The sequence below is a fragment of the Hesperophylax consimilis genome, chromosome 23 (assembly GCF_061612785.1).
Source record: "Hesperophylax consimilis isolate HC1 chromosome 23, BYU_Hcon_1.0, whole genome shotgun sequence".
Lineage (NCBI taxonomy): Eukaryota > Metazoa > Arthropoda > Insecta > Trichoptera > Limnephilidae > Hesperophylax > Hesperophylax consimilis.
The window spans coordinates 22,041,835-22,104,671 of NC_142858.1; the positions used below are offsets into that span (position 1 = coordinate 22,041,835).

At 35.8% G+C, this 62,837-nt stretch overlaps 1 protein-coding gene across 4 annotated transcripts; it reads right to left on the bottom strand.

The window, feature by feature from the left end:
- Window positions 1-5,880: 5,880 nt before the first annotated feature.
- LOC149412458 (uncharacterized) lies at window positions 5,881-60,559 on the bottom strand. 4 transcript variants are annotated; one of them, XM_089646073.1, is made up of 26 exons: window positions 60,368-60,559; window positions 59,462-59,598; window positions 55,346-55,425; window positions 54,322-54,486; window positions 52,706-52,781; window positions 51,666-51,787; window positions 51,064-51,255; window positions 50,580-50,676; window positions 50,370-50,468; window positions 50,164-50,259; window positions 49,862-50,074; window positions 49,198-49,312; window positions 47,425-47,644; window positions 38,126-38,313; window positions 24,296-24,365; window positions 23,556-23,672; window positions 20,036-20,172; window positions 17,806-17,921; window positions 17,506-17,613; window positions 17,331-17,370; window positions 14,601-14,757; window positions 11,581-11,839; window positions 9,797-9,928; window positions 6,742-6,799; window positions 6,133-6,187; window positions 5,881-6,018 (listed from the first exon to the last, which is right to left on the bottom strand). In XM_089646073.1, the coding sequence occupies exons 2-26, from the start codon at window positions 59,568-59,570 to the stop codon at window positions 5,983-5,985; spliced, it is 3,057 nt and encodes a 1,018-aa protein (XP_089502199.1). In that variant the 5' UTR covers window positions 59,571-59,598; window positions 60,368-60,559; the 3' UTR covers window positions 5,881-5,982. The 4 variants fall into 4 exon arrangements, with proteins under 4 accessions (XP_089502199.1, XP_089502200.1, XP_089502201.1 ...); XM_089646074.1 differs by having other exon boundaries at window positions 60,273-60,559; XM_089646075.1 differs by lacking the exon at window positions 17,506-17,613.
- Between the last annotated feature and the right edge of the window lie 2,278 nt (window positions 60,560-62,837).

The window sequence follows — 62,837 nt, forward strand, 5'->3', positions numbered from 1 at the left end:
GCAACATAAAAAGAATTTTTGGAAACTAAGGTTACCCAGTCTATTAAAAAAAAAACATTTTACATGATGTGTTTCTTTTAGTGTCAACTATACTCCTGATGTTACTCATGTTGACCAACTTTCATTAATTATCAGTTTTGTCGAAGAAAACGGACAACCTGTTGAACCAATCGGAAGACATGTTGAAAGCAGTCCTCGAAATCTTTGCGAATCTTAATACCAGCATTAATAATTGCAGTCAGTCTTACAATAATGCCAGCAATGTGTCTGGATGCTACAACGGTTTACAAATAAAAAATAACTAAATATGCTAATGTATTACGTATGTAACATGGTCAGCACATTCTTTAAATTTAATCGGGTCATCAGTCGCTGAATGTTCTGAATAGGCTACTCAGTTTTTCGAGTTGTTGCAAACCTTACATGTTTTTTCCACAATATCAACTTAACGTTCAAAACCGTTGAAACAAGAATTCCAGTCTGAACCTAAGAATGTTTCTCTAAAGTCTATTGAATACTCGATGGTCAAATAGAGATGATGCCTGCATAGTCTGAACAAGGACTGGAATTAAATTACAGCAGCTCTTGAAAAGATTTAAAACAAAATTTGCTACAAAAACCTGGCCCGCAGAGAGACAACAGGTCTGCTATTGCAAACATGTACTTTAGAGACTGCCATAATGTCTGAATTGTCGGGCTCCGTTTTGAAGCAATTTAATTTAGTCTCAAAAACCCCGCAAGGCGTGGGTATTGATCTTGAAGTCGTTACAGGTCTAAACGAATCATTAATTTTATGAATTGAAAATAAAAGCTCCCAAAAATGCTCCATCAAAAGAAAACTTTCTCAACGGAAATCTCGCAATGGAGGAGTATTATTTTTTTTTCACGCAATTCTTCAAATTTGCAATCAGCTTTTAAGAGAGCTAAAAAGGCGAAGATGGCTTATGACAAGTTTTTATCCACTTAAGGCTTATGGAAGAAAGTGAAGAAGAGATAAGGGATGGCGGCAAATAGTTACAAAGACTACTTACTACCTGGAAGACTTTGCAAACAGTCTGCAAGATGAATGTGTGCTTTTCAAATATTATATAAAATCCCAAAAAAAGCAAGAAACCAAAGAGCTTGAGAGAGTTGGGAGATTTTGATCAGAGAAAACAAACCAGAAGAGATGTTCCCATACATTGACACATATGTTCACCTGCACAGCAGTGACAAACTGCAACTTCCCTGTGGAAGAATGTCCACAAATTCCCATTACCAAAAGTCATCCAGAGGCTGGTTATAGACATGCAGTAATTAATTAATTGAAGTGAGACATTTAAATTCCTGTGATTATATCCATACATATTATTGATAGTGGGGGTTAATATTAACACATAACATTTAATTGAAAACGGATTACATGTAATGTTTACACTCTTATGGTTTCATTCACCTAAGTTCGATATAAATGTATTTCTTCAAATAGATTGTTAAGTTAGAAATATAAAGTCTCTTACTTCAAATAGATAGATTGTAAATAGATCTGTTTTATTAATTTGAAACCAGCAAAAAGGTGGGCCTTTAGGTGACGCCAGTCACAGACGAGAAGTATAACCTCATTAAATAAGTGGTCGTCTATAACTAGCTTTAGCCTACAAACTATAATAATTGAAGGGCACAGCCAAAAGAACATTACATTTTTTTCATTATTTTGATTTGAATGCCAATTTGCCAAACAGAAAGTGTTGAAGAATGGTATCATTGAAACTAGCAAAATCAATTTATTAAATGAAGGGAGAAGGAAGTGTAGTCAAAGAAAAAATCAGCTCATTGAGTATAAAACTGTACAAAAATGAGCCCTTTCAGTCATAAACTAAAGAAAATGAGCTAATTACAAATTCATCTCTATTTTGTTCATACATTTTCTATGTCCATTAACAATACGACATTCAAACTATAAGTTATACATTTTCTTTGTGCTTTTACATTGCGTGTTTTGCTTTCTCAGAACCCCAGCGGTTCTCCACCTTGAAGTAAGAACAAAAAAGGCCGACAAAGTTTTTTTGATAATGTACAAAACAACTTGACATGCTACATTCTGCAAATTTAAGCTTTCCTTCAAGACCCTTAAAGGTACTAAAAGTGACCAAAATAATAATTTTATCATTCTTTTCCTGGAGAATGTATGTTTCTCTTTACCCGAGATGTCACCTCCCGTATCTAAAGAAAAGTATAAATTTTGTAGACCCCAAGCGGCACACTATTTGAGAAGCATTCTACATCTCTAGATTATAGTGTGGGGCAGAAATAATGGCCCGGTTTTGAGGAGGTATAAAAAAAACTAATAAACTTAGAGACTTCTTTTATTATGATCTGTATATAACCCCATTTTTTCATTAAGTTTTGAATACCACTCCAGCAAGATGGCGGCCCTCGGAAGCAATACACTGATGTAGTCTATTTATGAAGTTTTGTAAAACCATGTAAAAATAAGACAAAAATGAGATGATCACAGCTATCAGCTCGTTTTCTAATGTTCAAGAAAAGAGTTAGGCTTGATTTTTTTTTTTATAAATAGTGGGATATGTTTTGGTTATTTTTTTCCACTTTTATTATATTAAAAATAAATGAGTAATCAATATATAATTATTTTATTAATATTAAACCCATTTTCCAATCAATAATGATTTCATTCTTCTTTTTGCCTTCCTGCAAAATTATCAAATTGTCAATGAGCTTGTTTTTGCCATGTACCCTACAATTGTGTGTTATTTTATATTTACAAAGTCATTTTCTTAAGTGCACTGTTTGAAATGACATACATTGAACGAATGGTGAAATGCAATATATATCTTTTTTAAATCATCATTGATAAAGACGACTTAAATGTGTATTATGTATGTATTTACAATATAATATTGATAAGTTCACCGTTTGAAAAATGATGATGCATTAAACATTAATTCATCATAACATTTATTAATCATTGGCAATTAATATAAATGTTTATTTACACAATCACATTGGAAATAACATGAACACTATTTGTGAAAAGAAATATGTGTACATACCCAAGCATTTAAAAAAAAAAACATAATTGATTTTGATAATAAAAAGTTAATTTATATTTACAGAATCATACTTTTAAGTTCACCATTAGAAATAGAAGTAAAATAAATCTCTACAAATTCATCAATGATTGTTATAATTAGAAATATTTAGTGTTAAATTCATTGTTTGAAAATATTATTGATTATAAATTTGTTTATTTACAAAAAAATGTTAACATCAAACAATGATGTTTTACAGAAACAACATTATGAACATGAGAACATGTAAAATAGATAATAGGGAATTCCAGCAATTTTTTTAATGAACCTTTTAGATACCAGTATTTTTGTAGTAATAATGTCAATTTTGTAGTTAAAATAAGCCTGCCAAAACCATTGATATAATGCAGGGTTATACGTGTTATCATACCTCGATTTTTTCGGGTAACAATAAGGCCATTCCCACATGGGTCGGTATGGAACCAACAAAATCCAAAATAAATAATTTGCAAGAATTAAAAAAAAATAATATTAACAACTCTGAAACGAAAAGTGTGAAATAGAAAAAGATTTGGTCGTTTCTAGGAACTGAACACAGGACTTCAGCCTTGCCAGGTGTTTGTCAATAAGTTATTCTACTGTTAAAAGAAAATTCATCAAAACAGTCGTCCAATCACAGGACGTTTAAGTCTCTTATGGTTGTGATAGTTTTTAAATGACGATTTATTGAGTTTAAGTAAAATTATTTTGTTGATTTATAAGAATATTTTTTAAAGTCATAATATTTTTCACTGGAGTTCCTTATTATTTGATATTTATGATTTAAAAATATTTTATGGGATCATTCAATATTGTTATGTAAATTAGTTAAAATAGTAAGTCATTGTAATACATATTGAATAATGCAGTAAGTAAACATTATATTTGAAGAATCTTGCCACATTTAGTTTTTACCAAGATAGTCCACTATTTAAAATATATTTATCCAATTAAAGCACAGTGTAAATAAATTATGAAATCGATTTAGGGTTTATGTTTGAAAATATATATGGTGGAGCCTCTCATAATGAGATTAATTCGTTCCAGAACCTTACTTGTTATGTGAAACACTCATTAAGTGAAACAATTTTTCCCATATAAATTAATGTAAAATACTATAATGCGTTCCATGCCAAAAAATATACTGAATTTTTTTTTTTTTCGGCAAAAACAAATGTCTCAATTTTGAGACATTTTTTTTTTTGCCGACGCTTCAAAATTTTGTGAAAATGTGACACAGCATTATCATTGAATAAATTTCTAGAATGCATAGCCACCTCCTTATTAGGGTTATGCTTCTCAATTTACGATGCAACAGTTTCCCATGTTTTCAGCATTTCTCTTATTGCGCCAGAAGATTGTTGCTCTGCTACTTCCTCCTCATCCACTAAGAAACTCTCCTTCATAACTTCTTGCTGTGAAACATAATGCAACTCCATAAGCAAAGAAAGTCTGGATCAAGAAAAACTATAAGATTAATAGCCAACGGAAAGTTGGAATCCGATAGTATATCCGTAAACCACTACACATATGCTGATAATCTACCACTTATCATCTCATAAACATTTACGCAGTCTGTTTTAAAATACTGAATTATCAGTACTCATTGTACGGAAAAAAAGTGCTATTTTTTTCGTTAAATTTACAAAAGTGTCTATTTAGGGTAATTGCCTTGTAGAAGGTAATATCCCATCAAGATAAATGTATCCTAATCCTATGTCTAGATACTAACAAATATATTTTTATGCACATAACACTGGCCCCTAATACTAAACTCTGCATGCCGGCGCTAGGTGATTTGATCTAAGGTTTAAGTGTCTTCGATAGTCGTGACGTTACCACAGCACCTCAACTTCCCTGTTGCAGTCCCGCTCTACTGCTTCTCCTGCTATCCAATGTCGTTATAAACTAACATAATGATATATATGAAATAATGCTACTTCCGTTGTAATTGAGGATTTTGGCTTCTACAAAATGTAGCACATCAATGGAACTCACAGATACGTACATCCAAGTATATTTACATATTTTATATAGATGGAAGTCCTTCGCCTTAGACATTACGTATATGCTTGTATCGACAAAAGTTTTGAGGCATCCCTACTGTATCAGACCCACACATTGTAAATTTATGTTGAGATCCTAGGCACACAATAAAGAAACTAAATTCATTTGAATGTGTCCTTAAATTGAATCACTTTGTATTCAGTTATTATTAGCTAACAATATCAACTAATTATATTGATTAATAAAGGCGAAAAAGCTCATGGTGAGAATTAGATTACGTTTTAAATCAATGTCTTTCAGAAATCAAACTAAATCATTATATTTAGCCAAGAAGAAAGTCAATGGAGAAGTCGTGGAACCTTCCTGGTGCAGGAGTGTTGCCAGTGGCGGAGGTGGTAGCGGTGGAAGCTGATGGTGCCGGGGGGGCGCTGCTGGGCCCCGCGCGACTGTCACTTCTGCCAGCTGCGTACGTTCCGTTGGTGCTCAGGTTCAGCACCTCATGCACCTGTGTGGGGGTGCTGGTGACGGTGCTGCTGTTCACCCAGGCTTGGCTGCGCTGAGGGTGCGGGCTGCGTGGGGGGCACGTAATGGTCTCTGGCGCGCGGTTGCGGTTGTGTCTGTGGGTGTACGTGCTAGTGGCGGTGATGGTGGTCATGGGGGCCATACTGCTTCGGTTCTCCAGCTGGTAGATGATGTTTTCAGCGGCTATCTGTGCGTCCGATGTCTCCAGCGCCGAGTGTCCGTAGGGCTGATAGGGCTCCATGTGCGGAGGATATACCGGTACGTGGGCATCGAGGAAGGTAGGGTATGCTGTGGAGTGGTGCGGGGTGGTTCTATTGTCACTAGAGTTGAAGGTGACGGGAGAAGCTTGTGTTCTCTTCCCGCCACCATCTTTACTTTGTTTTCAGCTGGACTTTGGTTGTAAATCACGATTCACCATCTAGAAAAAAATAATTCTTTAATGACTTTAACACTATTTTAAAATGTCAATTTTATGTCATAAAAGTTGATACCATTGTGTTATAATAAAAACAGTGAACAGTGACACACTTACATGTTGGTGCTCCACAGGGCCAGCCCTGTTTGGATCTCCGCGAATGGGATTTGGCCTATAAATAGAGAAAAATGTTATACATACTTATTTAATACAAGAAGTTCTAATGATTAAATTTACATATTAAAGAAATTCAAGATGATTCTAATATGAATTATTAAAATTTACACCGGAATTTTTATAAATTTCATGTATCATTACCTTATTGACTATGAATCTGTTTTCGTAATTCACAGAACATCTACATACCAAATATGGCAATTTAAAATTATTTGGAGCCATAAAATGTTTCTTTCAAGCTTGGCTTGGCCACTGGCTAGGTATCGGTAACGAAACGACAAAAACCGGAGACTCTGTGCAGAACAATCCCTCAATGGCTGTGCTGCAAACCATAGTGTACTTTACTTTTCTGCCCCACAAACGCGGGTTTTCGTAAATTTGGTACCAATACCGAACCAGTGGGACGACGGGCTTAGCCTCTGTAGAAGGAAAAATAGCAACTGCTCTGAAAACCATAGATCTAGCTCCCGGTGTGCACATGATCCCAAGGGAAGATAAGATTAAGAAAGCTCTTAGTTAGAGGTTAAATAAGCTTTGGTTGAAACTTGCCTCATTGGGTTGCCATTGTTGTCCCGCTGTCCCCTGGGCATGTCCATGGGGATTGCAACTGTAAAAATATTGATATTCAAAGTTAATATAGTAAACAGTGTGTATATTACAGAAATTTCTACCGTAAATCAGTCTACAAACCCTCCACATTCGCTGGGGTAACGCTCCGGCTACTGCTTGCGAATGTGGAATTCGCAGGTGTTTCCACTAGAAGAATGGGAAAAATCGGATAAGTTCGCGGTGAGACTTTACATAATATATTAAATATAAGGAAATGTTAGTATTAAACTAACATAAATTGTGTACTTAGAATATGTGTAATATGTAGTAGGAATAATGTGAAATGAAGGGACTGTAAAGGTAAGATAAAGACATACTACTTATGTGTATAATACCAGTGTTACCAATAAACACATAGTCAGTGGAGAAGCGGTGTAGCTCACAAAAAGATTGAAATGTTTTGGTTAGCGTATTATTGTAAGACGTTTAAAATTATTATGGTTCATCAAACAGATATTTAACTGAGAATTCCAGTTTAATATCTGTCCAGAGTCTAACTAATATAGAACTTGAGCAAAGAAAGCTTCAAATTCCAAATAATAAATGTTTTCTTCAGTATACAGTAGAACCCCGTTAATTCGAAAAAACGCGTAATTCGAAATTTTCGCCAAAAAAATTTCCGCAGAAAAATTTTTTCATACAAAAATTTTTTTAATTCGAAATTCGTTAATTCGTAATTCGAAATTTATTTTTGTCCGCGCACGAAATATTGCTCGTGTAATTCGAAAAAAATTGATTTTTGCGAAAATAAATCATAATATTTCGTAAATCTGAATCTAAAAGTCAGCCGTGGCGATAAAACGCCGAAAAATGTATTTTTACGTGGTTATACATCGTCCTAATTAGTATTATTATTTTGTAAATCTGAATCCATTTATACTGGAATGTCGTACTTTTTCAAATTAATATCGAATATCCGAGTTTGAAGGGCGGAGAAAATACGTTTTACGCGTTTATTGTCGTAGTTTTAAGAGTTTACACCAAATATCTGAATTTAAAGGGTCGGCCGCGACGAAACTCGGCCGCGAAATTTCGATTTACGCGTAAATGTATCGTATATTATGAATTTATTTCGAATATTTGAATTTAAATGGCCCACTGCGACGGAAATCGGCCGCGAAATCTCGATTTACCCGTAAATATATCGTATTTTTACGAATTTATTTCGAATATCTGAATTTTTAAGGGCACGCTGTGACAGAAATCGGATGCGAAATTTCAATTTACGCGGAAATATATCGTATTTTTACTAACTTTACTTCGAATATCCGAGTAAATAAATACGGAGCGACGGAAATCGGCCGAAAAATTTCGATCACGCCGAAATATGACATATTTTTACGAATTTACTTCAAATATCTGAACTTAAAAGGCCGGCCGCGACGAAAAACTGCCGATAAAATTCGATTTACACGGAAATATATCATATTCTTACGAATTTACATCCAATATCTGAAAGGGTCGGCCGCGACGGAAATCGGCCGCGCATTCTCGATTAACACGTAAATACATCGTATTTTTGCGAATTTATTTCGAATATCTGAATTTAAAGAGCCAGCGGCGACGGAATACGGCCGTGAATTCTCGTTTTACGCGGAAATATATCGTATTTTTGCGAATTTATTTCGAATATCTGTTTTTAAAGAGCCAGCGGCGACGGAATACGGCAGCGAATTCTCGTTTTACGCGAAAATGTATCGTATTTTTACGAATTTAAATTCAGATATTTGAGATAAAGGGCCGGCCGCGACGGAAAATTTCCGCGAATTTTCGATTTACGCGGAAATATATCGTATTTTTACGAATATCTCAATTTAAAGGGAAGGCTGCGACCGAAATCGGCAGCGAAATCTCGATTTACGCGTAAATATATAGCATTTTAACGAATTTAATGCGAATATCTGAATTTAAAGGGCCCGCCGCTACGGTAATCGGCCGCGAAAATAAAGAAATAATTGGTATTAATACGAATTTACAGCTAAAATACCACCCGGATTTGAAGAGGCGGCCGAGAAAATCGATTTTCGGCGTATTTTTTTTTTTTTTTTTCATAAAATTTCGAATTACGTGGGAATTTGTTAATTCGAAATTTGATGTCCCGTGGATTTCGAATTAACGAGGTTCTACTGTAGTATTAAAATTCAGTGGTTAGGATGCATGTCTATAAAATTACAATTATGTCCAGAAGAATTAGGGAGGAACATTTATTGGTAACTGGAGGCCTAACAGGACTTCCAAACAAGTTTCTCTTTCAGAGCTTCCAAATAATTTGTCAAAGGTTTATTTTAAAATGCTTTTATTTCATGACTATTTTCTTACTTAAAGGTCCGCAGTTACTACACGCAGCGAACTGCATGTGAAATCAGTTTGTGCAAATTTTAGCACAAAAAATATGTAGTTACACTGTGCTGTACCCATGAATTTTGCACTGATACGCCTAAAACCAATCATTTTATCTGTGAATTGTGCACACAAGCCTATGTCATTTTTGTCCATATTTCGGGTATGTCATTTTATACATAACACTGCCAGTAACAAGTTGTTTGACGATTTAAAAAAATAGCAAGAACAAAACTTATTTCTCAAAAATCTGTATTGAGTACCGAATTATACATTAAAACATTTCACCTACATTCTGTAGTTTTAAAATAAAGTGAGTTCTCATAAGAGATAAAGGAGTATTATTAGATTTACAATTAACAAATATGTGGATATATCAAAATAAAGCAAAGCGTTATTATAAAAGTATGTTACATTGATTAATGATGATTATATACAATATTTAACAATAGAAGTTATGATATCGTCGAACCATTTTTATTCAAAAATATCGTAGTACGAAAATATGTGATGAGTGGCTTCCTGTACAAGTGGCAAATTATTGTCAAGGATTTCTAAAAAGTACCGTTCAGTACAATGCCCAAGTAGAACTAGTTAATTGGTACTAAATGGCATACATATACAAAGAAACCAAGTAGTCACTAAGCTGACCTACCGTTAAGTGGTATGGCGAGGCGCGCGTTGACAGCGAGCAAATGATCTCTGCGCTGTGACAAGTTGCCAATATAGTCCTGGAGGCGAACATTTTCCGTTCGCAGTTGATGCAGGCACGATAGTAGAGAAGCAACTAAAATAAAAATATAAAAAAGAGTTAGATCGTAGAATTGGTACAAACGAAATGTGAAAAAAAAACTCAGGATGTACGAGGGATGATTGATAAGTGCCCCCGAAAGGACGGTGCGGTTGTTGGTGCAATTGGAGAGAAATGAGTTCTTACTCTTCAAAACATATATGAAATGTAATATTGTATCGTCACCGGTCAGGCAAAACTCATTAATCCCAAAATACAATTTTAAAATACCGCAATTTAAAAGTTTGGATATGAAGGTAAAGCTTTTAGGTACATTTTAAAGATTTATTTATGTTCCTGCATTAATCAAATATAAAAAAAAAACATTAAAATAAGAGATTATAACATCGTTAACATTTAAATTTCAATATCAGACCGCCTTCTGTGTAGGCCACATTTTCACAAATTATTTATCGCTTGTTAAGGGTAATAAGTTGGGGTTGGTGGGCTTTTGCCTGAACGGTGACAATTTCATCTTCAACTATTACTTCCTTTAATACTGGAGAGAAAAGATAAATAACTGGTGATTCAAATTATTCATAATTTTATAGCACATCTTAGCAACACAGAAAAACATTTTGATATCAATTAAAGCTAAAAATAAGAATAGTTGCATGGAATTGATGCCTGTTATACCGCGTTCTGTTATTTCAGTTTTAGATGATCTGACGTTTATAGAATGACAAAATTTTTTAGAAAAACTTGATCAACTTTGCTGAAAGCGGGTTCACCTGAACTTGGGTCTCTGAACCCTCTCTGAATAACTTTGGCCAATCAACTGTAGGTACTTGTCAGACTAAGTGCTCCCCCAACCACTCTATGGTCAGAATCTAACCTTCATGCATAGATCTTATTGGGACTGACATATTAAGCTATAAGTTAAAAGTGTTTTACACTTCATATTGCTCGCCATGCAATCCCATACAGACCTGTCACACCTAAAAAGATAATGTGTTATCAGTGTTGGCTTTGTGACGATATGCGTAGTGATCTGCAAGCCGGGCGATATTTGAAAATTATGCGACCCCCTCTCAGGAGAAGGGGGTCAGAACAATTTACTGAGCGCCATAATACGCGGCTGTCACCTGTTAAAGTGACAGATCCCATACAAAGAAATGATAATCCGTGGCAGTTCCCCAATTGATCTAACACCCTCTCCTGAGGAAGATTATTGTGAAATGTGTCACCCCAACATATAATACATATATGCCACGCCCAAATTCTGCTTTCATAATATAGTGTAATGTGTCTGAGGCTTAAAGTTCAGAATTCAAAAATAAAAACTTTATAGTCTGCTAAGATAAGAAATACTACATAATGATTTATCTGCAAATTCTATGAAAAAAAATCTTAGACTTAGCTGTTAAGTTCTATATGAAATGCTTACTGGAATTTTAGGTAAAATGTTCGAAAATTACTTCAATGGTTTTTGGACATTTTGGTAGTTTAAGGATTTTTACTATTGAAAACCTTAAACATTTTCGTAAGTACCCCACATAGAATTTACAGATAAATCATTTATAGTATGGTTTGAGTTAGCAGACTACGAAGTGAGGTTTGGGGCCATTTTTAAGTGCTAAAGAGCGTTAGACTCAAATGAATTAAATGTAAAAATTCATAAATAGGTTTGGGATTTGTTCTAATCTTACTGTCGAAGTGCTGTGCTTGCTCCATGAGGAACTGGGAGCCCTGTTCCCATTGGCGCTCCAGCAACTGGTCCAGGCTCTGCGGGTTGCCCCCCAAGCCGAGAGGCGCAGCGCCCACAGCCTCCACAGGGGCCACAGCGCAGTGTGCCGCCATGGAGCTGCTAGACGGGCCCCCGAGGGCCCCCAGAGCACCCAGGGCCCCCAAGCCCGACAAACCAGAGGAACCTGGACCGCCCTGAGATGCCGCAAGGTTCCGGGAAGACTGCAAACAGAAAGGAAACTTTAATATGTAAATTCAAACTTAATCATTTCTTCTATAAAAAGTATACAATAAACAATAGTGCACTAGGTTCAATATATTGTTTGAACATATTTAGACATATCAGACTAAGTCCGTCTTCTCTTTGGGATGAAAAGGGTAAGGAATCGACATAAACCGAAGAACCTGTGCTGAAAATAAAGTTCGCTACCATTTTGGGTCTTTTCTGTGCAGGGTCTTCGTTCCACGTCGATTATAATAATAATAACATGGCATTTATATAGCGCAGTTTAGTGTCATTTCACTTCAAGTGCGCTTCCTTACCGTTTCCTTACCCTTACCGACCCAATGGGACACCGGGCTTAGTTTAAATAATGATAGTAAAAAGAAATAAAAAAATTTAACGTACAAAATGGACTATATCTTACTTTTTTGTGAAATTCATAAAATTTTTTCAAAAATGGAAATTGTTTCATGAACAGATAAACAATATCACCATCTTGTCAAGGGACTAGGAATTGAAAGGTCTTATGTCAATTAGCGATATCGGTAATCTTTCAAATTGGCATTATCATACATAACATAATTAAATATCCCTGTCGAAGACTTAAAATACAATTTCTTATAAAATACTCTAAAAATACATACATTAGAAGATAGACGTAAAATAAACGATTTAACGTTCTTATTCAAAATACTTAACTCTAAATTCGACTGTTGTGAACTCCTGCAACTTATAAACATACATACACCCACAGTAACAACACGACAAAATACAATATTCTACAGCAGCACACATAAGCGTAACTACATTGCCCACTCTCCGATACAACGACTTCACACCATGGGAAATCATTACTTGGGTGATGTTGACATATTCAATACCAACTTGGCAAGTTTTGTGGATCATTTAAAACATTTATTTCAACAATACTCCTAAACACATCATGTAAACCTACAAATAGCTGTAATCTTCTGTTTTTGTTTCTTGTGTTTGTATGACATGTTGCATAGCTTTTATCAAATGTAATTTATTTCTTATTTTTTATGTTTCAAAGTATCTGTTAAATTAAAATTTTACTACAGTAGAACCTCGTTAATTCGAAATCCACGGGACATCAAAAATCAAAAATCAAATTTCAAATAACGAATTCCCATGTAATTCGAAATTTTATGAAAAAAAAAAAAAAAAATACGGCGAAAATCGATTTTCTCGGCCGCCTCTTCAAATCCGGGTGGAATTTTAGTTGTAAATTCGTATTAATACCAATTATTTCTTTATTTTCGCGGCCGATTACCGTAGCGGCGGGCCCTTTAAATTCATATATTCGCAATAAATTCGTAAAAATGCTATATATTTACGCGTAAATCGAGATTTCGCTGCCGATTTCGGTCGCGGCCTACCCTTTAAATTGAGATATTCGTAAAAATACGATATATTTCTGCGTTAATCGAGATTTCGCGGTAATTTTCCGTCGCGGCCGGCCCTCTATTTCAAATATCCGAATTTAAATTCGTAAAAATACGATATATTTCCGTGTAAATCGAGAATGCGCGGCCGATTTCCGTCGCGGCCGACCCTTTAAATTCAGATATTTGATATAAATTCGTAAAAATATGATATATTTCCGCGTAAATCGAATTTTATCGGCAGTTTTTCGTCGCGGCCGGCTTTTTATGTTCAGATATTTGAAGTAAATTCGTAAAAATATGTCATATTTCGGCGTGAATCGAAATTTTTCGGCCGATTTCTGTCGCGCAGTATTTTTTTACTCGGATATTCGAAGTAAAGTTAGTAAAAATACAATATATTTCCGCGTAAATTGAAATTTCGCGTCCGATTTCCGTCGCAGCGGGCCCTTTAAAATTCAGATATTCGAAATAAATTCGTAAAAATACGATATATTTACGCGTAAATCGAGATTTCGCGGCCGATTTCCGTCGCAGCGGGCCATTTAAATTCATATATTCGAAATAAATTCGTAAATATACGATACATTTACGCGTAAATCGAAATTTCGTGGCCGAGTTTCGTCGCGGCCGACCCTTTAAATTCTATATACGACATATATCCGCGTAAAACGTATTTTCTCGGCCTTTCAAACTCGGATATTCGAAATAAATTTGAAAAAGTACAATATTCCAAAATAATAATACTAATTAGGACGATGTATAACCACGTAAAAATACATTTTTCGGCGTTTTACCGCCACGGCTGTCTTTTAGATTCAGATTTACGTAATATTATGATTTATTTTCGCAAAAATCAAATTTTTTCGAATTACACGAACAAATTTTCGTGCGCGGACAAAAATAAATTTCGAATTACGAATTAACGAATTTCGAATTAAAAAAATTTTTGTATGAAAAAATTTTTCTGCGGAAATTTTTTTGGCGAAAATTTCGAATTACGCGTTTTTTCGAATTAACGGGGTTCTACTGTATACTGAAGAAAACATTTATTATTTGGAATTTGAAGCTTTCTTTGCTCAAGTTCTATATTAGTTAGACTCTGGACAGATATTAAACTGGAATTCTCAGTTAAATATCTGTTTGATGAACCGCAGAAAAATTTTTGTATGAAAAAATTTTTCTGCGGAAATTTTTTTGTCGAAAATTTCGAATTACGCGTTTTTTCGAATTATCGGGGTTCGAATTAACGGGGTTCTACTGTACCAACCATGTAAAAGCCCTATGGGCGTTAAATAAATAAATAACACTTATTTTCAGTGATGAATGTCTTGCGAAGATAGTTGCGACTTACCGTGGCCCTGTTGATGAGGGGCGGGGGCACAAGAGGTGAGGGGGCGCGGAACACGGAGTGCGCCACCAGCTCTGCATTGAGGTGCTCCGACAGGCGTGCCGCAGCCGCACTCTCAGGGTTCAGCTCGTTGCCCAGCATGTGGGGGGCTCGGGCCATCCTGCATCACAATACACACCATTGAAAAATAATGCTCATTTTATAAATATGTACTAAAGTAGATACATATAATAATGTCAAATATGAATATGCATGGTGTCCAGAAACTCGTACTACAAGCGGGAAACTGGTGAATCTACCTATACTATAATAATAATAAGTGTTTTACTATCTCAATTTTTTAGAAACAAATAGATATATTCTCACTGGGATCTCCCATGCTGAGATTTTCATTTATAGATGATACAAATTTAGTAGTATGGATAATGTAATTATAAATATATTGAATGATGTTTTTTTCTGAAATAATTATAAATATATTACATGGTGTTTTTTTGAGTGGTTTCAGTTTCTGTATAATGTTTTATTTTTTTCATAAAACATAAACATTTGTGGATGACAAATAACCTGACAATATTTGAATTCCTTCCCAATTCCATCATTATAATATTTATTTATTTGTTAAGACATACACAGTACAATAAGATACAGTTGGATATTTTTAGTTATTGCATAATTGTAGCACCTATTAGGTATGTCCATAAAATATCATTACGTAATTTCGCCTGAGATTGTTATAAAAGGAAGGAAGTGTGTGGATAGATAATAATAAATGAATTGAAAACAAGAATTATAATAAGCTCACGAATTGTAATTGACAGTCCTGTAAGTGTTGTTTATAAGAAAGAAGGAGAATTTACAACGTTATCAGCAGTATCCCTACACCCCTATTTGCCTGAGATTCAAAGTCCTTGTTTGAAATGAACCAAAAATATGGCATCTTGCCCTGTTTTGACGGTTAAATGCACAATTCAAAGCTCCATAGCTCATTAGGGAAATGATGTTTCAAGATGAAAGTAGTTGCATCACCGAAAACGCTGTGCTAATTTCGTGATGCTAGCCCACCGATCACGGGTCAAGATATCGCTCAAACAGATATGCTTCTTTATTATTAAATATTACAAGTATCGGTGACGTCATATCATTATAGGCACATAAATATATTCAATTCAATTACTATGATAGGTGAGAGAAAAACTGCCGACCGTTTGCATAAATATAACATGAATCTAAGATCACCTCAAGTAACGACACTTATTTAATGATAATATTATCTGGTCCCCTCCAGACTCAAGTGTTCCAAAGTGCAGTCAATTGAGGTCATCCAGATAAACCCCCCCAACTTGATGACAGCTGAAACGGTATATCCGCTGGATGGGATCAACCACAAGCTCAAGTGCACTGGGAAGGTTACGACCGTAAAGATTAGTAAATAATGCTTTGTTGCAAGAAAAATACACAAAAAACAAAATTACTTAAATTTTATATTTATGATAATATATAAAAAAAAGTTACATTGTTTTTAACGTACTATTCCCAATGATTTTTTAAAAAACTCATTCCGAGAAGGACAACATTATAAACTAAGGAGAAAACATATTGTTTCAGAAAGGTGAAACAGAAGATACAAAAACAGCATGAAGAAGTGTACATACATAGATACATTTAACCCCCCAGACTAATTTGTTCGCTTTTGGGAATAGCTCATATAGGTGTCATAGAAATTGATGTCTCCAGTACTGTCATGATTGTAAACGTAAACGTGTAAACGGTGTTAGAAAAACGCGCTTTATATTCAAATCTAGAAGTTAACTCTATGACACTAAAGTTTCCGACCGTACTTTGAGAAAAAATTATGAAACTTTGTGAATTTTTTATTAATTACTTTTGTATGAAATGTCAAAGTGAGGTGGAAACATAGATCTACAATTATACGTACTAATATCTCATCGAAACTTGTTCCACTATTATAAAGCGATAAGCGATGCATGCAGACCGGATTCGGTAGTTTTAGTTAGAGCATTGGGAGAGTTGGAGGTAAAAAAGCAGAACCTATTAAAACTAATAAACAACCAATTACTTTAATGGTTGTTTTTCAATTGTGGAAAAATTAAAACGCATTTATTAATAAGAGCAACAGAATAAAAATATGTATAAAACCTATTTTAAACCATAGTGACAGGGGGACGTGATTAGCTTGGGCATTTATTGGATGACTACAAGCACAAACCAGCGTGTAACCACGTAGTGTAGCACTTAGTGTATATGTATCCACAATCTTAAATAAATGGGCAGAAAGATGTTTAGTGACCTTAGACGAAGAAAGACAATAGCCAATTAAGTTTAATTAACAATAATGCCAATATTAATGTCAAATTTATTGCTATGTTTCAAGAATGTTTATTTTTCAGAGAACAAAGTATATAGCGGAGGAACTGAACTAATCATTAATAAATAATCAATTAACCGATAGTTTTGACCAGTTGGTAGCTCAGTGGTACAAGGCATTGGGTTCGCATCCCGGTGTTGCGGATTCAAACCACTTTGAGCCAAGTCCTTTATTATTGCACAAGCAATAACCACAGTTTTAAATTATAGAAGAGAGATCATTCGTAACCGAGGTATGTAATGTTTGTCGACAAAAAAAATATTTTCGTAGTCAGTGACTGTTACAGCCTCCTGTAATGGTGTGTAAGAAAATAAGCTAAATAATAAAGATAGTTTCATATTTACTTCTCAATTGCAGACTTAATGTTCCTCGCAGTTCGTGCATCTGTAACAAAGATAGACGTAAGAAATTTGCAAATTATTTACATGCGTAAAATACCAAAAAAGTAATAGATTGTTCATGCTAACACCTAAATCCTACACTAACTACAGAAAACAATCTGTCAAAGTCATTATAAACCTGGAGAACCGGGTGGAGAATAATATGGTTCCTGAGATTCGGGTCGCGTATCGGACCGCGGCGGCGGGTCTTTCTTCTTTTTATGTGGGACCATAGTGTTTATGGATCCTGAAAATAATTGAAGCTATTGAATCATTGATGCATCAAACAGTGAGAAAAAACAGATTAATCACACAACATCCTGTGGACAAGTAATAATAATAGTTTGTAACCAGCCATGCAATAACTAACTTGACTGTATACTAGCAACTGGCTAGTGAGTGTGATACGTATATATAGCACTACTGGGTAATGACTCACCTCCGCCGCCGACCGGGGGGCCGCGCTTCCTGTTGCGCGGCTCGTCAGGCGACATGTTGGGTCGCTCCATACTCATGCCGGGTTGGTGGGCGCGCATGCTGTCCGGAGTCTCCATCCTATGGGTAATATAATTTATTTAACCCTTGGTTAACAAAGACACAAACAACTAAAACCAAATTAAGTTTGAAGGTAATAAGGACAAGCGGAAAATGAGTCTGAAAAATGATAAAATTCCGGCAGATTACACTTCAGGAAACTGTCGATTGGATATTATTAGAGTAAAGATAAATATTATTACTCAACAATCCATCAGATTTTTCAATTAACCTAATTGCCATTCCGAATGAGTTCTCAAAGTGGAGAAAAAATGCCAATTAAAGGGAAACGAAGTTTAAGGTCCAGTTGTTTAATTGATTTTTTTTTTACATTAACCCCACAGGAGGCCCAGAGGAAAATAATTACCCTCAGGTCCTATGTCAGCTTTGGGTATGCTATGAGGAGGGTCTTTTTAAGAAAAGGAAGGAGAGTAAGTTCTGGGAAGGAAAAAGGCACGAGGGGTGGGTAGGAATCTAGGAATCAGTGTGTTCAGAAGTGATGGACATATGAATCTATTCCTCCCTCTGCGGCACAAGGACATGGGTCCAGAGACTAGTTGGATAGGTCAAAGCAACTCCCCTAACCAGTCTCTCCCGATCTGCAAGCGACGCATCCTGAACACACCTCACCCGATGAACCCGGGCACCCTGCTAATTCACCAAATGTAGCAAACTACTTAAGTTGACCTATGGCAGAGGTGTTGGTTATTCAATAAATGGTTCTCGGGGCGGCGGTACCCGGTTCCTGATGGTTTTTGTATCGTAACCACTATTACGAGGCGTATCCAGAAAGTAAGTGTACTGAGGCTCTCACGATCGAATGAATTTTATTTTCAACATGTTCCCTCCGCAACGAGACGTTGAAGGTCAGTACGTTGAGAAGTGTCGATGCGACAACACGTTTCGTGAAAAATGTCAATCCAATCTCCCGCCAAGTACGAAATACGCGGCATCATCCGTTATCTCGTTTGGAAGGGAAAATCTCCGTTTGAGGTTTATAATGAGGTGAAAACTGCATATGGTGATACATAAAGCTATGAATCTTACGAATGTGTACACGTGGTATTGCGAGTTTAAAAACGGTTGTAAGTCTGTGCATGATGATCAGAGGAGCCGAAGACCTTCAATTGTGACTGACGAAATTGTGGAAAAAATCGAAAAAACGCTCCGTGACGATCGCAGATTGACTGTGGAAGAACTTTCTGCGATGTTTCCACAAATCTCCAGATCTCTACTACTCGAAACCCTCAGATATCAGAGGCGCTGCAAACTCCATGGAGATGAATTTCTCCGCTCCATTGTTACTGGAGATGAAACTTGGGTTGCACACTACACGACGGAAACCAAAAGGCATTCTCGACAGTGGCGTCACACCTCTTCACCCTCCGCCAAAAAGTTCAAAACCACAATTTCAGCCAAGAAAATCATGGCATCCGTGTTTTGGGACTGTCAAGGCATAATTTTGATTGAATATCTGCCTCAAGGGGAGACCATCAACTCTGCAAGATACTGTGAGACCCTAAAAAAATTGCGGAAGGCGATTCAAAACAAGAGGAGAGGCATGCTGATAAAGGGAGTCAGCCTGCTGCACGACAATGCCAGACCACACACGGCCAACGCCACGAAGGAACTGCTTGCCTCGTTTAAATGGGATGTCCAGAACCACCCCGCCCATTCCCCTGACCTAGCACCTTCAGATTATTATCTCTTTACCTCCCTGAAGCTGTACATGGGTGGAAAAAGGTTTTCAACCGACGAGGAGGTAAAGGAGGAAGTGGAGAAGTGGACGAAGGGGTTGGCGGGAAACTACTTCGAGGAAGGCATCAAAGAGTTGATACCCCGCTTCACCACCTGCATTGAGAGGAATGGCGACTATGTCGAAAAATAGCTTACAATGTACTACGGTAACTATGTAATTTTTTTGTTTCAATAAAAAAATTGGTAACCTACAAAAATTCAGTACACTTACTTTCTGGATACGCCTCGTATTTTTAATAAAATTTTAAAAAATCTTTTTCAGGTAACTTTGAAAAAAAAACTGAACTAAGGAACCACGTTCAAAGTACATAAAAGATATCAGTAATTTTCTTTTAAAATTTTCTATCTCTACACCTTTTGCATGTACTATTAGTTACCTCATCCGTGCTGAGCCCATCACCTCCTCAATGGTCAAGTCCTCAGTCTGCATGTTCATGGTGTGCTTCAGGGTCCAGCTGCTTGTGGAAGGGCCAGGCGACTGCGGTGGAATAAACATCACATCAGGAACAGGATTCTGAAACAACAAAGAACTTGACAAAAGTGCACACAAGTAAAGTACCATAAGTCATTAAAAGCTTACGCATAGGGATACATACGATAACACTTCAGAGAATATTACGATAGATATGATAAGGTTGTCCCACACTTGGTTTGCCCAGTAGGTTCACTCAAACTGGGCAAAATGATTTGACTGGCCCAAAATTCGGGGCTACAGGAAAAAAGAATGTATCGCTAGGCTAGTTGTTAAATGTTGGTTTGTTGCAACCAAGTAAACATTGAATACATCAAAATGTGTATGAAGCTATACGTTTTCCCAAATAAAATTTAAAGAGGTAGATAAAACTATGTTATGAAAATAACATACGATTACTACACTAAGTAAGAACCTGTCAAATCTGTGATTTATCTTGTCTATTGTTTATGCACTGGCAACAAGAAACTTTAACAGGAAGTGACAAAAAAATTCAAGATGGTTTCACTTCCCGGCCGGAAAGAGGAGAGACAGGGTGTCCGGTCGGGGGGTCAATTATTATTTCTGTAGGTCTGAGGATCTAATCGAAAGTTATTTCATGGATTTGTGATTAATACCGAAATGTTCAGTTTGTGCTTCAAGATTAGAAGTCTAGTAATATTTCCCGCGAGTGGAATTCGCCCCGGGTGGCGTGAATAATGAAAACGTTTTTCGCCATGTGTGGCCATGGGGGTAATCAGAGTTTATCCAAGCGATCGGTGATTATTTCTGCCGATAGACTGTTTTCGCCGTGTGCATTTTGATTCGGAGCATTATTTAGTTCCACCTTGCCTCGTGGAAGGGCAACTTACGGATTAACCGTCTACTCCTCTTGGCTGGACCACACTGGGCCGTTGGCCAGCCACATTCTGATGCCGTCTACTCCTCTTGGCTGGACCACACTGGGCCGTTGGCCAGCCACATTCTGATGCCGTCTACTCCTCTTGGCTGGACCACACTAGGCCGTTGGCCAGCCACATTCTGATGCCGTCTACTCCTCTTGGCTGGACCACACTGGGCCGTTGGCCAGCCACATCCTGAAGCTACCGTCTACTCCTCTTGGCTGGACCACACTGGGCCGTAGGCCAGCCACATCCTGATGCTGCCGTCCTCTAGCTACATGGCTGATTCATCTACTCCGCCATTCGCGGCACTCAGTGTTCGTTCCTCATAACTACGTACGTTCATATTATTTTAGACAGGGTAGATAGATTCTACGTTCTGGTCGATGGGGGTAAGTTTACACCTTTTTGTATTTCTCTGTGAAATTTATCAAATACAACTTGTTACGGCCAGTCCAATGTTTAACCAGATTACTTTCATTCTATAACCTTGCAACTTCCTTTCAAACATCATGTAGATGGGATATATTTTTCCCCGCCCTGAATGGAGAATTATGCTCTACCGTCGGTAGGTCGGTTTGGCGAGCTCTTTTCCAGTTCAACCACTGGAAGGGACTCTGGCGCGTTGGCCTTCAAAGACCAACAAAGTCAAACTTGGCCACCCACTATTCAATCATAATTACAGTCAATAATGTACTTAGAAAAACCAAACACAATAACAGCCTATTAACACAACTATGGGCTAAGTAAGTATCCTAACCTATCATAACATTGTGCCCAATACATATTCATAACAACTAATTTATTTCATTGATACATTATTACCCCTCACTGAACCAAAGCTAAGACAATTGATGCATTATTACCCCTCACTAAACTAAGCTAAGAGAATTGTAGCTATTCAAACTGTATCGAACGCATTACGCAATGCTACCCAAAGGCCGCAAAGCAGCTTTCTGACCATGGGAGGATACGAAAGCTAGTATTTACCCGGCCGGCGAGTACTGAGCACAACGCGCGCCCGGACACAGTATTTACATGGTATCCCCTCCCCGGCTGGAGAGCACTGGGCACAACGCAAGCCGTGGACCCAGTATTTACGTCACATCCCCTCTCCTTTGCCCAGGCGAAGCCAGGCCAAACACAGAACGGCGACGGCCAGCCAATCACCGCAAAGCACGATAAACCTAGAAATATTTCTCTTTTCATATATATTTGCGCAAATTAATGTTAGATTTGCGTCTCGCCGCAATAATGCTAAATAAAAATATACAGGTTGAAAGGCTGGACTCGCGTCTATGTTGTAAAGTAATATTGAAATATGTAAACATTAATATTAAGTAGTTATAAGGATTTCCTCACACCAATGTCGGTCTGAGGACCCACTGATTCATATTGTACAATTTATTATAAAAACATTAAAAATGCTAGGGAAAAACAGTTTTCATGAGATGAAGCGGCGTAAAGAGTACTATTGAATAAATAATTTTAATATTGACTATTAAAGTCATATGAAAACACACGAAGCTGCACAAAAATGCACCTCGTTTACGTGGGGCGGTTCAGACGCGCGCACACCGATGTGTGCCCGCTCCTGCTAGTCCTATATATACCGCGCGTAAAGCGATCTCAAGTCTCTCTCTTCCGACATCTACTCTGACCGCTTCACTCTGGACTGCTTCTCCCGCTGGAACCACTACAACCGCCTTTGACTTCTGACCTTGCGCTTCCTTGGACTACCTACTGCTCTCTCCTTGGATACACGACATCACAGCAACCGGAAAAGGCCCTGAACATAAAGCAGCTCACCGACTAGAAGATTCAGCACCCCTTATTTACAGTCAATGTAAAGGACTTGCGTCTGATACACAAACGCTCTAACTATTTACGATTTCTTGCTTCAATATTCACAATGAAAGGTAACAAAGATTCTAAGGTTGAACAGACTCGAAGACAGATTGTGGAATCTTTAGATACATATAAAAATAAGTAGTTCACGAACCTGCAAGTGTTCCCGAAGTCCACTGAACTCACTGTTCCAATTTGTTCTATTTTCAACCAGTGCCTAACACATACAAGGTAAAAGACGTGACCGTGCAACGTAATGTCTGCGAGCATATTTCACTGCCTTCCCGTAGTCGGTAGCCAGCTTCTAATCTTTTGATCCTTCAATATGTTCCCAGGAAATTGGTGAAATAATCATATGAGCGATGGATAGCTTTATACCATTAATTTTTAACATGTGTCGAGACAATTGAGGTTAAAATGACATTGTAACATTAAGAGTATGATGCAATCAGGCACCATTACTCTTATTAGTATGAATGTTTGCATATGAACAGACGTACTACATAACCGTTTTGATTTTGCATTGATTTTTTGACTGAGGTGCTTTGTAATATGCAATTACTGAATGTTGAAGCGTTACAGTTTAACCTAAACATTTTGTTCCTTTAAGAAAACGCTATTTCCCAGGATTGGTTCCAAGTAGTCTTGTCCCCTTAAGAGACAAAAGACAGTAGGTGACGTAATATAATGCAATACCTGATGTCCGGCGAGCTGGATAACTGGCCCTTGAGGCAGTGGTACAGACACCACAATTGAAGCCGGCGGCTCATCAGCCCTTCCCTGAGCAATGTTTGGGTATTTTTGGCTCATGTTCTGCAACAAGAGTAAAAAAGAATTAGCAAAATTAAAAAGATTGCAATGGACTTAAACTGAGTGAAATGCGTTTGTCCGGTGCACGTGATGCAGGAATGTAGGTAATATAATACGTAGATAGAGAATATTAAGAACAATGCGTCACAGGCACTATTGTAGATTGTCAAGTGATACCAGTGGCAAAAATAAACATGATCTAGAAATATTATTGTTGACCACTTAGTTTGCACGATGCTAAAATATGGTTAGTAAATATTTCTCCCTATTAGCACAATACGCTCAGATCTGTGTTCTGGAAATAGATTCACCATATTTAATTTATTGATATTAAAGACAAAATATCTATTCTTATCTATTCTATTATTGAATTCTACTTTAAAATAATTGATTCTCACTACACATTTTTCATTAATAGTTGATTTTACATAATAATCAAGACAATTAAAAGTAAACTGGAAAAAAGATATGCTCAGTTCAGCTTAAGTTTGCCAGTGGAGAAAGCTGGAACTACTACAGATGACATGGTTAATGTACCTAGGCGCAATTTTATATTCTCATCTACATCAATTTTATCATCTAATGTACAGAAAATATAAATGCACATATTGAAAAAGTTAACTTACTTGGACATGAGTGTTCGATGTCTGCGGATGAATCGGTATCATCTCCAAGCTGGAAGACGCACTTGACATACTGAAACAAAAGTTACAGTTATATTAATTATTGAAAATAAGATTAACAACTCCCAATTAAAATAATATAGAATAAGACAAAGCTGTTACATGTATGAGGAGTGGTTGATAAGCAGAGATGTGCAAAATGGGTACCCAAAACCATTTGAAATGCAAAATGGAAATGGGTCAAAACTTTTCCATTTGAAAATGCAAAATGGTTTTTAGAAAAGCATTTCAAATGCAAAATGCAAAATACCTATTTTCAAAATGCATTGAAAATGCAAAATGGTTTCTCAGGTCAAACAATTAAAATAATTATAGAATTTTTAAACAGTTTTGTCATTTAATAATGGACATCAATGTAAAACAAACATATTACATGATGATAAATCAAAAAATGCCACGACTACGGATTATGAACCACAAAAAATTTGCGCGGGACAAATGTTGCCAACGTAAAAACATAGAAACTGCTATCTAACATTTAATATTACAGCGTCATGGCCCCATGTTCAGTATTTGAATCAGTATTTTTTGTAATGTTATCACTCAATTGCCGGGGCTTCTACCAGGGAGCAACTTGACAAATGTAAATTATCTCTCATAGCGAGGTTGAGGACCGACTGATATTTGGGGCTTATGAAAAAAAGATGAGTGGAAATAGTAGGAAGAATGTTGCAAAAAAGCATTTAAAATGGAAAATGCATTGAGAAAAGCATTTAAAATGCAAAATGCAAAATGGTTTTTAGAAAAGCATTTAAAATGCAAAATGGAAAATACCCATTTTGCATTTCCATTTGAAATGGATTTATTTGAAATAAAGTACATCTCTGTTGATAAGTAATAAGCTAGGCAAGAAAACACAACTTTTTTGGGCAAAACTCGATTTATTTCACAAATGTCTCTTTTTAGCCCTATACACTTTGTCCAACGACAACTTTTCTATGCCCTTTGAATAATACGATTTTTCGAAGCCCTAAAAATAGGCCTCTGTTTGAGCGATGACCTCGGTATTTGGCCCGAATCTCTTACCACTGAGCCATTTCTTAAAGTTTGGAAATAAATAATAGTTGAAGGGCGTCAAATCTGGAGAATATGGTGGATGTGTTTAGCCATTGCGACTGTGCACTTGTGCGACGGTGCATTGCCCTGGTGGAAGAGTTTTTCTTCGCCAAATGCTGCCTATTAAGTTTTAAATCAACGTCAAATCAGTCCAACAACTCACATACTGCTCAGTCATCTCGCGCTAAATCACTCATTATCATTCCATGATTTTATTAATCATTTCTGGCATGGTGACCTCTTTTGGATGGCTTGGACGCTCATCATCAAAAATGCTCATATGACCAAGTTTAAATTCAGATGTCCAATACTTAATTGTTGATATAGAAGGTGTGTCGCTATAAACACGTTCAATTCAATTCGGTAGCATCTTTTTCAAAAACAAGTATCTAATCACTCGATTTTATTCATTTTTGTAAAAATTTTATTTGTAAAGTTTTGCTACTAGAGTACTAAATTGCTGTGAAACAACCAGCCCATGATGAAATAATAACAGAACATTGAATTAGAATAGAACTTGAATTTTAATTAGGAAATTTGATGAATTCTTCAAATTCTGTGAAACAATCCGTCCTAAATGACAGCTGGTTGAAAATTTTTTGGTTAGGTTTTACAAAAAACAACATGGATTTAATACCGGTGGCGAAATTTCTTGCCTAGGGCGATTACTTTTCAACTGGCCCAGGTATTTATTAGCATTGAATTTAATGAGAAAAGTTAAGACATTACATGAACAATACAACTTTTTTATAAAAAAAAACCCCTTACTTATGGATAACAGACATGTTTAAGTTAACCCTTACAATACAAATTATTAATCTTTCAGCTCGCCATTAATATGCTTAAAAGACAGTTATTTAAATGTTTAGTTTGTTTTTGTTTTTAATTAAGTATAAATATTAATTTATAACATTTTTTTGTAAAACACAATCGTATTTGTTGAAAATATTTTATTTTTATCTTGCAACCTTGACTTTCCGAGAAATTAAAAACACTAGCCCAAATATCAATACAGTGGTTGTAGCCTTCGCGGCAGCTGGACGCATCCTCCAACCGCTCTGTGTTATTTTTTTAATATTTTCAAGGGAAATGTGGCAATATTTGAAATTATTTTTAAAACCAATTAATCAACATTTTAAATAAACTTAACAACCAGTCATTAGAACTTTATAGTAATGTGATTTAAGTGCAGTGTGATAAAAGTGAATAAACGAAAATTTTGTTAAAAAAATGTTCGACATTCGCTCGCCATGAACGAACGTGGGACGAGGGTTGGTAACTGTACGCCAGATGTTTTCAACGGAATTCTCAGAAACTCGGAAGGCCCGAGAAAGTGTTTATTAGTGTTTTATTGCGGGCACAATGCACCGCGTCTACTCAATGCAGCGCTTTATTAGTAGCAGACACATACCTGGACAGATGACAAAGACGCGGTGGACTCTCTAGCTGCAGCAGCTGGTCCAGTTTCTTTACCACCTAGGATTCTTGCTGTAGAGTCTCCATTTTCTATCTACGTGTCACCTGTTCCTGTACTTTATTTAACTTAACGTAACTTTCTTTTTGTAGTATTTATATTTTTTGTAAGACCTACATCAACTGTAAAGCGCCCCTTAGGTGATGTCTCACAAAAGCGGCAGTATACAAATTATCCAAGAAATAAATTTGTGTTTAAGTTATAGTTAATTATTGTGTTTATAATGACAATGACAATCAACAACAATACCAAGTGTCACAGTGAACACATACTTTTTTTGCTCCACAAAATTTAACAGTAAACATTAATCTAAGGACTCTATGTAGTGATTTTTATTACAAAAACTCAACTAAAATCTAAACTTAAACAGTGAAATAATAGTTGCAGCTGCCTAACTGGTAACTCTTTATTTATAACTTAATATCTCAAATCTCAACTGTCACCAGAGCGCATTAGACACACACAAACAAACGCCATACAGAAGGAAGTACTACTGACATACACATTCAGAGTATCGAAGTGTGCAAGTGAATTGCCCATCTAACTTGTCACAGACAACTCAAGTGCAGGGTTGTCACCGCTATATTATATAAAATAAAATTAAAATAATTTTATAAATTCCAACTTGCAAGATGAGTGCCACAGATGCTCTTTCTTATATCAATAAAGCGAAAGAAGAAATTAGTGCTCTATACAGTAACATAACGGATCCCGCTTTAAAACTAACTAAAGATCAGATGACCAAACTACTCAAGAATCGACAAACTCATCAACTTTATCAATGTGTGAAGCTGCCGATGAGCTCGAAGAGAGGAAAAAACGGTCAAAAAACATAATTATTTTTAACTTCCCTGAAAGCTCAGCCAGTTCCCATATAGAAAAAAATACTGATGATACAACGAGAATCTTAACCACACTAACAACTCTTAACTCATCCATCACCCGAGCCAACATAACAACTTTTCGTCTGGGAATCACAAAACCTGACAAACCTCGACCTCTTAAAGTCATTCTTGACAGTTCCATCCAAGCCATAGACATACTGAAGAAAAAGAACAACATAACCGAATACCCCGGTATTAAAATTTATTCAGACCAAACCCCAGCTCAAAGAAACTATCTCACCAAGCTACATTTAACACTAGAACAAAAAACCAAAGATGGTGAGATTGGACTCACAATAAAATACAAAAATAATAAACCTGTTATTGTAAATAGTAACTCAAAAAACTAAAACCTATCATGGCTTACTATCAGAATATCAGAGGCTGCCGCACAAAACTTAATGAGCTAAGATCATCGATTCCAATCCATCCCTTTCATATATATTTCCTGACTGATACTTGGTTGGATCCGTCCTTTAACACAGAAGAACTAGGCTTCACTTCACACAACACCTACCGCTTAGATAGAAGTACCGCCACCAGCACCAAATCAAGAGGAGGAGGTGTATTAATATCAGTCACCAAATCTATAACTTCATCCAGGCTAAAATGCAAACACAAAAATATAGAACAAATTTTCCTACTACTCAAGACGAACCTAGGAAAAATCATTCTTGGATGTGTTTATATTCCTCCCGGATCAATTACACAAATTTACGTAAACCACATTGAAGATGTAGAGGCCCTCAAGCTCAAATATCCGGAAGCTAGAATGCTGCTAATCGGCGACTACAATACTCCCAATATAGACTGGATTACCCATAGTGATAACTCAACAACTCATTTTAATACATCTGCTAATGCTCGTGAAATTATAAATATGTCAAATTTCCTAGGTCTTAAACAAATTAATAACGTATACAACTCTAATCACCATTTACTAGATCTTGCATTTAGTAGCGATCCTTCAGTAAAATTATGTAAATCCATAGACCCCCTTCTTCCCGAAGATTGCCACCATCCTCCCTTAAACATCACCATTACAAACAACTTCCTAAACATTTACTCTAATAGTGTTCCTAAATATTCATACAATTTTGCAAGGGCAGATTATCCACTCATAACAAAATACTTAGAAAGTACAGACTGGTCCTTTTTAGACAAAAACACAAATGTTAACCAAAATCTTGAATCTTTTTACTCCATCATCAACACGGCTATTGAAAAATATGTTCCCTTAATTCAATTCAAACCATCAAAGTTCCCCAAATGGTTTAATAATGAATTAAAACACTTAATAATTAACAAAAATTTCAAAGAGAGCAACTCTATCTCAGACTACAAAATATTTCATAAATATAGAACTGACTGTAAAAAGCTCTCCAAAAAATTATATCAAACATACATACTCAACACAGAAAAGTCTATTCCTTCAAATACCAAAAACTTTTTTACACATGTAAACTCACTAAGAAAAAACAAACCTAGCCTACCAACATACATGTATTTCGAAGGGAAAAGTAGTAGTGATACTAATGACATCGTTAATTTGTTTGCCGACTTCTTCAAAAATGTTTACGATAATGATATCCCAAATGTTCAACTTCCACCCTTTCATCCAAAGGAATCGGTCCACATTCCCGCTTTACATATAAATGTTCCTGATGTTATACGCAAAATAAAAACACTCGACTTAAAAAAAAAAGCGGGTCCTGACAAAATTAGTCCTGCCTTTCTAATTAACTGTGCATCAATAATAGCCAATCCACTATGTCATATATTTAACCAATCATTAAATTCTGGCTGCTTCCCCGACCTATGGAAAAATTGCTATCTAACACCTGTATTTAAAAAAGGCGATATTCATGATGTCACTAATTACCGACCCATCTGCATGCTCTCAACTATCCCCAAACTGTTTGAAAAACTTATCCTCGATAAAATCTCCATACATATTAACAACATCATTGTAACTAATCAACATGGATTTATGCCAGGCAGATCCACACTAACAAATCTCTCCTTATATGAAAATTTTATAGCATGTTCACTCGAAAACAAAACCCAAGTCGACTCAATATATACAGACTTTGTAAAAGCGTTTGACAAAGTTAACCATAAAATTCTTCTCAATAAACTTAGTCAAATCGGAATTGAGGGTAAACTATTTGAAAAAACTGTTTGAAAAACTTATCCTCGATAAAATCTCCATACATATTAACAACATCATTGTAACTAATCAACATGGATTTATGCCAGGCAGATCCACACTAACAAATCTCTCCTTATATGAAAATTTTATAGCATGTTCACTCGAAAACAAAACCCAAGTCGACTCAATATATACAGACTTTGTAAAAGCGTTTGACAAAGTTAACCATAAAATTCTTCTCAATAAACTTAGTCAAATCGGAATTGAGGGTAAACTATTGGAATGGATAAAAAGCTACTTAACAAATAGAAATCTACAAGTAAAAAATAATTCTAACCTTTCACACAAATTCATAGCTACTAGCGGTGTACCCCAAGGGTCACATTTAGGCCCAATACTGTTTCTCCTTTTCATAAACGATATTGTTACTGTATTTGATAAAAATGTTGAAGTGCTACTTTTTGCCGATGACCTTAAACTATTTAAAATTATAAAAACAATAAATGACTGTATTCAAATTCAATTAAATTTAAATAAACTTCAAGATTGGTGCAAAACTAATAAACTTTATCTCAATATTAGTAAATGCCACATTATAAGATTTTTTAGAACAACACAACCCCTTAACTATCAATACAAAATTAATAATGTTTCTCTCGCCTCTGTAAGTGAAATTAACGATCTCGGCATTATTTTCGATTCAAAATTTAACTTTCTTTCACATGTAGAAACAGTCACCAACAAAGGATTAAAAATGCTCGGCTTCATTCTCCGAAATGGCAGAGACTTTAAAAATATTTCAACACTAAAAATCTTATATTCCTCACTTGTTCGAAGTCAAATCGAATATAATTCTCCTATTTGGTGTCCTTACTTTAAAATCCACTCCGACTCTATTGAAAAAATTCAGCATAAATTCCTAAGATACATTAACTATAAACTCGGTCTACCTATAGAATCAATAAATTACAATCACTTGATGAAAGAATTAAACTTACTTAAACTCTCAGATAGAAGACTTATTTCCGATTTGACTTTTATTTTTAAAATTGTCAATGGTATTATAGACAGCCCTGATATATTAAGCCTAATTACCTTCCATATACCCACTAGAACCACTCGATCCAAAATTCTTTTTAATTTCAATAACAATATCAGGACTGAGTCATTTAGAAACTCGCTTATACCTAGATTGCATGCAGTTGGCAATGCTTTCTCAGAAGTAGTAGATGTGTTCAACTGCACGGAATATAGCTATAAGAAGGCTATAATAACATACCTCTCTCGTAATTATCAATGTTATTAGGCATAATACCATTCTATTCATAAGTTATCACAGAACCTAAACTATGCACTTACATCAGATATCAGACAGAAGAGTGTTATCTAATAATTTTATATACTTAATCAAAACTATAATTTTTCCCAAAATTGTTATGAGATGTCTTACTGACAGCCCTGTTTCAATAGAGCTAACTCTTAGTTCTCAGCAAATTCAACCAAATCCAATATTGAAGGTAACAATAACCTCAATACTAAACTACTGTACGGATTGAAAATAAAAATGCTATTGTACCTATGTATACCAGATGTTATTCTTGTTTAATTTTCAACATAATTTCTCAGTAATTATTCTGTTTAACATAATACTGTTTCGCTCCTGTGAACCACTGTAAACATAAATCATGTATATTGTAAAAGCCTTTTACGGCGTCTAAATAAATAAATAAATAAATAATAATAATATTTGGATGATTTGTATAGCGCTATATTTGTGCAAAATCACCTCAAGGGTGCTGTACAAATATATAATATATTTCTACATTTCTACAATGATCTATGTTATTACAAACTATAGACTAGTCAAACTATTTTCAATTTATGACCAACAGATTGTATCCACCGGTTTCGTTGATCACTAATACAAAGCTATATGTACAATGCATTTGATTGATGGATATGATGCTATAATCTACATATCGTCGACGGCAATCCATCACCGCGTAAATCATATTTGGCCACTTTTCAGGAGAGACATAAAACAACTTTTCTTAATATATTTACATCGAAATCGCGGCAAATCATTTTATTTTTCATGTTCAATTTTCTTTACAATTATGTATTTAAAAACATATACGTTTTTAACCGAAAATAAAATAATAAATGACTTAAGCGGTGATGTTCAGTAAAATACGGCAAAAGTTTAGACTTACGCGGAAATTTATTCTTGTTGGGAGTTAGGTATATAATATCATTATAGTTTTAAAACACGGGAACGTGAAAACAAATGTTATTTTTTTTATTTTTAATAATAATAATATTTTACAACAAAGTAATATTATGTTACATGACATTATTTAGACAAATAAAATAGTAGATAGGTACCTTATCATAAAAATACACAAAATTATTAGTTACTCAATGACACCGACAATCATCAACGTAAAAATTAAGCTCATCAATTTTTTTATTAAAAAAAAATAAACTTACATTGTAGGTACCTCGTGTAATTTTAAAAATATAAAAAAAAAATTATTGATATAGTAATGAATCATAATAACTATGACAATCTTGCGGTATTACAGATTTCAGTTCCTGTAAATGTTTCCACTTGGATTCTTTTATTTTAATTCTATCTTTGTAAAGTTTTGGAATATTATCATTATAATTTTTATTATTCGACAATTTTGGTCGTCGTGGCAATTCGGCAAAATCGTCTTGGAAGTTTGTTTTAAAATGAATTATCCCATCTGGTGAGTATTGTAACACACGTAGGTTATTAACAGTTTGATCACTAACTATTCTGCCTGGCCTGATTGAATCGTATAAAAAAGTATTTTTTTGTGCATAATTCAAAAAGAATTCGAATGTCAGTATTTGAACGTCGTATGGCTTATTAGGAGGTTTTCGAGCCAGTTTAGTGACTTGAGCATACTGACTTGGTAGGTATATTTCTTGTTTTTTTAATTTATTTTCGATTCTACTATGTACTGAATCACATTCCATGTAGGTATGTCCTTTCTCTAAGAATTTTTGTGTAATGATGATGTTGAATTTCATGGAGAGACGAAGCAAAGCATTACTGAGGATGATATTCCTATTTTGATAGCCGCATCCATCGCTATAAATTATAACTGGACGAGCAGGGGCTTTGTTTAATTCTCCTACAATGTAATCAATAATGCAGGAGGTGAATACAGATGCCTCCAGTCCGGCGTGGGTTTCGTCAAACCAATATGTCATTACAGCCTTACTTGCCAAATTAAAGACTGTAAAATTATGCACACATAATTTCGTCTTGTAATAAATTGTACTTGCGTTTAAATTTGGCGCCAATTTGACTGCTTGCAAATCGTGAGTGAAAACGTGGCACTTTCCTTCCTTTGCCAGCTGTTTATCTTTAACTTTTTCTTCTTGTGCCTTATTTTTACGTACGATGTGTCTTTTCCAAACCTCATCGCTAATATTCCCAACGTCGTGACCACAACATGTGTCACACCGATCTTTTTTGGGCATAAAAATACTCATGTTTTCTTTTTTAAACACATTTTCGAAAGTTCTGCGACTCATGGGACTTCCTACATTTTCCTTACAATAATCTAAATAAATATCATGCAGTTGAGCCAAGCTTTTGATTATTGGTTCTAAGTACAGCTTTTTTGTAGATTTACGACAATAGTGCGATTCGAGTTTTGGAAGATCGTGAAAAAACTTCAGTAATAACATTTTTTTAGAATTTTCTCCTGTTGTTGGTCGCCTGTTCTGATTCGTCATGGATGACATCGGAATCATTGCAGATTCTGATTTTTCTGCCCAATACCTCACGGTCCATTCCTTAATCCCCAGGGTATTCAAAAACGACATTTTGCAAACTTGGGCTGTAATATTTTCAATGGGCAAAAAATACACCAACGTGCCTTGTCTACGAGAAGCACTTGTTTCCGATCTTCTTTGTTTGGGTTCTTTTTTCATTACATTAGATGCAACAAATTGTTTTCTCTGATCCCAATTTAGTTTTGACCAAAACATTTGGAAAATAGATTCTCTAGAACCTTGGTTAAGTTTGGGACAGTTTCGTAGTTTTGATCGAATGCACATTTTGGATTTGCAAGCTGGACCCATTTGACGAGCTTCTTTAGGCACATCGTGTACCATGTTGAATTTCCCATCTTGCAGTAAACTTCTTCTGTAGCCTAAATAATCTTTCCCTTGCATCCTCAATTTCTTGTTTAATAATCTTGATGAATCTGCGTGTATGTCGCCATCACTCGGCCGATTTGATGGGGATGCTATTATTTCCGAAGGAGATAATATAGTACCTGGTGTAGGAGTACTGTAATCCACCACCTGCATTTCAATTGAAGTTGAATCAACTATAATCTTTTCATTATTTATTATAACAAAAGATGTTGAATTATTATTAATGCTATGAATATCTTGGCATATGTATTCAGGAGATACCATCGAGATCAACTCCGCACTGTCTTCTGTTGTTGGTGGCTGATTTTGGGAATAATCAACGATAGAAAATTCCAAATTATTTATATCAATGTTTTCTATATTTTCATTTGTAGAACATTCACCAACTTTTTTTCCAATGCCCTGATTGTCAGATAATGTATTTATTCCGAGTTCTTTGCACATGGCATCAACAAATAACTCATCATCGCTAGAATCGAACATTTTGTTACTGAAATAAAAAATAAATTAAAAATTAATATATTTGTTTCGCTAAATACTATTAGTAAAGTATAATATATAATTAATAGTAAAGTCACAAAAATTAAAAACGGCAAATCAAAAAAGAATGAATCAGCGCGTATCTCACGTTTTCCGATACAATGAAATGAACCATTGCGAAGTGTATCAACGCGTAAGTTCATGATGATTTATAATAACGTCTACCGTGTGCACAAAACAATGTTTGCAATATATAATTACTTAGTCTCATAATACATACCTTTTGTAAGACATCCGATGAACAGAAAACACATAAATTTTAAAAAAACTGTTGTAATCAGCGAAATAACGTGCTGCGGCAATGACGGTTAGTCAACGACTGAGATAGGCGATGATTTTACCCAAACGGAAGGCAAATGAGATGCGCGGTGATACTATTTTCGTTGTAGGACTATTTCCTTACATTGAAAAATTCCTATAATAATCCCAACGATGTAGGTTTATGACCGCCGTCGAATGGCATTTCAGGATGACTTACGCGGTGATGTTACATACGCGGTGATGGATTGCCGTCGACGATATGTTATTATTCTTATTTATTTATATTTGTACAGGCAGAAAATAAGCAGTACCATACTGGTAGGTTGGTCACTTGAGATTAACACTGTTTATTGTTTATTAGAGAAATTTAGATACGGTTCACACGAACAGGACATAATTGGACTCTCCAGTATTTATTTTAACTTTTTTGCCGCTACGCGCATCAATTCATGCGAAAATAATTTGTGCCCCCAACGCTACGCGCATCATATGATGCGTTTGACTTTAGCGGCTGTATACTACGTAAATACGCGACGAATTTAGCAGATAACTGAACCAAAAAATAGTTCAATCCTTTATCTTACTGACATCTGACGTTTGCTGGTTAAAATATAATAAATTGTTTACATAAAACATTGTGAAGGCGATGATTCGTTAAATCTTCATTCATTCATTTGAATGTCGCGCCGCTGAACCGTTGTGTCATCCATAGTATTTCTTAGGTGATCCAATCAGCTTTGATTGACTTATGCGTCGTTGACCGATTTCTATTTTGCGAATCTTTTTAAGTAATTTATTTTTCTGTGATACATTAGTTTGTTTGTGAACTTAAGTGACGTGACGTGTTTTAAAAATAGTTATTTTACTCAAGACTTTTTGATTGACTTTATTTTGTGATTTTATTTCTAAATTTTGTGGACAACCTAAATAGTAATATATCTGTCTATATTTATAGGCTTACCTCAATATAATATATCAAAATTGAACTCCCTTAAAAATGGCAAACCCCAGTCTTACGGAAGATGAAATTTATGAAACATTTTTAGACGTTGACTCTGATTTAGAAATAAGTGAAGATGATCAAGATATACCAATTACTGAAGAAGTTAGTGACAGTGAAATAAACGCCCCCGGGACAAGCCAAGATCATGACTCTCGTACACCTAACTTAGACTATACCGTAAATGCAGACTGCTTTTCTTCTTGGACCTCTGGTCCATTTATTCCAATAGTTCATGAATTTGATGATTTTGTGTCAGGTTTTGATCCATCCACTTTATTTTCTGGTAATTAATCGGAAATTGACTTTTTTGAATACTTCTCGAACAAAGAAATAGTGACAAAAATGGTGATCGAAACTAATCGATATTACATAGCCACCATATCAAAACAAGAACCTTCCCAAAAATCTAGACTTCGTAAATGGGTTGACACATCTGTCGAAGAAATGTACATTTTTTTTGCACTGTTAATGTTAATGACGAGAAACCGACATCTTACTATCGAAGAACACTGGTACACTGACCCATTGCTCGCTAGTACAATTTTCGGAAAAACCATGTCTAGGGATCGTTACGAAATTATATTGCGAATGTTACACTTCTCAAACCCCGACACACAAATTCCTGGTGACCGACTTTACAAAATTAAAATCCTAATTGACCATAACCGAAAAATGTTCAAAAAAACTTTGATACCTTATGAAAATTTATGCATCGATGAGAGCATAATTGTTTTCAAAGGGCGTTTAATTTTCAAACAACATATACCATCCAAACGTCACCGGTTTGGAATTAAAATGTTTGTATTGTGTGACGTGAAGACGGGTTTTATATTAGACTTCATTATTTATTGTGGCGAAGGGACTGACATAACTGACTCTGAATGTCTCGGAGTTTCGGGGGCTGTAGTAACGACACTACTTCAAGATTATTTAAATAAAGGACATAATCTTTTTATTGATAATTGGTACAGTAGCCCTCAACTATATGATTTTCTCCATACGAACAAAACCAATGCATGTGGTACGGTGCGGAAGACACGAAAAGGCATGGCAAAATTTAATAAACTTAAAAAGGGTGAAATGAAAGCACAACATCGTGGACCTCTGTTGGCTTTAAAGTGGTGCGATAAAAGAGAAGTTCACATGCTAACAACCTTACATGACAACTCCATGGACATGACGGGAAAAGTTGATTGGAAAACTCGTCAACCAATTATGAAACCCAAGTGCGTTCTAGACTATAATAAGTGTATGGGTTCTGTTGACAAAGTGGACTTGATGTTAAGTAGTATTAATTGCCTGCGAAAAACAATTAAGTGGTATAAAAAAGTGGCCTTCCATATTATTGATCTGTATTTATTGAACTCTCATATAGCTTTTAAATCAATTACAAATAAAAATGTTAGCTAAGCAGATTTCCAATTAGCCGTAATACGACAATTGTTGTAAAAATATCATGAAACTTCCCGATCTGAGCCTCATTCTCGTTCTTCACACGATTTACCTCTGAGACTAACTGCTAAGGCATTAGCAAAATATATGCCCCACCCAATAAAGGGAAATAATTCTCAAAAACTTCACCGAGCCTGCCGAGTGTGCGCCATTTCTAAAAAAAGGAAAATGTCCCAGTATAAATGCCCAGAGTGCGATGTGACATTGTGTGTGTGGCCATGTTTTAGAAACTACCATGAAAAACAAAACTTATAAATATTTCTCCTCGTGTTAACTTTTTATTAAAACTTTATTTGTTAGTAGATATAATAATAAAAATAATTGTGTTTTGATGATATCGGCGCAGTGGTCCAAATCCCATCAGACCGGGTAAGTAAATACTATAAACAATATTGCAGTGTGCATGCGATGGCGACAGTTCTTGTTGATTTCTTGTGATGGGTCACTGTTTATAATATTATATCTGTATCCTGCGGTTTATTGTTTATTTATGTGTTTCAACAAACTTCAAGAGCATTAATAAAGCTTTTAAGATAAGCAAATCATAAATCTGTCTAGAAATAAGAGATTTATAGCTGTTTCAAGTGGTAGGTTTTGATTTTCAAAGTGAGTACCGCGTACGAGTGTAATTTTCGGTACATTTGATCGCGGTGAAAAGGTTAATAATATGTATTTATGTTCTTTAATAAGTGTGTTTAGGAAAGGAAAAGCAAGTTTTATGCTGGCCGGTAATACAGTATCAATTATGTACCTATACAAGTTCTCCTGGGGGGCTGGCGCCAGCGAGGAAGCGGTACTGGAGCCGGAGGCGGTGTAGTGCGCGGAGTGAGCCTGTGAAGGTTGAAGAGACGACAGGTTCGGCTCCATCTGGATGTTCAGTCCTCCGCTGGATGAAGCCTTTGGAGGAGGTGGCGGCGGTGGGGGCAAGTCCATCTTCATCTGACAATTTTACAGTTGTGTTCAAAATTAAATCAAATTTTACAATTCTTTTTCTAATCAAAAAATAACACATTACGTACCTACTTTTTACACATAACATAAATAATTTTTCATAATACTATGTTTACATTTTTTTTATTTAAGGGTTAAAAATGAATAAAAAGTTGATTTCATATAATAATATGACACTTGCTACAAATTACAAAAAAATAAAATGATATGGACAAAAATGAAACATTCTGAATCTTTTTTCTTAAGCCGTGGTTTTTGTTTGAAAATTTCAATCCACGAAATTGGTTAATTTATTTATAAATCAGAAGGACCGGACATAACCTTTTAAATAAATTGGATAATTTATTTATAAATCAGAAGGACAGGACATAACCTTTCATCAATGCGAAAAAAAAAAATAGTCATAAATCAATAAAAAAAGAACCTTTCGTAAGCCGCTAAATGGGAAGCCAAAGTGACTTCACATCATAATATCGCGCTGTCTTGGCACACATTTCTTGCTTCATATACATTCATACATCATCTCATAGATACTTCTTCTGTTATTCTGATTCATGACCGGACTCAGGCAATTGATTGTGCAATGTCTTCCTCGGGTGGCCCCTATTTTTTTGCCATCACTTCCACAGAGTATATATCTTAAGCGTTTTAAGTAATAGTATATATTTTTAAATAAGTACGTACATTTAGAGCAGTTTTCCAGAAGAAAATGAAACAGTTAACAGATGAAAAAATACAAAAGTTATTAGAAGACTAATTCTAATAGCGATCAGGAAAATTGTGATTTTATATCCATTTACACTTTGGATTGTATGATTCCGATAATTGTGAAGTTGAATATCTTTCTTCCAATCATCAATTACTAAATTTAACAATGTTTCGCATGAATTGTTATTCCTAAATCCAGATGCTAAAAATATCTTACACTTAGTTCAAATTATACAATATCATGAAATTACATTGGACTAAATTTACCAACAAAATGTGTTATGTTTATTAAATTAAAGAAAAATGGTACACCCTGCAGACAACCCGCCTTGTGGCAGCAAAGCGTGATTACTTTTTTTGTTATTATTAAAATTCTAGTATGTAATATCAATGTTTTATAATCAGTAAATAAAAATACTAATCCGTGTTATAATATGAAACTGGCCCGGTCATTTAAAAAGTAGCAGAAAAGTTGTAAATGTGTTCTGTAAAAAAATCATATTAAAATGTAATTCCACTATGAAATAAATTATCATATAAAAATATTTAATATTATTTAAAATATAAATATTATTATATAAAAATATTAAATATTATTTAAAATATAAATATTATTATTTAAAAATATTAAATATTATTTAAAATATAAATATTATTATATAAAAATATTAAATATTATTTAAAAATATATTCCACTGTTTGGAAAGCACTGGTTAGTGTTATTCAGGTGATCGAAGGGTCTCTGCCACATTCTGAGCCACACGGGAACACGCTACTCGAAACGGACTATGTATTACAATTTATACGAATACTAGGTGGGGTATATTGATACATTTTTTTTTTTTTTTTTTAAAGAAAGACAAACATTCCTGGGTTACGAATAACCTGACAAAATTTGAAAATCTCCTACTACCACCACAGTAAGCTGAAAATGTTGCTTGTGTTGTGATGGAGGACTTAGCCAGCCGAGGAATTGAACACACTACGCCTGGGTGGGACCCAAACGCGATGTCAACTCGGCCACCGACCTGTCCCTTCGGTACATGCGAAATTTTGAATGGTTAGTATGGGGAAGGTTAAACATGGGTTAATTGACTACCGTAGGGTCAGAGATCATAAAAAAACAATAGATATTACACAGGGTGTTGAGGGACGTACTTGACTTACTTAAATTAGTGATTCCTGACATTATTTGGAGTAAAAATGAAAATTCGAATCCGGTGACTTTCTTTTTTCTTCCACTTGTCGTCACTGTTCACCTAGCTGAATAACTGCCCAACCTCTCATCACAAACTCTAACTATCCAAAACCTGCTCAATTTTTTAAATAGAGAAAAAAAAAAATAACTTAAAAAATGTCACCGGAGACCAAATTTCATTTACGTATCTTTTTTTACTCCAAATAATGTTAGTAATCACTGGTTAAAGAAAGTCAAGCACGTCCCTTAACACCCTGTATGGTTTCTTTGTGCAGAAATACTTTTGCTACATACAGGAAAAAAAAATTATGTCGTACTGAGAATTGAAGTTGTCAGAAAAAATGGTGTACGGCTATGCGAAAATTTTTGTCAGCCACAATGAATGAATCTATTCTCGGTAAATTGTCAGACTGACTATGAAAAAAAAAAAACAATTTTAACCATTTTTCAAAACATTACCTTATAATTTCGTAAAACAACATAAACGGATTTGTTTATTTTATTAAAAAAAAAAAAGGTACTTTTCTAATTTCTTTCAACAACATTTTCGAAATCTTAGTAGAAAAATACCAATGCGATTTGAATATACCGATGCGAAGTCATTACAAAATGCATGAAAGTAATTAGTTTTATCATACTAGTGATTTTTAGCTAAGACAAACGTGAATTTTTGTGACCTCTGATTAGCTAATATCAAAGTAATTACTGTCATTTTCAGCTGTCACAAATACAACACTTCCATGCTCATGTCGGGCTGTTTTTGTTATTTATTATTTTGTTTATACTTAAATTGTTATTTACGAAAATGAGAGGGTATTTGGTAAAGGTTTCACCTTATTGATTTGCAGTAAAGAATTTTCCAAGCACTTGTGCATGCTATCATAACCATGAAACAAAAATTCTCCATGGTATATTAATCTGTCTTTTCATCTTTTCGTCTATCTCTATATTTTGTCGCCAAAATGGAATATGAAGTGTTACAGTAACGGCCAGCAACAAATATATAATTTTACAACAAAATAACATAACTACTACTACTGCTACATATATGTTTAATTCATTTTGCTCCTGAGCGTCTCAAACATAAAATACTTATTTTCAGTTTGTACCTTCTTAGGCCTGTCGTCTCTAGCAGGCTCTTGAGTACGTTCAACTACCGGTGCACGAGCATCGCGCGGCGCCGTGATAACGCCAGTAGAACTCAGCTGGAACAAAATATTTATTCTAATACTGAAGTCCAATCTGTCAAATGATAATATGTTCTACTGGGTTTGAATTACATGTTGAAGTGAACGGGGCGTTTACATCGGTAGAGTGGAGGTATCTTTGAAGGTACTCAAGTTTGGTTTTGTAATACTAAAGTTGTGTCCACTATATGAGTATACTGCTGATAGAACGGGTGTAACCTCACCCTCTCTCTTATAAACAATCCATGTATCAGAAAGAGAGCTAACAATGGGGCTTTCAGTTGCAGGATTATAGTTTTTTGGTATAGTCTAGCCATTATAAGAGGTCATTGCAGAATTGCAAGCTGAATTAAATACCTTAGGCAGAGGTCGGTTGACAATTTAAACAATCTTCCCCAGGGTTATCAGTTGGGTAAGCTTGAGTTTGTTGCATGATGGCCAATGATGATCAAATGATGATCAAATATTGGAAATTTCAACTTACCGGGGTAAATATGTATAATATATTAAATCTGAAAGCTTTCATTTGTCAAACAAGAGTACAGGGTCGATAGAAAATATAATATGTTACAGTGAGGCTAACAGTACACAAGTTCCGGTTACCCTCTGATGTAGAAAACCATGTATGTACATACAATTGTATTTTGTATATGGAGATTAGAAAATAAATCATGGCTGATATGATTTTGGATATAATGGAGTGAATCAATGGTTAGTGGAGTATCAGGAGAATAGGTCACATTAGTTAATGTTAGAAGAATTCGGGGATGACATGGTACATCAAGTGAATCAAACACGACAAGACAAGAGTCATTACAACAGAGTACTTATGGAAGGTGAATTAAGCAATTAGTGTATGCCGAGAAAGAGTTAAGTAGCATAAGGTCCTTCTTCTACAGAGATACGCAAGTATCCGATACTCATGTTGTAAACAACTTGCCATGCACAGTTCATACACATCGCTATTATAATCACGAGACCAATTAGCCCAGTCAATGAAGGGAAAAAAAGACCCAATGTCGGAACTAATTCTCCGGAAGCTGAATTTTTCACAGATGTTAGAAGACATGTAGACATGTATTTTTACAAAAGTCCCCGACTTTCCCCTTTGTGCTTCCTTCCCCACCCCCTCTTGAATATATTTTTTAAAGCTTTTCGGAAAACGCTAATATCTCCTTAATGGTTTTATTAAATCAAATTATTTATTTTTTGTCTAGTTTTAAATTAGTTATTCTAAAAAATTGTATTCTTTCATTTTTGCGAGAAAAGCTATACAATCTCTACAATTTATTAGTAAAGGAAAAAATATCAGTTTTTAAAATAGTATTTCAGAATATATTTGCACATAACTTTTTTCTGAGCCTGTTAACGAAAAAAAATAAAACAACAAAACTTGTAGACAATATTTTTAACTATAAAATAATGTATATAATGATGGGTTTTAATTTATAATAACGCACGTACGCTGTTAATAAGGAGCACGGCGCGCGGCGGCTCGAACGCCCAGCGGTTCGCGGCGCAGCGAGAAATTACAAAAACCTAAAGAAAGTAATGATTAATTCATGTGTTTGCTTTATTTTTATTACAATTTCATCTAACGTTGAAGAGTTTTATTGTTATTTACCAGTTTTAGTTCGGTGGGGAGGGGGGGGTGGAATATATATATTTTCCCCTACCCAATGAAGCGCTTTTATTATCCACCAACCGCCGTGCCCTGATGGTCTGGCTAAACAGTGATATTATGTTGTATGATTGTTTGTAACTTATTATTTAAATAAAGGTATGTGGGAAATTTATGGTAATCAGTTTACGCGTCCTCAACAGTAACCCACATGCTCCAGGGACATGAATATTCTCGGGCAAACACATCCTACACTATAACAGCAGCGTCTCTTGTCCACGTAATTAGAGAAGAATACCGAGATATTAATGGGAAATTAAGACAAATAGAAAATATGTATCAAGATTTAGTTACGTGAAAAAAAGATATGGAGGAGGTTAATAATGATGACAATCTAAAAGAGACGATTCCATATACTGAAGCAAGTGAAGACAGGATTAAGGAATCATCTAGTAGGACTGCCAAGTTGTTGCTTTACGTTCTACATTGCATCGACCTCATGCATAGATTTATATTTGAAGACCGGGAATCGGAAAATGCACCTAAATACTATTGTTGATATGCTTCCACCCGGCAGGACATTTACCATACGCAAAATCAGCACATATGTACGTTCAAAGTATGTTGCAACTCGAATCAAGAATAACTAAAAAAGAATATAAACTATTCACTGAAAATGGGTACTTTACAATAAGAAGAAGCGACAGATACGTGGACGGACATGATCATCGAGCAGTGTCTCATGCGACCAATGAAATCAGTAGGAGGTTTGACACATGGGCGCGGAATCACTGACAGCGCTTTGTCAAAGTGGAAACTTGGAACCACTTACTGCGCGAAAGTGCAAGAGAGCATTGAAAAATTCTTCGGTATAGAATTTCATTTTACTGAACAGCATGTTGAGCTGCGCGAATCACGGAAGAAAGGAATGAGCTAGATATATGAAAATATACATCATGGCTAAGACAGCACAGCCCGTTCACCAAGCTCTCAGGGGAGCTGATGTCTTTATCTTCAGGGTTTGTGTCAGATAATAGTGTCAATTGTGATAACGCTTATGAGGTGGGCCTGGCAGCTATGCAAAAAACGAAAGGATGTAATTTTGGAGATATACGACTGAAAAGGAAAGACATGGTGACTACCCAGCAAGATTCAAATCCGCAACTATTAGAACGAGACAAGTTGCAGTAAACCCCCAGTAGCTATTTAACAGAATACTGTGCATTAGTGATAGTCCTAGCAAGCTTTAGACCTACTTAGGATATGCATTGGCTTCAAGACCCCTTCTATTTTTGATGAAGTCTCCCTTCGTAAAGGAACAAAATCATGTATGGCGAAAGTATTTAGCGAAAGTATTCATGACGAAGTTGATTTGGAAAATGCTGCAATAGTCATCGATGGGGGATACCTCCTACACTCTGTTGTTTGGCAAACTGAAAATACTTACGGAGACATCATTTAATCATACTCGCGTTTCGTCCATACTAAATTTGGCAAACATTCTATTGTCGTTTTCGATGGATACCCTGAAGAACCAACTGTAAAATATGAAGAGCAAAGACGAAGGTCGGCTAGCAACTCATCGTGCGATATTGAATTAAACTTCACTACACGTTGTTTGAATAAGAAGGAAGCTTTCTTATCTAATAAGAATAACAACAAAAATAATGATTGAAGCACTGTGTCATGAATTTAGTGAATCTGGTTTGAAAACTGTCGCCAAAACGGCCGCAGGTGATGCCGATATTGACATTGTACTAACCGGCATCGAACAACTCAACATCTTCTCACAAGTGATTATTGTTGGCACGGATAGTGATCTTTTGGTATTACTTGTAAGTCTTGCTCCTGAAGGAAAATCTTTTTTTTTCTGTAAAGATGTTGGTGGAAAGGCCCCTTCAAGAATTTTCTACATCATAGAGAAACCTATAATGTTACATAAAGATATTCGAAAACACATGCTATTTACCCATGCCATTACGGGCTGTAATACGACCTCATCTTTATATGGGTTAGAAAAGATAAAAGCTGTTGACATGATGAAAAACAATCCCGAAGCAAAACGCGCAGCTGAGGCATTTCTGGAAAAATATGCAACTGAAGAGAACTTGTTGCAAAATGGAGAAAAATTCGCTCTCGCCATGTATGGTCTTGGTAGCTACTCTAATTGAAACGAAGCACGATACTATAAGTTTACCAGACTAACGACAAAATCAGATTTTAAATCTAAATTTGAATTGGCAAAACTACCACCGACTTCAGAATCGTGTCATCAACATTTGTTGAGAGTTTATTTACAAGTACAGTTTTGGTTAGGAAACAAACTAAACCCTATAAACTGCGGATGGAGGTATGAAAATGAAAATAAAAATGGTGGAAAGAAGAAATTTTTAAAACCATTTGCTCCTGATGACCTTCTTTCTCTGCTGTCCTGTTCCTGCAAGTCTGGATGTGGAAATTACTGTGGCTGCAGAAAATCTGGATTTACCTGCTCTGCCATGTGCTACAACCGTAACGGATTATCGTGTCCGAACAGTATGACAAAAAAATGAAAGACTCTCTTGACTACAACATTATTTGAATATTTGCCTAATTTTGTCATAGATAATATTGATAAGTATATAAAATAATTTAAAAAACGGTTTGGCATTATAATATTTTTTAAGGTATATATTAAGAAGCTTGTTTGAAAGTAAACCATTTTAGATCTATGCACTATTTTAAGTGATTTGTTGTTTCGGTATTTTATTGTTGATAAGTGCACATAATAAAACAAGTGAGAATTTCCACAAAAGATTTTTTAGAACTTCGCCATAATATAAGGTCTACAATATTTTAATGTGGTGAAAGGATAGTCCCACGCTGTCGTAGGTATTTTTGGCTTATTACACATAACTTTATTTAAATAATAAGTTACAAACAATCATACAACATAATATCACTGTTTAGCCAGTGTTTTGACGGCCGGCATAGTCCAGTGGTAACGCATTGGACTGCCATTCCGAAGGTCGCGGGTTCGAACCCGGCGTGCGCAAATAAATTTTATTTGATTTATTTGTGTTATTTCACAATTAATTAATTAAAATAATATATAGTATATTTGCGGCACGTTTCAGAGTGGAAGATACTACCAGTATCGCCCTGGTGTAAGACCACCATTCAGAATTGAAACGTTGCTCCAAATGGCTTTAGCCGTGTTTAGTGACTAGATCTGAATAGCCAGGTACTTCCCCACCTTCCTCTTTCCCTTCCCCACTTACCTTCAGCCTCACAACATCCCCCAATTGGGGATGCCATAGTCTCACTGGCTCCAGACGGGAGTAGTTGGGACTATTGTGAGGTATTCACTATAAAAAAAAAAAATTAAAAAAAAAGCCAGACCATCAGGGCACGGCGGTTGGTGGATAATGAAAGCGCTTCATTGGGTAGGGGAAAATATATATATTCCACCCCCCCCCTCCCCACCGAACTAAAACTGGTAAATAACAATAAAACTCTTCAACGTTAGATGAAATTGTAATAAAAATAAAGCAAACACATGAATTAATCATTACTTTCTTTAGGTTTTTGTAATTTCTCGCTGCGCCGCGAACCGCTGGGCGTTCGAGCCGCCGCGCGCCGTGCTCCTTATTAACAGCGTACGTGCGTTATTATAAATTAAAACCCATCATTATATACATTATTTTATAGTTAAAAATATTGTCTACAAGATTTGTTGTTTTATTTTTTTTCGTTAACAGGCTCAGAAAAAAGTTATGTGCAAATATATTCTGAAATACTATTTTAAAAACTGATATTTTTTCCTTTACTAATAAATTGTAGAGATTGTATAGCTTTTCTCGCAAAAATGAAAGAATACAATTTTTTATAATAACTAATTAAAAACTAGACAAAAAATAAATAATTTGATTTAATAAAACCATTAAGGAGATATTAGCGTTTTCCGAAAGGCTTTAAAAAATATATTCAAAAGGGGGTGGGGAAGGAAGCACAAGGGGGAAAGTCGGGGACTTTTGTAAAAATACATGTCTACATGTCTTCTAACATCTGTGAAAAATTCAGCTTCCGGGGAATTAGTTCCGACACAAAACCTTCATTGACTGGGCTAAATGTCGCCACCAATCAATTCTCAAAAGGTCAAAATTATAATGCTTCACAGTCATTTTCATATTATGTAATTCTTTGATGACTGTTTTATTCCTAGCATTGATCTAAAGCAAACGCATTGTTATCAAATGTCTAACACAAGTGGCGCCATGTTTAAAGTCTCGATGCGGGAGACTGGCGTCTCTGACAAGTTTACAAAATGTCAGCATTTTGTAAACTTGTACGAACCCCCGCATACATGTTTGGCTAGTCGCCAAGATAATAACGTGTTGGTTTACCTTCTGAGGACGTGCGGTGGGAATGGGTGCGGTGTAGCTGCTGGTGCTAGCAGCGGCCGCAGCGGCGCTGACCGCTTTCCTCTTCTTGGTCTGCTTGGCGGCATCTGGCCCGAGCCCAAACACGCTGTCGCTCTGCGTTATCACTGTCTCTGTGAAGTTTGAGTTGGTGAACTTCATGGCGCCTATCTGCTCCAGCAGGGCCGATGTGATGATTGTTGTTCTGAGTAAACAAAAAATTGTATAAGTATACAGCATTGGGTGTTTCAAATACATCACATTTGATGACCATTAAATCCACAATCAACGCCATTTTAAATTTTTAACATTTGGGTGGTCCTCGTCAAAACGCTCAAAAAGTTTGAAATACCCCAACCTTAGCCATTCGAACAATTCTGCTTTAACCTCTTCTGTATGTAACTCTTGCATTATGGTGCTAGAAAATCCTTTGAGCTCCATTGCTGTGTACTTACACTGTACTTGCACTGTGCACTCTACAATGGGTAACTCTATAATGGGTTGTAAATGTACAATTGTGTCATTTTTAAGTTGGATAAAAATGAAAAGTTTACATTTATTACTTAGGAGTTCAATAAATTCACAGAGCACACGCCGAGCTCATGGGACCAATGTTAACAGTATGCCGACGCAGCAGGATCGTTGGGTGACGATAGACAGCTTGTTGCTACCTGGAAAAAGAATTTTTCAAGATTGCTGACGCAGCGCTCAGGTTCATCCAGAGGTATTGGACTTTGGAATCGACTCTCACCAACTGCAGGACTTGGGCCTCTATATTATACTATACAAGGCGTAATTTTAATTAGAAAATAATTATATATATTTTAGCTATATAATCGTGTTCATTATGTCTCTATCAGGCGCGGTCCGTCCATACATGCTGTGTATGCTCCGAATCCCTTGCATTTTAGAGTAAAAAGATTTGGACTTCTAGCCGTAAACAGCAATACTGCAATTTAAATATTTTAATATTTCTACAGCGATTTATTTCAAATATTTAATTTAAAGAGCCGGCCGCGATAGTAAAGGAATAATTCATATTAATACGAATTTACTCCTAAGATACTACCCGGATTTGAGGGGCGATCGAGAAACTCGATTTATTTTTATTTAAATTTTTATTCCTAAAATTTCGAATTACATGGGAATTCGTTAATTTGAAATTTGATTTTTGATGTCCCGTGGATTTCGAATTAACGAGGTTCTACTGTATATAGTTTATATAATGACCATTCCTACTCCAGTGTAAGCATATATGCCTTCAAAAAACAATTTAAAAAAAATCCCATACATCATAATAATCATTTGACAGTAAAATTAGGTCGTTAATAGTTCATATTTGTTTTATTATAATACATAATCTTTGAAAAGAAAAAAGTTGACTATGTTGGAATCGTTTTAAGTATTAATTCGTTTTGTTGTGGCGATAATTACCACAAGGTATCGCGGTGGAACTCATTATATTGTGATTGTGTTGTGTTTGAACTCACTATACTGTGATTTTGTTCATAGAGATAAGTGATTGGACTTCTTTTTTCTCTCTCTCCATACCTTGTTTCATATACTATCACCCAATTCCAAAAACACCATTTCATTTCGTATCGTTTTAATTCATTTATGGTCCACAATTCATGTTCATCTGAAGCTGTAATTCGGAAGCGGTTTCGGATGCAACACCTAGAGTTTCGCTAGAATGAGAAAGTAACGGAATTCCATGAAACAAATTACTGGTACACTGGATATTAAAAGTTAAATTACCCAGAAGTGGTGGTGGTGGAGATGGGGAGTTCGTTGATAATCACGACAGGGTCCTGGTGCAGTTTGTTGACAGGGGCTGCGGGTGCTGGGCCCTTCGGAGTGGTGTGTGGGCTAACTGTAAACAATAATACAGGCTTTAATATACTACAAGGTTCTATTATACGAGAGAAGAAAACTCCAAACATTTATGCTGTGAGTGAGCTTGTCCCTGTACTTTGACACTAAGTGGGATTCAAACCCATAGTTTGTGGTCGTAAACTCTGATGTCTCCTACTTTTTTTGGCTGGTGTTATGGCATGTGTACACTTGTGAACAGAACTACGAATCATGGGAAAGAAACGAACTATCCGCAAACTCGGCTTGTAAGTGTATATGCACAATACTTAAAGCTGTTTAAGGATGTGGGCAGTGCAATTAGTGACTAAAATATGAAAGCTTGTGGGGCTCCATGTAAAATTATTGTTACATTAGTTGAAGTACAATTAATTACTGATAATTTTTTATGATACACTTCAATTAACAATGATTAAATCTTCTGTTATAAAAAATGCCATTAGGCAATCTAGGCACCCAAGATGCTGAAGACAAAATTATAAGTTGCAAGTGAAGGGCTGCAATAAGGCTCCAAACCAGGGACTAGTAAAGAATGTAGAGAGATATTGACCTGCAGGTGTAGTGATGGTAACAGGTCCGTCGCCACCAGGAGCTGGTGACGGATTGAGGCCAGCTCCAGGTCCAGGGCCGGGACTAGGGCTGGGTCCGGATCCGGTGCCGGATCCAGGAATAGGACTGGGCCCAGATGACCCAGAACCCGATCCCTTGCGCAGGCTGTCTGCCGGGGAGGGGGACTTCTTGCGCGTCGCCTTTTCACTTTTCCCTGCGAAACATACGTTAATACCACGGCAACCTCACAAACCACCTACATACAATGTCAACAATACTTGAATAGTTCATGTTGTTAATAACCTTGGCTGGTGGATGGTTTTGGTTGGATAGCCTTGCTGGCATGGGGAGACTGTTTGGAATAAGCTGCACTAGAGGAGGGAGTCTCCGAACCTGAAGCTGAAATGTCACACAATAATTATCTTATTGTAATGGTACTTTTAAGGAATTACAACATTCACACACAGGATTTACACATAAACTTTTGAAATTGGTTCTATGGTAAGTACCTCGGCTTGTTGAAGGAGTGGAATGAGGAATAGTTTTGCTTCCGTGGGGTGACGGTTTGGAATAAGCCGCACTAGTGGAGGGCGTTTCCGAACTGGATGCTGAAATATTACACAATAATTGTATTGCAAATATACGGTTGCGGGACATAGTGGTAGGGAAGTGTTAGTAAAATTTCTTGTAAACCGTCCAAGTAAGATAATCTAGATTACCTGACTGTGATTTGGTGGTCACAAGTCTTGCGTTGGCAGAGCTCGCTCGGGCCACTTCCCCGGACGCACTCTGAGTAGACGCTTTCCGGCCAGGGGTCTGCAAGCACACAAGACAATCAGTATGATGGGAAGCTGATATAGAGTGATATTCAATCATAAACGTACTACTGATGTACTGGTCATGGTAATGGATAGGACAAGGTAATGAAGTGACGACCAAAAGAATGTTAAAGAAGAACCAAAGTTGGATACAATACACAGATTTTAGTAAATACCTACTTAGTAAAAAGACAAACGGAAGAAAGATGAATTCTGTTATTATTTAGACCTTCTCCTGACCCCTGTGAGAATGTGATGTGATTAACGATTAGGAGTGACTGTCTACTTATTCTTACACACAATACAGGCACACAAAAGACAACAAGAATGAAAGCTAAACTGACACCGATTAAAGCATATGACCTCGCCACATGGTTTTACATACCGAAGCCTTGGCAGATCCTTTGGAGGTAGTGGCCTGTGGCGAAACGGTAGCGACAGCCGCCTCGGGGGCGGAGGGCCCCACCGCTCCTGCCGGGGACGTGTCTAAATCTTTTTCAGGGCTAGAGTCACTCGAGGGACTGTCTTGCGAGATGGGCTTATAGGGCGGAATGGTCTTCACATTCCCGCCCTTCTTCTGGAATATGAAAATATCTTATAAAGCCAATGCTTCGTGCACTTGCAACCTTCCCAACACAAGTCAATACAGTACACCGGACAACACACACGCCAAGCATACCACTCTACTCCACTCCTCCCACCACTGCACTCGGACAGCACGCTGAAACAAATACTATGGGGAATTCAACCTTTAGGCTTTTTGAGTGGAAAACAAATTTCCTAAAGTTTATTAATTACAAATCCAATAAGTAAATTATTACGAATGCCCAACTAATTACAAATCACTTATATAATCTTAACAAACATCGGTCAGGGGGTTGTGGAAGAATGAATAGGTATCGAATAAGGTTAGCAATCAGCGGCATTCAGGTCAAATCTCACGGGTCTACTACTGGTACTTCTCCAAGCGTGTCGGGAGTAACTCACCAGCTTGCTGTAGTGGTGGCGGCAATACCCACAGTACTTGACATTGTCCAGGTAGTTGCCTGCCTCTTCGCACAGCAGGCCCAGGCTTTGCGCACACGTCACATGGAACTGCTGCTTGCACCCTGCAGACAAACAAACAAACATGGGTGCCAACAAATATCAGAAAGGCCATTATTCACTTACATCAAATATCTTTGAGCATAGCACCTGGAGCAGCGATTCCCAATAACTTTATCCAAAAACCCCTTGAAAAATGTCTGGTCCATGCATACTTTGTAAATAAAACAGTAATTCAGATCACCAACTAACTTGCAAGCCAGGGCTTTTCATGCAACCCCTGTGGATCCTTCGAACATCTACGACTGATTGGGAACCACTGATCTCTATGTAGGTTTACAAGGTTAGTTAGATAATAAGCAAGTATAATACACTTTTTTTGGCCACATACATAGGGTCCCATCTCCCAGCATTAGTACTGTAGTACTTTTAGAAGTAAAAGTTTATATTCAGATTCATGATTCAATTCGACAATGTTATCTTATGTTTTTTGTTTCATTCTAATGAGCTACCCAAAGCCGGGTCTCCAGTGACAATATTACCTCATACATTGAACCAAATATTTGTACAAACATGAAACATTGGAGTATGGCCACAATGATTTTGTTTTTCGTGGCCAATGGAAAACGAGAATCGTTGTGGCCCGAACCAATGTTTTTGTTGAAAACATTTGGTTGCAGGAGACCCAACTTAATAAAAACGAAAATTTTCTTGTAACATTTAAAAATAGTTCAAATCAACCTGCAGCTTCTTGATAAAATTAGGTTGTGATTTTTGCAATGCTGTAATCACAAGAAATAGGTTGTAGGTATCTACCAATAAGCATCCTTTTTTTGTTTATTTATGTGTTCAACAAAGATTTTTTGAATTTGTATTAACATCCAAACGGCAAGCGTTTAAATGATTTATCTATGGGTCTCAGTTAAATCAAAATGTTATAATAGTAAGAAAATTTAGGTATAGGAATAAAAATTAATAAATACCAGTTTTGTTGCACTGCATGCAAGCACCAGCATTGGCGCGGTTGACTTTGCCAGTCTCTTGGCAAATGTAGCATGCCTGAAAATAATACAGAAAAACATAAAATCGTTGTTTAAATTAATTTAAAATTCTTTGCCCTTAAATTTTATGACATTTATAAGCAGTAAAGCCGCAGATACACTTGCTAGTAACTTGCTCAAAGGCAGTCTTCAGCGTGCCAGTGGCATGTATATCGTGTCACTGCTAGTAACTCCCATGCTAGTAGCTCGTATGCAGAGATGTGCTTTATTTTAAATAAATCCATTTCAAATGGAAATGCAAAATGGGCATTTTCCATTTTAAATGCTTTTCTAAAAACCATTTTGCATTTTAAATGCTTTTTTCAATGCATTTTCCATTTTAAATGCTTTTTTGCAACATTCTTCCTACTATCTCCACTCATCTTTTTTTCATAAGCCCCAAATATCAGTCGGTCCTCAACCTCGCTATGAGAGATAATTTACATTTGTCAAGTTGCTCCCCGGTAGAAGCCCTGGCAATTGAGGGATACCATTACAAAAAATACTGATTCAAATACTGAACATGGAGCCATGACGCTGTAATATTAAATGTTAGATAGCAGTTTCTATGTTTTTACGTTGGCAACATCATTCCCGCGCAAATTTTTTGTGGTTTCATAATCTGTAGTCGTGGTGTTTTTGGATTTACCATCATGTAATATGTTTGTTCTACATTGATGTCCATTATTAAATTTTTTTTAAATTCTATAATTATTTTAATTGTTTGACCTGAGAAACCATTTTGCATTTTCAAAGCATTTTGAAAATGGGTATTTTGCATTTTGCATTTGAAATGCTTTTCTAAAAACCATTTTGCATTTTCAAATGGAAAAGTTTTGACCCATTTCCATTTTGCATTTCAAATGGTTTTGGGTACCCATTTTGCACATCTCTGCTCGTATGCCATCCAATTGCACGGTGTTTGATTTTTCGCGTGCCAGTGCTACAAAGTGTGAGGTGGGGGAGTGGTAGGGGATGTGCAGCATGTCTGAAGAAGCTAGTAGTGAAAACGTTTGTGTGCTGTTTTGTTGTTTTTTTTTACTATCAAAATGGTGGGGCGATGAAAAGACTTTGAACTACATTACGCACTATTGCAGCTCCCAGTACTTGTGGGATATAGGTTCACCGCTTTACAAAAATAAAATTGTAGTTCATTTCTATATTTCAGGACCTCCATCTGAGCCAGCTATGTGCACGAAACCAGAGATGTGGGTAGCTAGCATGCTTGTATCTAGCGTGTGTTTATTGAATAAAAAGCAAGCAAGTAGTTAGCATGCCAGCTACTAGCCCAAAGCATGTTTTAAGGTTCCATGTAAATTCTACATATTCTGCTATTTTGTAATGTTATTTATAACAAACATATTCATCTGAATACATTATTTCTTTACAAATTCATTATTTAACACAATAAAAGTTTAGTTTCTATATTTTTAGTTGTTAATGTCTCCGAAACTGCTTTGAAAATATTCTTCGCATTTTCCAAGTAGAGTTGGGGACTCGTCACTTTGGGTAGGAGAATCCATACATCCGTCAGTTGTATGTTTACAAATAATAATTACTCTGTTAAATCTCTCAGCAGGTATCAGCTGGAGGATGATGGGTTCCATGGAGGTTACATTTCCGAAGCGTACTTCGGGAATGTAGAGCGCGCAAACCACGTGTGCCCAGCCACCGCTGTCGGAGCGCTTCAGCGCGCCTGTTCGCGAGGGACATAGCTCGCATCTCTGAAACATTCAGAAATTCAATGAGATAAGGAAGGAATAACATTTTTAAAAGAAAATCAAACATTCCTGGAATACAAGTAACATGAAATCTTAGATCAATCTTCAACTTCCAGACTGCCCCCTCCGTGGAACTGTACCTTCAGTAACTCTTATCATTAAAAGCTGTAATCATTGTGGGGTTGGTTGCTATGATAGTGGACTTAGCTCACAAAGAATTGAACCTGCGATGCGTGGATGTAAACCCGATGCTTAGAACTACTATGCCACAAAATGGTCAAAGCGATCTTAAATTTATCTTTATATATAGTATATCTCTTATCTGTTGATTCTCTTGATGTCACCATAGTAAAGTTGTACTCTCCTAGGTGTAACTTCGAAATAAGATTTACATGGTATACATGGCTCACGGTGAGCCGACAGCTGTCAGTTTTTACTGTGAATCAAAGGGCACTTAGTGTTTTTGATATTGCGTACATACTAGAGCCTACATACTAATGGTTACAATCACAACTCGCAGAAGAGTATGCGGCTTTAGGGACCGTCAGCCTGGGACAATAAAAGTGTATAAAGAAAATTACCCCCATGGCAGAGTGGTATAATCTTTGGGTCTCGACCCAGATGTCACGGGGTACCTACTACACCTAATTCCAGGATGGTTAGATAATCTCCTTATAGACCTGGTGAGCGCCACCCCTTACAACTGAAACATTGCTTGTGATTCCTTTTTTTAGCTATGTTTAGTGAGAGATCTGAATAAATTAGGCATTTCCCAACCTTCTACTCCCTCACTTCCTTCAACACAATATTCTGCGTAATTGTGACTCTAGTATAAAAGTATATTAAATCAAAAGGTATTTACCACTCTAGCTTGCCTGTCGGGGCTCTCACACTTTCTACAAAACCAGGGTCCGGTCGGGACAGTAACTATGCCATAACAGGCTGAAATGAGAAAACGAAATCCAGTAACATAAAAAAATAAACATTATGCAAATTTATATACAAATGGCAGGTTGAGTTTCCAAATCCAAAGATTGAAAATAGTCCTGGATCGATCACAACCCACTGGCGAAGTGATCAGTTTCTTGTAAACAGAAAAATGCCATAGATAGATCGATCCGGCACCACCGTGTTGACGTATAAAATAGATGTATAAATTGTGTAGACCGGGTGTCTCGAGTCTCGTTCTCGCGACACAGAAATAGAGATGGTTAGTCGGAAATACGGTTCATAAAGTTTATATATCCAAGCCCATAACGGGAGTCGAATGAGATGACAGCACGTCAATCAAACGATTGAATTTTTTTTTTAAGTGACACAATCATTGGTGGTTTGTATCAGGTCGATCACGATCGACCGAGGACTAATTGAAAATATAAAAGGAGATCAGTCAAAAAAAAGAGATTAGTTTATTAACCATACTACTTAAAGGATTTAAAAATGGCTCCAATCACATAGTTTAAAGTTATTGTTTAAATTTACTAAGTGAACAGTAAAAGAAAAATAATAAACTTCAATAGAGGTCTGGGACCTTTCTCTCTATTCTCCATCGTTTAATGCGCATGAAGACGAAAGTTAATTGCATATTTTTTATTTATTTATATTGGGTTTTTACAGATGTTCTCACTTACGTGAGAAAAATTTAGTTATAAAAACTCAGTTAATACATAAATAGGCACATACAATTACTACAAACCTTCACAGACATAGGACACATTGATTTGTATACATCTAAATAAAGATTTAAAAAAAAAAACAAATAAGAATAAAAATACATTTTTTTACATTTAAATATTTTCATATGTCATAATAATGATTGTGGTAACGTACGCTAAGATACGCCTGCGTGTGGAAGAGAAACACATCATTAGACCAGTGGCCTGGGATTGAGAGGAGAATAACCAGTGTCAAGAGATACACATTAAAGGGGAATATTATTCCTAGGAAAAGGACGCAGTGGGAGGGATGGTCAAAGGGTGGCACATATAAATTATGAAATGGTACATCAATCGCAATCAAACAGTTTCGCATTAATGCTGAGATTAGATTTTAATTTTTAATTTAAAAAGGAAACGCATTAGGATGCTGGAAGGGGAAGGGTTAAGAGCACAAAACACAATGTTACATTTACATATATAAATTATAGTCAGCAATTAGTTCTACCAGTGTGGTGAAAATAGACACGAATAAAACATCAATGTTTCTATCATCTGCGTTAGTAGCGGCTTGCTTTGGCCAGTTTGTGTCTATTCAGGGGTATTTTTGCAAAACTGTCTTATTTCTATTTTCCAAACTAATTAAGTTAATTTAATGAAATTACTTGATTTAACAGGCTTATCTTACAGAAGAACCATGAGTGATTTGATACTTCTATTCAAATTAGTTAATAGCTTAATGGATGCAACTGACTTATACAAGCTTATAACGTTGTACCAAATTATAATACGAGACTTCCTGTGTTGTTCTTTGTTCATTCATCTAAAACCAACTATTTTATTTATTCTCCAGTTCAAAGGCTACATAGGATTGGAAAAAAATTCAGTTCTGTTGATATTTTCATTTATTCCATACTAAAATTTTAATCAGATATTTCCAACATGTTGTTTCGCTAGCATTATTATATTATGTAATCAGTAAATTAATATTTTTATGTAAATATTTAACTTATAATTTACTTTTTCTTTTATGTTGATTTTTGTTATTTACTCCAGGCGAAAATAAAAGTCCCGCGTGAATTTCTTTAATTTTGTTTTAATATATTCGAAAATAATTCAAATATTTTATACTCGCGTATCAGTTCGCTTAAGGGTCAGTCTACTCGCACACTGACTTTTGGGTGAGGAGTGCTATCTCACTCACTCTCACTCAGAGGATAAGGACATTAGGTGCCACAGACTGACTGTCAGCAAGAACCAAATTACCGACTAGTTGTACGTCAGTACAACCCAAGCCGTGGCGGCAGGAAGCTGCGTTCGTTGATGAATGAGTAGGTTATCATAAAATTAACCATGTTGTGATAATTATTTTATGAGAACACATTAAATGCATTAGCCAAAAGAATAATTTGCAATAAAATTGGTGAATTAACAGGACAAAGGCACTAAAATCACAAAATGCTTGGGGTCACATTGTCACCCCTCATGGTGACAAAAGTTTTGTTTTGTATCTTGGCATGCTGAAGGTTAAAGTGAGCTATTACTTAATTTAAAGGTTAAACTAAGCTATCACTTACTTTGAAGGTTAAAGTAAGCTATTACTTACTTTGATGGTTAAAGTAAGCATGTATTACTTACTTTAACCTTAAAAAAGTACACGTAGATATAAAATCACACATTTGACACGTGTATCAGTTTTTATAACCATACTTTAAAGTGAAGCAGTTCTAAAGACACGTAATATTATGTTGACATATAGGACACAAGACAGGCAATGAGGAGAAGACAAATTTAGGGGACAGTAAAGCCGCAGAAATACATGCTACTAACTCGCTCAAAAGCATGCCAGTAGCGGTCTTCAGCGTGCCAGTGGCATGTGTATCATGTCGCTGCTAGTAATTCGTATGTTAGTGGCACGTATGTCACTCAATAGCATGATGTTTGATTGACGCTGTGTGAGGTGGGGGTAGTGATGGAGGACGCGCAGCATATCCGAACGCTCTCTGCCAGTAGCTAGCAGGGTGAAAGTGTACATGCGCTGTTTTGTTGTTTTTGACAATTAATATTTTCGCTATCAAAATGGTTCGGTGGGGCGATGAAAAGACGACATTATGCACTATCGCAGCTACCAGTGCTTGAAGAATACAGGATCGCCACTTTAAAAAAATAAATTGCAGTTCGTTTCTTATTTCGTCGGGGACCGCCATCTACTAGTAGTTTGTCAGTATACACTGTACCTAGCGTGTTTATACTGACAAACTACTACAAGCACACGAGTAGTTAGCATGCCAGTTAGTTGCCATAAGCAAGCTTTTTCACTGCCATGTGTATCCGCGGCTTAAGGCCCATCGCACACAGAAATATTTACAAGTTACATTACTGCGAAGCAACCACAAGTCCCCTACTGATATGCTACTCTCTAATGCTGTTTTCCATACACAGTGGTACCCGTATTTTACTGTACTTGTTCTTTATGTCACATGCTGCTGTAGAAATAATACGATGTCAAGTGACTCTAGCTATGAAGACTATGTTCTTTATCTTCATTACAAGCATAAAAAACAATTTAAAAGAATATTTTGGGTTCACATATCCTCCCCTCATTTTAACATTGAAATATGTTCGGAAGACATTCTTATTTATTTATTTATTTGCACATATACGGCACAACATGTGCCATTCACATACTAAATTACAGAGAATAGTACAGCAACATAAGGAATGCAACAATATAAATGTAAGTATAACGGTATAATCAGTAAATAGTAGTAAGGTTAAAAGTATGAAAAAAAGAGATATAAATAAAATATAAGTAGCAATCTGTAGTATAGTATTAAGTCAAAGTAAGAAATTATATGTAGTAATATATAATAAAGTAGTATAAGCAAGAATGAAGTGCTTATAAAATGTCTGAAAGGCAATAAGAGTTTGTAAAAAATAAAATAAAATTTTTTAGAAAGGTATATACTATTAGAAAATGAAAAGAATAAAATATATACTATTATAATATGAAAAGGAAACAAAAGTAATAAATAGATGTATATGCGACTCGCATAGCGTGCGACTAGTACTGTCAGAAGTGTGACTGACGTCAAACATACAAACCCTAGCAAAATAGTATGGAGGAAACTTATGAGCGACGTGTATAACACGCATATAAAACTCGAGTCGCTTGTGAATGTATTGTGCGATGGGCCTAAAAGGTATACATACATAGAATAATAAGAACATTGCGCAATAATAATATAGTGAAAAAGCAAAATAGAAAGAAACATTTGGCAATAAGAAAGTAAAGTGAGTATCTATGTATGTATTATAATCACCTTGATGAACAGCCACAGTGCAGCTGGCGCCGTCGCAGTAGACGAGCGGATTGTCGGGCCAACCCCGCTCGTCTGAACAGACGCAACATCCGCCGACCATCTCCTTCATTTTATTAGATCTCCCATGACATACCAGGCTTGCAAACAGAACACCAAAACACTTGTTAGTTTCATCACAACCTCCACAGAGCAAATTAATACTTCATTTTACTATTGCATACTTTCAGATGATTTACAAATGCAAGATATAAGCTTCAGTGTGTAGCCATATGTGCAATTCTCTCTCATTTCTGCACATGGTCAGTGTGAGCGAAACTCGGTGCATATTGCGCAGGACAGATAAATCAAAAGGTAATACCGGTGTAGTGTATAGATACAACTGCAATAGGGCGAAAACTTCCGATTATAAAACAACAGTATGACAGAGACCGAATGCCTAACAATGTAATTACTTCGATTGATTTAATGAAATATGATTATATCCTTAAAATATCAATAAAAGCAAGCACTAGTGACAAGGCGAGCGGGCAATATACCAATTAGCCACCAGATCTGTTTATGACAAGAGAGAAGAGCTCAATACAGCAGCACTGAAAGACACTGATAAATGATAACATAGATTAACAATGGAACGATGAAAGAGAAATGAAGAATGAGATCGATCCGCTAAAAGCATTTGGTAGACGAAGAGTATGTATAAGCAAGAAGTCATTGAAAGTCGATAATGAAACTACCGTATGTCATTTTAGCTCAAAATGGATGAAGATGAACGGGGTGACTTGATAAAAAGTTGTGTATCACAAGTATTTACCGATAAACGAGTCAACGACCATCCAAATATCAATAAATCAAATTCTTTAGCATCTCTCGCTCAGTCATTTAGTTTAGAATCGGCAAAACTCTCACCTTTCGTCGCAAATAAAAACAAATTATCTATGAAGAATCAACTGTAATTTACGAGGAAGGTCAAATAGAACCGAAATATAAAAGATGGGGTTTTGTTTTTAATCTAAATTCGGCCAAAATGCGTTTAGAATGAACAATAAAAAAAAATTCAATTCACATCGAAATTTTTCACACTGCTAGACGCACAAGACGCCTGTTTATTCCCAAACCATAGAGAAATAATTACTTTTGGTTAGTAAGCAGTGTTGCCAACTCGATTTTCAAAATAAAGCCAGACTTCTCCCGAAAAGAAGCTAAAAGCTTGTAAAGCCTGGGACCGAATGGTTTTAATGTCCATTTGCTCAGTACTGGATTCCCACAATGTTTTTTCCCAATACATGTGGGAGGTTGCTAGGGAATTTCAGGAAAGAATAATTCCCCACAAAACATTCGTAATTGGAAAGTGGCCAGAATTTCCCTACATTTTTATGCTTTTTCCCTTTTCCCTGAAAACTGTTTTACTCCCCTATTTTGTATTGAAAAGGAGCTAAATCTTCTGAAAAAAAGAGCTAGGAAGCTAATACGCCATTCAGGAAAGTGGCCAGAATTTCCCTACATTTTTATGCTTTTTCCCTTTTCCCTGAAAACTGTTTTACTCCCCTATTTTGTATTGAAAAGGAGCTAAATCTTCTGAAAAAAAGAGCTAGGAAGCTAATACGCCATTCAGACAGAGCGATTTTAGTTGAACGACTCTGTATTTAATGACACTTGAAAGCTAATCGACAAATGCAAACACCCCTTTCAACGGAGTTAATCAAGTTTTTAGTTGAGCGATGAAAGTATAAGGCCGTCTACTTTTGTTGTTCAAGTATGAGTCATCGTTCGATTTTCCTGCCGAATCGAAACGTGTAAACATATATTTCAAATCGCCTGCGATTTTTAGTTCCCTGCGGTCGAAAGTACACGTAAAACCTTCCTAGTGAATGGTTTATTTATGCGTACCTAGTACCTACAATCATGACATCTACTTCAATGAAAGAATGTATTAAGAGGTCGGATGATATGATGTTCAGATTTATGGATCTATACCAAAGACATCCCTGTCTTTGGGATCAGAAGCGAAAAGTTTAGAAAAATAATAATGCCACTGACACTGACACTGATTAATAATATTATTGACTGACACTGACACTTGACACTGCAATCAATAATATTATTTTTTAAATGTTACTGTAACTTCGTAGTTATTATTATCATTATATAACATGTGTCTGAATGTTTCAAAAATAAATATTTTTTACCTTCATAACAAATTTTAAGGCATCAACTATTGCAACAAACACTTTTTTATAAGCAATGATATTGTATTTATATATAGAAATTGTTCAAAAGTCATAATGAAAAAAAATACTAAAAAAACCTCCAGACTTCACTCCTCACTGAACGCGTTTTCGAAGAATTCAAAGTTCCTACATTTAAACACTTATTTATGAAAAATTCAATTATTTAAATTGTAAAAGAAAAAGATAAATACTCATTCAACCAGATTTAAATATATGCATGCCCTAAACTAGACACTTCTTTTGCCCATCACCATTATACACCCCAAGCAAAACATTTCTTTGATAAATTACCAGAAGAAATAAGAAGCATTAATGATAAAAAAAAACAAATATTGAACTATAATAAAAAAAATATTTTAGGGAAATCGTTAATCGTTAATTTCAACCGAAATTCGCAAATGATTGCGATAGCCTTAGGTATCTTATAACGCCATCTTTCTCAATATATTGTTAGAAGCACCCAATTCGTTTCTCCTTATAATCCATTTTCTAACCTTTAAAGTTAGTTCCGTAAAAGGTCCGAAATCATTGGGACGCACGCAGTGATAACTTCATTTGATGCCATCATGATTAACAATATCGGTTCGAGTTATATTGAAACGTCTGAACAAAATCCTGTTCAATTTTTGTCGTTCAATAAAGTCGTTCAACTAAAATCTCTCTGTATGAATGGTATATAAAGAATTGTTTTGGAGCTGACGGCCTCAATTTAGAGCTAGGTATGGCAACAATGGAGCTGAATTGGCAACACTGCTAGTAAAGTAAAGTAGGTCCGGGGCTTGTATTTTTTGCTACCCCTAATGTATTTATGTTCTAATAAATATAACTATGAGTATTTCTGAATGGTTTGTCTGGAAGGAGGTGGCGAGATTTGCGAATCACTCATTTTCAACCGGTTACCAATTCATTTCGAGTCATAAACTAGGCCCACTCACAAAAAAATGCCCATGAAATTCTGAAAGAAAAAAGTCTTTATATTTTTGATAATAAAACAATTATTTAATTATTATTAAAATACACACAAATGAATATATAACAAATTAAAAATTCAGTATCATTTAGAATAGATTCACTGCCAATATTAGTAAGTATAGAAGTAAATATACCGCACAGAGTTTTCACGCTCATTAAAGAGCATGAATATATAT

Coding starts and splice junctions, on each gene's coding strand:
- LOC149412458 (XM_089646073.1), bottom strand. CDS start 59,570: ATGAAGGAGATGGTCGGCGGATGTTGCGTCTGTTCAGACGAGCGGGGT. Junction 38,314..47,424: donor CCACCGCACGTCCTCAGAAG/GTAAACCAACAC, acceptor TAAAATTGTCAG/ATGAAGATGGACTTGCCCCC. Junction 11,840..14,600: donor CCCTCATCAACAGGGCCACG/GTAAGTCGCAAC, acceptor TTCTGTTTGCAG/TCTTCCCGGAACCTTGCGGC.